Source organism: Malania oleifera, chromosome 4 (assembly GCF_029873635.1).
Source record: "Malania oleifera isolate guangnan ecotype guangnan chromosome 4, ASM2987363v1, whole genome shotgun sequence".
In the NCBI taxonomy this organism is placed as follows: domain Eukaryota; kingdom Viridiplantae; phylum Streptophyta; class Magnoliopsida; order Santalales; family Ximeniaceae; genus Malania; species Malania oleifera.
In genome coordinates this window covers 17,087,100-17,159,188 of record NC_080420.1, presented here as the reverse complement: position 1 = coordinate 17,159,188, position 72,089 = coordinate 17,087,100, and the positions used below count along the sequence as shown (strand labels likewise).

Below are 72,089 nucleotides of genomic sequence, written 5' to 3'. Positions count from 1 at the left end.
CAAACACTACCACAATACATTGCCTATAATTTTTAATAATGTTTAATAAGCTGATACTTTGGCTATGGATTAAGAAGACCTAAGCTGAAAAAGAGACGACACTAGTGGACCACATGAGCTACCATTCGATATTGTCCAAGGAAAATCCAATTCCTGGATTTCGATTTCCCCCAAACAGCCAGCCTCCCGTTTTCAAGTTTCAGTGTTCAAAACCCTTTCCCGATTTTCGAAACACCTAGGGTCGGCCCAACTGGACAGGATTTGGGAATTGCAAGGCCCCACACTAAACGACAAATACCACTGGTCCCACCAAAAAACCTCCACGAGATACTTGTGGAACGCGAGCATTAAATAACCTTAATTATTGTTAACTACGTATCTGTGACACTACGACGACAGCATATTCTTCCATTTTCACACGGACGAAAACGCCCCTCCGTAGCGAATTTTATATTCAAATCCATAAGGGTAAATTCGTCAAAAAAGTTCCTATATAAACCCATCGCACGCTCACTCCATCACCGCACTTCCAAAGACACGAATACTTCCTTAAGCTAATTGATTGATCGATTTGATTTAATTCTCCACTCTCTTGCTCTGTTTCCGCATCGACCTATTGGAGGAGGAGATGGCCGGAGGTGCGAGGACATCGGCGCTGATTGGCGGCGGGAACATGTCGCGGCGGCTGTCTGCTGGCCGTCCGATCCCGAAGCGAGGGCAGGTGAAGGTTGCGATTGTGGTCGGGCTGGCTCACTCCGTCGCTGCAATCTTCTCCGGCAGCCGGCGTTCGGCGGCTAATCTCATCCGGCGGACCCAATTCTGACGAGTATTTGTGGGCGAGAGATGGATTTAGGGGGAATCGATGGATGAATTTGTTAATTTTGTGCTGAGAGATTGTAATTACAGTGTAAATTGTGCAGATACTGAGATGCTTTCTTTTATTTTGCGCATCTTAATCATCTGTGTCTTATGTTTAATGAATTCGTTCTTTCTTTTTCTGGTAACTCTATGCTTCAATTGCATTTTTTTTTTTTTGAACTGGCCTCTACAATCTTTTGCTTTACATGATTATTTTTCTATACATAATATTACAGTATTTGTGTAAATTACATGACCCATAATTTTGTTGAGTAAAATATATATCGACTTAATAGCAAAAGTTCGAACAAAAGATATATTAGTCTTTCTTGAAGTTTGATTAAAATAATTACATAAACTTATAATCTCCCATTAAAAAAAAAAAAAAAAAAAGAATCCGAACCTCACTTGCAATTTTTAAAATTATACAAATTCTTTTCTAAATTTGTCTTTTTATTAAACATAAAAATTCTTTTTGATGAACTTAATGTGGATTTTTCAAAAAAAAAAAAAAATTGAAAGGTTTTTTTGAAAATTTTGAAACTATTTTGGAGATTTGCATTTTTCTTTTTTACTAAATTTTAATAAAAGTATAATTCGCAACTCAAAAAAAACAATTATTTTTGACTCTGGGTAATAATTTGTGGATGGATTGAGATTGCGGGCAATGCAAGAGAGAAATGGAGGGTGATAGCTAGAGAGGTGGGTCAATCATAAGGGAGAGGGCAGGCATTTGGTCATCAGGATCAACGGTCAAAGATTCTCGTTAAAAAGTCAAATGTCTGACTGGTAGTCGTGGCTATGGAAAGGGAAGCCACCTGGGCCACCTGCCTTGGCTTGCCTGTGACTCACTCTTTGCGTGGAAGATAGATTCCGTGGAGCTCTTAGAGAGAGAGAGGGAGAGAATGTATGCTTGATTTTTTTTCTTTTTTTAAAGATAATTCTAAAATGTTGCTGAATTGAAATTGGTTTTCTTATTTTTTAAATTTCTATTTTGAATTTAAAATCATGCTAGAGGACCTAAATTAAATTTAGAATAAAAGATATTCACTTTCCCTAAAATTTGGTAAGATTTCAAAAATTTTAAAAACTTTCTCTAAGATTTGTAAAAAAGACACAAATCTTTAGTTATATTTTTAAAAAGATAAAAATTTTTTATGAGAAATTTGTATTTTTTTTTTTTTTGACAAATCTCAAAAAAGGTTTGTGACATTTTGAAAACTTTAGAAAATATTTCAATCTTTTTGTCAAACCTTAAAAGAAGTAAGTGCCCTTTGCCCTTAAAATTTATAAGTTTAATATGAAAATTTTAAGAATTAAATTTTAGTATAGAGGTGGGTTAATAATTTATTAGTGCAGCAGAGTAAGAATTAAATTTTAGTGCAGAGGAGGGTTAATAATTTGTTTGTGCAGCAGAGTATAGTGAAGATGTTATACGGAAGACATGAACGACATGAGTTTGAAGGAATTAAAAGCGAAGGTTGTGGCGACTATCAAACTTTGTTTAACTAATGACGTGATGTATCACGTCATGGATGAGGGATCACCGGCGAAAATTTGGCCGAAAATGAAAAATCGGTGTACGTTAAAATCGTTGGCGAACAAGTTGTATCCTAAATAGAAACTGTATGGGTTTAGGATGTCAAAGGGTCCGGATCTGAACCAGCACATCAATGTATTTAATTAGATCATCAGTGATCTGAAGCGAGTTGATGTGAAGTTCAAAGACAAAGACAATGCATTGATGTTACTAAATTCCCTAGCTGTGTCTCCTAGGTATGAAAATTTGGTTACAACTCTGATATAGGGAAAGGAAACTCTTGAATTGGAGGAGAACACAAGTGCTCTTTTGAGTTTTCATCAGAGGAAGAAACTTGGCGATGAGAATTCACAAGGTAAAGGAATTGTGGTGAAAGGTAACCAAGAACGTGGGAAAAACAAGTTTCGTAGCAGGAAAAATAACAATAAGTCGTGGTCCAATTCTAGGAAGATGAAGGATGTACGATGTTTTCAGTGTGGGAAAAAGGGACACATAAAATCAGATTGTCCAGAGAGGAAGAAGGAGAATGCAAAAAATAAAGAGGATTCATCAAAATCTGCAAATGTAGTGGAAGAAGGAGACTTAGAGAGCGGTGATGGTGATATGCTTTCAGTTTCATCTGGTTCAGATCATCTCATGGATTCTTGGATCTTAGATTCGGCATGCTCCTATCACATGACACAAAGCAAAGATTGGTTCACCACATATATGTTAGTAAATTTTGGTTCTATTCTGATAGTAAATGATGCTTCATACAAAATTGTTGGAATAGGGAATATTAATATTAAAATGTTTGATGGTGTTGTGAGAACGTTGTGTGATGTTAGACATATATCAAAGTTAAGGAAGAATCTTATTTCATTGGGCACTTTAAACTATAATGGGTTTATTTACAAGTCTTCGAGTGGGGTAATGAAGGTAAGTAAAGGCCTCCAAACCGTGATGAAGGGGCAAAAATTATCAGCAAATATATATACACTGTTAGGTACCACAGTTGTAGGTGGAGCTGCATCTGCAAAGTCAGATTCAGATAGTACTGTCTTGTAGCACATACTGTTAAGGCATATGGGTAAGCGTGGGATAATGAATTTTCATAAGAGAAATCTTTTGAAGGGTGTTAAAATATGTAAGCTAAATTTCTAGGGAAATAGAATAGAGTGCGGTTCAGGAAGCCATGCACAAGACGGAGGGAATTCTTGACTTCATTTATTTAGATTTTTGGGGGCTAGTAAGGGTAGTATCACGGGAAAGACATATGTACTTTGTAAGTTTTATTGATGATTACTCACGAAAGGTCTAGGTATACTTTATGCGGCACAAGCTAAAGACGTTTGCCAAGTTCAAATTGTGGAAAGCTAAAGTGGAAAACTAGGTTGGGAGGAAGATCAAATGTCTCAAGTTCGACAATGGTACTAGGTACACTAATTCGAAGTTCATGGAGTTGTGTGAGTAGCATGGCATTAAGAGACACTTCACAATACGTAGGACACCATAACATAATGGTGTGGTGGAAATAATGAACAGAACTATAGCTGAAAGAGCTCGGTGTCTCAGACTGAATGCAGGGCTTGCAAAGAACTTCTGGGTAGAGGTAGTGAATATGGTGTGTTTCTTGAATAACAAATCACCAAGGGTAGCACTAGAAGGAAAAGTGGCAGATGAGGTGTGGACAGACAGCGCAGTAGACTACTCTGATTGAGAGTGTTTGGATGTCCAGCCTATGTGTATGTTTCTAGTTAGAAGAGATCGAAACTTGACGTAAAGTTTAGACAGTGTATCTATCCTGGTTCAAGCTATGGGATCCGGAGGTAAACAAGGTGGTGATCAGTAGAGATATGGTTTTTAATAAAAAAAAAAAAAAAGTCATGTTGCAGCTTACTCAGGAAAAAGAAGAAACATAGGTGCTAGAAAACTGCAGCGGTAATGAGTATGTGGTACAGGTGGAGCTAAAGAATCAAGGTAGAGATGACAATATTCAGAATGCAGAGAGTTCTAACTCAAGAGACGAGCACCATCAAAGTATAGCTATAGACAAGCCTAGATGCACTATCAGACCACTCTTCAGGTATGGATTTGATGATCTAGTTTCTTATGCACTCATTACTCGTAGCGAGGATCCTATTACTTTTCAAGATTCGGTGCACAACCAAGAAAAAAGTATATGGATGGGCGTTATGGTGGAGGAGATGGAGTCTCTGCCTAAGAACTAGACATAGAAGTTGGTGGAGATTCCAGAGGGGAAGAGAGTGATAGGATGCAAATGGATGTATAGGAAAAAGGAAGAAGTATTAGAAAAGGAAGGAGAAAAATTTAAGGCTCGTCTGGTAGCAAAGAGTTACTCACAGAGGAAAGGGGTTGATTGTGATGAGATCGTCTCTCCTGTGGTTAGACACACTTCCATTAGGGTATTGTTGGGATTGGTGGCGCATTTCGATATGTATTTGGAGCAGATGGATGTAAAGATAGCATTTCTTCATAGTGATTTGGAGGAGCTGATTTACATGGTACAACCATAAGGGTTCGATCAGCCTAGAAAGGAAGACTTGGTCTATAAATTAAAGAAATCACTTTATGAGTTGAAGTAGTCTCCGAGGCAGTGGTACAAATGATTTGACTCCTACATGATCCAGATTGGCTACAGAAGATGCGATTTATTACTGTGTTTATGTGAAGAGTCTAGATGATGGTTCATTTATTTTTCTGTTGCTTTATATGGATGATATGTTGATTGCTGCAAAGAGTATGACTGAGGTTAATAATTTGAAAACCTTATTGAGCAAAGAATTTGACAGGAAGGATTTGGGTGCGACCAAGAAGATTCTTGGTATGGAGATTCGTAGGGACAGAACTTTCAGAAGATTGTGGTTATCGCAACGTAGCTATGTTGAAAGGGTGTTAGAGAGGTTAATTATGGATAATGCAAAACCAGTGAGTACACCGTTGGCAAATTATTTTAGATTTTTGACCACCGAGTTCCTGAAAACAGATGATAACGTTATGACATGCCAAACGTTCCATATGCCAGTGCAATGGGGTACTTGATCTATGTTATGGTTTACACAACATCGGATGTGGCACAAGCTATTAGTGTGGTGAGCAAGTTTTTTTCTAATCCGGGTCGACAACATTGAGATGCAATCAAGTGGATTTTCATATACTTGAAGGGGGTCGCGACATCCCAGACTCGCCAGAGAGCACTCTGGCAAATGGGTGCTGTTGCGAACTGGGAAAAATGGACTGTGTATTTTGAAAAGTATTTTTCGTAGAAAAACAATATGTGATGGAGTCGCCACTAAGCTTTTGGAGTGCCATTAGAACACTTGATTGCTACCCCGTTAGGGGTAGAATCGGTCTACATCACTAGAGTCGGGCTCAGGAGTACGGTTATACGAGGGGAAGGTATTAGCACCCCCTACGCACCCGTTCTTACGAACGGTACCAGATTAATAAAAAATTATCCCAAAATAAATTTAATAAGCCTTTCAAAATTACTCTCTTCCAAAAAATCAAGGAAAATGCATAAAAAAGATACTATATAGATATTCCCTCAGAACCGGGACAATCCAATACTCCAAAGAGTCCATGTCCTTTGTTGCAATCATTGGGATTGGAAAATCGAGAAAATAGGATACAAAAATACACTCTCGGAGTTTCGAAATCTGTAGGATTTTTCTAAGTATGAAAATAATATTCCGAAAGGTTTTCAGATTCCTTCGAGACGACATAGATCTCAAAAATATTTTTTTGTAGTTTTTCTAAGACTTTTTTGGATTTTTGTGATTTTTTCAAGTGCAAAGACGTATTTGGAAATTTCTGATTTTTTGTGATTTTTTAATATTTTTTTCGAAGTAATTAAATAATAAAAAGGGAATTAAGGCGAAATCCGCAAAAATTGAAAAGAAGATGGAAAATAAAATGGAAGACTAAATCGGTTTCATACCGGGTCAGAAGACCCAACCGGTTCGGGAAAGGGTCAACCCATTTTAGGCTTGGTCAATGCCAAGTCAACATGCGGTGCCCATGGGGGATACGAGTTAGCATGTGTTTAAGTGTGTGCATGGGATGTATGCAAACGTTTGTTTAGGTGCACGTTGCATGCATGCTAGAATTTGGCACGTGCATGGGTGTGTGGTTGGTGTGTGTTTTTTATTTTATTTGTAAAAGTGTGAGTGTAGAAGACTGTGACGGAGAAGCTCGGGCTATGGCTATCTTGTTCTGTGGCCGAATGAGGGAACTAAAGAACAGTTGGTCTAGCATGATGACACCGGGACCGGTGTAACGAGGACGTGAGGGTGGTGAGGCCGAGAGGTTTTGACGGTGTGGTGTGGTTGGAGGGTAGCGACGATGAATGGGAGAGAGGAGCCGAAGCTGTGCTTGGGTTGGGGAAGCTCGGGTTGTGGTGGTTGACGGTGGCAGTGGAAGATGGTTTGTAGGAAGTGAATATGGAGGGTGAGGGGAAGAAGCAGCTGGTCTTGTAGGCGAGGACGGAAATGAGGGAGAGGCTGAGAGAATGGAGAATGAGGTGGAGAGAAAATAAAAAAAGAGTTGTTGTGTGTGATGTGAATTGCAGATCCCCTTCCCTTTTTTTTTGTGCAAGTGGGTACATTTATAGGGAGTCTGTAGAGAGTTTTGGCGCGCAAAAGCACACGAGAAGCAGGAAGAAAAAAAAAATCTTAACAGAAAATATTCCTGCATCTACTTTTTGTTGAGAGGGATCATTCACACGCCTTTCCCTTTCTTATTTTTGAATTTATTTTTTTGTTGCTCCATTTGTTTTCCAAAAATGAGAGATTCAATTTAATAACACTCGATTCTCAGAAATTGGGAAGACTCGGACTTGACGTAACTAAAATATCGGGAGCCACTTAAAATTTAACGGGACTGAATCAAAATACCGAGGCTTGATTAAAAGTCACCGTGGTTCAATTAAAATGCCTAGGTTCGATTGAAACTCAACGGGACTCGATTAAAAAGTCAAGGCTCGATTGAAACTCACCGGGACTCAATTAAAAAGCCGAGACTCGATTGAAACTCACCGGGACTCAATTAAAATTCTCTAGGACTTCAAAATTCACCGGGACTCAATTTAGAATATCATGACTCAAACAGATCCTCCTAATCCTGGGATTCAGTTCAACTTTTATTACATCGAGTTTCCTCAGGGTAGCCTGATTAAAATTGGGGTGTCGATAGCTGCCCCTTTTTGTAGGCTTCATTGTTATAAAGTAACAGTAGGAGCTCTCCTATGTTATTTGTAACAATAAGACTGCAAAGATAAAAGACACCTATTTTAACTAGGCCGCACTACTATTCAGTGCCCTTAGGTTGATCAAGGAGGCTTGTTTATCAGGGAGGGGGAGTGGAAATGTCGCACAGCTCTCTGGAAAATTGGTGGTTAGTAGTTTTTGGTTAGAAGCTAGTGGAGGTGAGTAGTCAATGGTTAATGTGGAATCAAAAGGAATTGGAGATGACTTGCACTAGGGATGACTCGTACCAGGTATGGGGATGATTAATTGGGTGCAAGTCCCGAGATCCTTTGGAAAAATGTCCTCAGGTACAGGGTTCTAAGTCCCTGAAAAATTGCTCTACTGGGGATGATCGATCGAGTGTAAGATCTCGAGATCTTTTGAAAATGAGTACTCAGGTGTAGGACTCTGAGTCTCTGAAAGATAGTTGCTTCACTGGGGATGATCAGTCGGGTGCAAGATGCTGAGATCTTTGGGAAGAAGAGTATTAGGTATATGATCCTGGACCTTTGAAAAAGGGTGACTTCACTAGGATGATCAATTAGGTGTATAGTCCTGAGATCCTTTAGGAGAATGAGCATTCAGATGTAGAATCCTGAATCCCTGAAAAATGATTGCTCCATATGGGGGTGATCAATCGGGTGTAAGATCCCGAGATCTTTTCGAAGATGAGTGCTCAAGTGTAGGACCCTGAGAGTTTTTTGGAAGATGATTGTTCAGCCTGGGGATGATCAATCGGGTGTAAGATCTCGAGATCTTTTTGAAGATGAGTGCTCAGGTGTAGGACCTTGAGAGTTTTTCGGAAGATGACTGTTCGGCCTGGGGATGATCAATCGGGTGTAAGATCCCGAGATCTATTGGAAGTCGAGTGCTCAGGTGTAAGACCCTGAGAGTTTTTTGGAAGATGATTGTTCGTCCTAGGGATGCGTGTAGGATCCCAAAAGTTAGGTAGGCATTGTTTTAAAGATGAATGGTTAGGTATGTGATCCTGAAGTGTAGAATCATGAGAGTCGGAAGATAAGTCGAGTGTATGATCCCGAGGACTACTCACGTGTAAAATCGTGAAAGTCAGATGAAGAATTCGGGAGTATGATCCCGAAGACTACTCATGTGTAATCATAAGAGTCGAATGAAGAATTCAGGTGTATGATCCTGAAGATTACTCAAGTGTGGAATCATGAGAGTCAGATGAAGATTCGGGTGTATGATCCCGAAGATTGCTCAAGTGTAGAGTTAGGAGAGTCGGGTGGTAACTTGGGTGTATAATCCCAAGGACTACTCACATGTAGAATCATGAGAGTCGGATGAATAATTCGGGTGTATAATCCCGAAGACTACTCACGTGTAGAATCATGACAGTCAGATGAAGGTTCGGGTGTATGATCCCGAAGACTACTCAGATGTAGGATTCTGAGAGACTTCTGATTACTCGAGTGTAAGATCTCGATGATTTCTCAGATGTAGGATTCTGAGTGTATGTTGATTGCTCGAGTGTAGGATCTCGAGGGCTTCTCAGATGTATGATTCTGAGAGTATGCTGATTGCTCAAGTGTAGGATCTCGAGGATTTCTTAGATGTAAGATTTTGAGAGTCTAAATGATCATTCGAGTGTAGGATCTCGAGGACTTCTTAGATGTAGGATTCTGAGAGTCTGTTGGTTGCTCGAGTGTAGGATCTCGAAGATTTCTTAGATGTAGGATTCTAAGAGTCAAAATGATCATTCGAGTGTAGGATCTCGAAAATATCAAGGATTCTCAGGTGTTAAAACAAATGGGTTAATATTCTCTTGGGTCAACTGCCCCAGTTTCAAAGTAGATGTCTCAATTTGTTCCTGAGGTCAGCTGCCCCAGTTTCAAAGCATATCAATTTGTGCGTGGGGTCAGCTGCCCCAGTTTCAAAGTGTGCCAATCTGTGCCTGGGTCAATTGCCTCAGTTTCAAGAATTACTTAGTCAAGGATGCAATAAGGATGTTCAAAAGCTTATTCAACAAAATAAGTATGACTGAATGATGCTTTTTTACTATATGTATGGATGTAGCCACTTGTGATTTTAGAATGCAGGGATATGTTGCTATATGTATGCACATTGCTACCTATGATGCAAAACCATGTATGCATTTTTCTTTTTTATGTAATGAAATGCATGATGATGTATGAAATTTTTTTTTACAATGTGTCTGTAATCAGCGATCCAATTTTTGAGTTTGGCCATGTTTTCGAACTCCATTCTGATGTGAATGCCTCTGAATCTGGCGCAAATGAGACTCAACCCAAGATCTGCCCCAGTTACATGTCACTGATCTTGGTCCTGCTTTTAAATTCTATTATGATATGAAAAGCATAGGAATTGACTCTACAACAGCTCAACATGAAATTTGCCCCAATTACATTTGTTTGCAACTAATCTTGGCCAATGCTTTCAATAGGAACTCAACATGGAGTTTGACTCACTTACATTCATCTGTGGCTGATTTTGTTCACTTGGCATACTTTCAATAGGGACCTTCTTGGCGATTCCTTGCAAGATACCTTCTTTGACTATCCATTCCACTTTTGGAGCTTTTGAAGAGTGAGAAAGGGAGTCTCTTTTTCAAAGGATGAATGTTCATGCATTTAGGATATCAATTTGTTAAATCAAGAGATCAAATGCACAAAATAGATGTTTTACCATGATCACGTTATTTTGAAAGGAAAATTTTTATGCCAATATTCAAAAGTCATGTGACATTGATGCCAATCTATCAGGCTGAATAACTCTCTCCCTTTGTCGATTGCCCCTGTTTTATTGAGGGAAACTTCTCCTCTTCTGTCTTATTTTGCTGTGAACCCACTAGAAATATCTTATTTAACTGTTGCTCCTAGTTTAGCAAGTCCAACCCATGTTTTGATCTTAAGATGATCTTTAAGACTCGGGATGAAACATAGGCTTAGGGATTTAGGTTTTCAGAAAAAAAGGAAAACTAAGGCTCAAAAATCTCATTCCCCAAATGATATCTTCTGTCCCAGTTTGTTGCGAGACATTTTTGTAAGAATTTGACCGAACTTGTTTATTTGAACAAGTTGCCTACGTACCTTTTCAAGATCAGGTTATTACGTAGTTCAGACTCAACATTGAGTCTGACAAATCAATTTGATACAATAACGTGTGTACTAATCTGATCAGGTCTTTCCTATGGACCGTAATGTAGGCTTAGGGTATTGGTTAGAGAAGAAAAAGGATACAATACGGCTCAAACTTTGCTGAATTTAAAAGGGGTAATCATTGGTCAAAGATCACATTTTAAGCATGTCCCTTTTCATTTCCTTTCATTTTTTATTTTCTTCTTTTTTGTTTTCCCTTTTATGGAGTATTTTTTAGCATCATGTTCATTGGAAGCTCAATTGAGACTAATCTTTTTAAAACTGCCCTAGTGTGGGGTGTGATCTTTTGATGGGGTAATCAAGAATTGAATTCGTTTAGGCTCAAGAGGGTTTGCAAAGGGTTTTTCTTTTTCTCAACTTTTCTTTCTTGGTAGCCGAAAAATGGCCCGCCATCACTTTGAGTAACCAATTGCTGTCTCATATGATTTTTCAGACCTTTGAAACCCCAAACCTAGTTAAGTTTTTGGAAAGTGACTTTTAAAGAAAATGGCTTAACATTAAAGTTCAAATGGGTTAACAAATGGTAAATCCACATTTGGGTTGATTTTAGGAGGACTGGTCGACTAAAGATGGCCATCTGTCATTTGATAAAAACGAGAGTAATGAACTGATATGAAATTGTTGGAACAACACAGTCATTTTGTTGAGTTCCTTCCAGAGTAAAATACTCCTTCAAAACATTTGAATTCAATGGGGTAAAGACAAATATTCCATCCTCCTCTTCTTCTGCCTTTGGGAAAGATTTTCAAATTCGAAATCTCTTTTTGGCTCATGAATACTGGCAATGTTACTTTCTCTATTCTCGCATAAAAACATGAGCAAGAAAAATTTTGCAATTGAACTCATGATGCAAATGATATATGAAAGTGCATAACTTCATTTCATTGATGGGGATGAAATTCTCTGAGACGGAAATGTCATAAAATTACAAAGAGAAAATGGAAATAAAAATAAAGAAGACAAAAGCACCATATGAAATGGATTGGATAGTCAACAGTCTGTCAATTTTGTGTTTCCACTCCTGCTTTAAAATGGTAAACCCCTCCATTCAGGCTGTTCCTGGATCCATGGCTGATACTCTGGCTTTGACTCCTTCTAACATGCTAATCATTTCCTTCCTTGAATTCCTAACTATTTATCATCAAAAGTCAAACAATTTGCGTCCCTCAGCAATTGTCCCTTGTGCTTAAATGTCCAATATCGGTCAACAATGTGCTCGGTGAATTGGAGTGATATGCGCAGCGAGCGTTTGAATCGTACCACTGTGGTAGGGGATGTTGTACATCTATTCCAAGGATGACCAAGATGAGCTTCCTTTCAAGAAATTGGAGGAACAGTTCCAAATAGGACATAGGAATTGACTCAATCCTATTAGGACTTCTTCCCTACGTCTGAACATTTTGCTGAGCGAGTGTAGGCCCGGATGGAACGAGCTGGGTCTGTTGCTTGCATGCATACCTGATTAATGGTGGGTTCGGCAACAAAATTTCTCCTTGACTCCCTATTCCGGTTGCCTTGGTAGTAACACCCTTGAATCATGTGGGCTTCTTCGTCTTTCTTCTTGTTAGTCCACTTCTTGCCCGGACCAGTTTCATTTCCACCGTCTTTGACCAGACCTGCCTTGATGTCGGCCTTAATCCTACCTCCCGCGGCTATGATGTCCATGAAGTCATGGGGAGTTACTCCCCGAAGATGCCCGCGGTAGAGGTATTTCAATGTACTTACGAATAACGTGATAGCTTCTTAACCATTCGGCCAGAGTTCCAAGAAAAACCTCAATGATCCAATGAATGATCCATTTTCTCCTGAGTAGGGTTCTTTAAGAGATAAAATTTTAATTTTTCATAAATGAATTAAGCTTTTCTCGAAACATTGGCGAAGTGATATGGATGCCTGACATGGATGCAGGATGTACAATACAAAACATTTCAAAACATATATACAACAGAAATGGATTATAACATGTGGAGAAGGATGTGGCTTTTGTCCCAACCCAAGGGAAGGTATGTACATAGGGTTCTCTGAGGCTTTACCCTTGGCAAGGGATTATGGACAATCATGTGTGGTTAAGCTCTAATCCCTATAAAGAAAAGGTCCCCAGATTGAAACTCCATCCTCCCTCACATGGGTCCGGATAAAAATCGCACTGAGCGAAGTGGTTCGCGGGTCCTTATAAGCTTTGCCACATGGGGACTAGCATTATTACACTCATATCTAATCCTAAAAGGGAAAGCCCAGGTATAGAGCTGTGAATGTGTGTGAGTTTAACAATTTCAGCCTACACCCTCTACACCACATCCGTCCATTATTCAGAATTAAACACATGCTTTATTCACACAAGTCATGAAAATAAGTAGTCACATGCTTATCATCTCATTCTAAATTAAGGCATTCACAATTAATTGCATGCTTATTTAGTAGATAATGAAAACATAAGCAAAGTCGAGCATTTATTTAATTACTTACTGTGATTTATTCACGAAGTACTAGCAAACAAAATAATCATATGGACAATGTGTACAAAATAGGGAAGGAGCAATCAAGAAGGCTTATTAGATTTGGATTTTGGGATAAGCCTTAATTAATGATCGACTTGACTCTCAAGTGTCCCCAGTGGAGTCACCAAGCTGTTGTGACGTCCCAGACCCGCCAGAGACCACTCTGGAAAATGGGTGCAGTTGGGAACTGGGAAAAATGGATTATGTATTTTGAAAAGTATTTTTCGTGAAAAAAAAAAATGTGTGATGGAGTCGCCACTAACCTTTTGGAGTGCGGTTAGAACACTTGATTGCTACCCCGTTAGTGGTAGAATCGATCTGCGTCATCAAAGTCGGCCTCAAGAGTACAGGCTATGCAAGGGAAAAGTATTAGGACCCCCTACGTGCCCGTTCTTACGAACGGTATTAGATTAATCGAAAATTATCCCAAAATAAATTTAATAAGCCTTTCAAAATTACTTCCTTCCAAAAAATCAAGGAAAATGCACAAAACAGATACTATTTAAGTATTCCCTCATAATCGGGGCAATCCAATACTCTAAAGAGTCCATGCCCTTTGTTACAATCATTGGAATTGGAAAATTAAGAAAATAGGATACAAAAATACACTCCCGGAGTTTCAAAATATGTAGGATTTTTCTAAGTATTAAAATAATGTTCCAAGAGGTTTTCAGATTCCTTCAGGATGACATAGACCTCCAAAATATTTTTTGTAGTTTTTCTAAGACTTTTTTGGATTTTTGTGATTTTTTTCAAGTGCAAAGACATATTTGGAAATTTCTGATTTTTTTTATGATTTTTCAATATTTTTCCCGAAGTAATTAAATAACAAAAAGGGAATTAAGGCGAAATCCACAAAAATTGAAAAGAAGATGGGAAATAAAATGGAAGACTAAACCGGTTTCATACCGGTTCAGAAGACCTAACCGGTTCGGGAAAGAACCAGTTCAAGAAGGGTCAACCCGTTTTAAGCCTGGTTAAGGCCAAGTCAACACGCGGCACCCATGGGGCATACGAGTTAGCGTGTGTTTTAGTGTATGCATGGGATGTATGTAAACGTCTGTTTAGGTGCGTGTTGCATGCATGCTAGAATTTGGCACGTGCATGGGTATGTGGTTGTTGTGTGTTTTTTATTTTGTGTGTAAAAGTGTGAGTGTAGATGAGTGTGTCATTGTGTGTGTTAGTGGTGTGAGTAGGTGTTTTAATGTGTTAGTGGTATGCAAGTACGTGAAGCCAATGTGTGAGTCTGTGTGCATTTTAGTGTGTGAAACAATGTGTGTTTGGTGTTGCAGAAAGTATGTGAGTTAGTGTAATAGTGTGTGTAACAGTGTGTGTGAGTGGGTGATGCTGCGTGTGTATTGTGTATTTGGAGGTGTGTGTTGTGGTGCATGTTTGTGTGTATTTTAATATGTGTACCAGTGTGTGTTTTGCTACAATGTGTGTGCAGGTGCGTGTTGCTGCGTGTGTATTGTGTATTTGGAGGTGTTGTTGTGGTGCGTGTTTGTGTATCTTAGTACGTGTACCAGTATGTGTTTTAGTGTTTATAACAACGTGTTTAGTGTGTGTACAGATGCATGTAGGGGTGTGTTGTGGTGTGGGTTAGCTGTATGGGTGTGTATTAGTGTGTGTGCAGTTGGGTATTTTAGTGTGTGTAAAAATGTGTGTTAGTGTGCGTGAAATAGTGTGTGCAGTGTGTGTCTTTTAGTGTTGTAGGCAGTGTGCGTTAGTGGGTGAGTGCTCTCAACAATTGAACCTTGTCAACTCAAATTCGTTCTCAATGAACAAGCAAACCCACCAAGAACACAATGACGCTCTTCAGCACCACAGTTTTATCATCATAAAGTCGCTAAATATTAAACAAGCGTCCATTCTTTTGGCAACTCCACAAAGTTCCACATACTTCATATGATCAACCATCCTCCCAACTTTGATTCATCCATACTAACCCTTCCAAACTACTTCCTCTTCAACTAACACTACTCAAGAACAAATTATAACAAAATAGGGATCAAACCCACCGTTATTCTCATTCTTTCTTCAACTAAAATCAATGATTCAATAACAAGAATACCCAAGTTTCCATCAAATGTATAGTTCATGGAAACTTGAGTTTAAATTTGCTTCTCACGAGTAGCTGTCAGATTGCGAGTTTACGGAAGAAAAAAAAATCGAGTAAAAGGTTCTTGGAAACTTGAGACGGAAGCTAAACGTACCTTCATTGATCCTAAGTGAATGGCAGATATGGAATTTTAACGAAGCTGTCAAGAGCGGGGGTAAAAGTTCTTGGTGCGGCACTGTTGTGCCGGTGGTGGTGACGGCGTCGGGCTGGGTGATGGCTGAGGGTGACCTCGGCTGCTGGTTTGTTGCGGTGAGCTGGTGATGGTGATCGGAGTAGTGTGAGGCCGGAGGCGTCGTCAGGATCTCGGAGTTGATGGGGCGGCTAGAGTGAGGCTGTGCTGGCCTACGAAGAGTAACGACGAAGCTCAGGATATGGCTATCTTGTTCTGCGGCCGAACGAGGGAACTGAAGAACGGCTGGTCTGGCACGACAACACCAGGACTGGTGTTACGACGACGTGAGGGTGGTGAAGCCGAGAGGTTTTGACGGTGTGGTGTGGTTGGAGGGTAACAGCGATGAATGGGAGAGAGGAGTAGGAGGAGCTGTGCTTGGGTTGGGGAAGCTCGAGTTCTGGTGGTTGACGGTGGCAGTGGAAGATGGTTTGTAGGGAGTGAATATGGAGGGTGAGGGGAAGAAGCAACTGGTCTTGCAGGTGAGGACGGAAAGGAGGGAGAGGCTGAGAGAATAGAGAATGAGGTGGAGAGAAAAGAAGAGAGAGTTGTTGTGCGTGATGTGAACTGCAGATCCTCCTCCCTTTTTCTGTGTGAGTGGGTGCATTTATAGGGAGTCTACAAAGAGTTTTGGTGCACAAAAGCACGCGGGAAGCAGGAAGAAAAAAAAAAAATCTTAACACAAAATATTCATGCATCTGCTTTCTGTTGAGAGGGATCATTCACACGCTTTTCCCTTTCGTATTTTTGAATTTTTTTTTTTTGCTCCATTTGTTTTCCAAAAATGAGAGATTCAATTTAATAGCACTTGATTCTCAGAAATTGGGAGGACTCGGACTTGATGTAACTAAAATACCGGGAGTCACTTAAAACTTAACCAGACTCAATCAAAATACCGAGACTCAATTAAAATTCACTGTGGTTCAATTAAAATGCCGAGGCTCGATTGAAACTCAACGGGACTCAATTAAAAACCCGAGGCTCGATTGAAATTCACCGGGACTCAATTAAAAAGCCAAGGCTTGATTGAAACTCACCGGGACTCAATTAAAATTCCCTGGGACTTCAAAATTTACCGGGACTCAATTTAGAATATCGGGACTCAAACAGATCCTCCTAATCCCGGGATTCAAGTCAACTTTTATTACACCGAATTTCCTCAGGGTAGCCTGGTTAAAATTGGGGTGTTGACAAGGGGTACTACAGACTATGGCATCATGTTTGGCAAATAATAGGGTGATCCTTCAATTGTGGGATTTGTGGATGCAGAATATGCAAGGGACTTGGATTATAGGAGGTATACTACATGGCATGTATTCACCCTTGTAGGATGGCCTATTTGTTGGAGGTTCATGGTTCAGTCACTAGTTGCACTATCTACAACTGAATCGGGGTACATGGCAGTGGTTGAGACTGCCAAGGAAGCGTTGTGGCTTATAGGATTGGTCAAAGAGTTGGGTATTCAGTAAGGTGGAGTTTGGCTGCATTTTTATAATCAAAGTGTCATTTATTTAGCAAAAAACTAGGTGTATCATGTGAGAACCAAGCACATAGATGTGAGATTTCACAGGATTAAGGAATTGGTCTCTTCTAGTGAACTATTGCTTGAGAAAGTTCACACTTCTGAAAATGTAATATACATGTTGACAAAGCCTTTACCACGGACAAATTCAAGAATTGCATAGATGTGATTAATGTTTCCAGATGGTAGAAGGGAGGTGTCTCAACATATTGTCTCAGGTGGAGCTGCGAGTTATGTCTTCATTTGCTCCTAAGGGGTGAATATTTGTTAAGGTAGAGATCGTTGTAGTGTGTGACTCATATTGAGTAGAGCACATGTATATAGAAAGCATGCTGAGAAAAAACAAGGAAGCTAGACTACAGGAGAAAATCGTCGACTGTTTGCATAAATGAGTCGACGGTTTCAGGCTCTAGAAGAAACTGTCGATGGTTTGGCATAGACCATCAACAGTTACATCGACAGTTTCAGTCTCGGTACGAAACTGTCGACAATTTTCTAAAACCGTGAACGAATTTATAATCCCTATGTACATGTAGCGCTAGCATAAATACAATGGTGTACCCCTAATTTTGATAGATAGTGAATTTCGGCCGTCACTTGCTCTCATGGATGTAGGCATTCTACCAAATCACGTTAATTCTTGTGTCATTGTTTATTGCTTTCCTTATTATCTGTGTGGTTGTATTTTCCGTATTGTTCATCGTTAGTTGCTGCATTACACAATTTGATTGGTTCCGCACGCATTAATTTTCACAATAATTACATAATATAGACATTTGCTTCTCAAGCTTTAGGATTTAAAAAAATAATAATAAGAAAAGAAAAGAAGCACAAACAGTATCGTTTAGAATCACTTAGCAACAAGTATTAAAATAAAAAAGTATAAAATTTAATAAACGTTTAAATCTTGAATCTATTTAAAAATAAGTTATAATTACCGCTACTTATAAAAAATAAAAATAAAAAATGGTTCTTGGCTTTAAATATAGACTTTTACCATTTACGCTTTAAAGATTTTGACCAAAAAAACAAAAAACCAAAAAACAAAAGAGAGTATGAGATCATTTAAAAACCACTTATTAATAATTATTAAATTGAAAAAAGTGTTATATTTGACAAATGCTTATAGGAAGTGATGGTAAAATGTGTTGAAAGTCATAACTAATATTTGGTTAAGAATGTAAAATAAGATAACTAGAGTGAAAAATATTGTAAGGAGCAGTTCCTTTACATAAGATTTGGAACCCATAAATCACAAGATGTTATATTAATATTTGGATCCACTAAAATGATGTAAAACCCACATTATTTAATTTTGACCCATGACAAACCATAAATCTCACTTATATGAGTGATCCAGATGCTAACGTGACATCTTATCGTTGGTATATATCAAATCCTATTTGTAGGAACCAATCCTTAAAAGTCTTTCTCAATTAAGACCAATGATATATATATATATATATATATAGAGAGAGAGAGAGAGAGAGAGAGAGAGAGAGAGAGAGAGAGAGAGAGAGAGAGAGAGAGAGAGAGAGAGAGGTATTGTTTTCTAATGTTAAATTGCTAAGAGCTACAACTAAGTAAATGCTAACGCAATGTTGCCCATGTGAATTTCACAAAAAGTCTTTTACAATATTGCTTTAAAGCCATCTATATATAACTTACAAAGAGATCGGTCACAACTTAACTATTTGAATTCAAGAACTTTTTGAAAGATAAAGATAAATTATGTTGGTTATTCCTAATTTACAAACATTGATAACCTTCTTTTGCTAAACAATGTTAGAGCCCTAGACAAATGTATATCTATGTATTTATCGTTGTTTGATCAGTCCTACAATGGACACTATAAAGGTCATGGCCAAACATGGCTTTGCCTCTTACCCTCTTCATGGTTAAGTGTCACATGTAGAACACTTACACTTTATATATTAAGTGTCAAGTGATGTTAGTTAAAGCACTCTTACTTAACGAGTGAGCTACAACTTACTGTGGTTAACCATAAAAACACATTCCCAACATGCGAAATAAGTGAAAGTAGTAAGCAATAATATAAGTAAATGAAAATTACGTGGTAAACATTGAATTGAAGTAACATAATTCATTAACAACACCTCCATATGCAACATGTGTTTAGCAAGGGAAGCAAGTAGACTAAACATGTTTAATAAATACTAAGTTTTATGAGATTAATGATGTTAGCACCGAAATAATCCATGAGTGGACTTGATACACATGGGTGAGCACAAACTTGATCCAAAAGCTTAAGTTTATTGGGTCTTGGGGCCAACTATGTGTTTAAGCACTCATCATCCACTCAATTTTTTCGATGTAGAACAAATTCACGAGTAAAATTTTCAACAACTTTTTCTCTCACTTGTAAGTCTCAATTGTTCCCCCCTGACCATCTTCCTCATGGGAGCAAGCCCAATTCTCCAATAGTTGTTTAAGCACATGTGTGTGTGTGTGTGTGTGTGTGTGTGTGTGTGTGTGTGTGTAGAGTTGAAAGCAATGGTTTGAAATTTGAGAAATAATTTAATGAAATTTAAGTGGGTTGGAATGGGAGAGATTTTCATTTTAAGGAATAGTAGTTTGAAAGCAATGGTTTAAAATTTGAGAAATAATTTAATAGTTTCAACCCAAAATATACTTCGCATTGAAGATTTTAAACATGTTTCAGGGTTGGGTAAAAGACGACGTATATTAATTGTGATGGGCTATCCCCTATCAGTTGATATAGTCTAAGTTCAATTAATTTTCTTATGAATTGAAGAAAAAATATTTTTGTGCAGTTTCAACAAATTCTATTTTTTATATTCACAAGATACAAAGTATCAAAGATTGATATTCATGTTGAATTTTCATATGACGTTTATAGTAATTAAAAATGAGAATGATATAATAACATATCACTAAAATTTACAGGCGGATCTTAACCAAGACTAAAGGGGGCTATGCCCCACCGCCCTCCTATCTAAAGTCATATTAACAATTCTTTTAGAACATTTTGCGTTAAGATACATTAGGTATTTCTATTTTTTCTTTTTTCTTTTTTCAAAATTTTAGAATACAAGAATATATTCGGGTATATTCTTTTTATTTTCTTTCCTAAATTCAATGCTCAAACTCTATCAATTTGACCCAACATTACATAATATAGACATTTGAATCTCAAGCTTTAGGATTTAAAGAAAAAAAAAAAAAAAAACACAAGCAGTATAGTTTAGAATCACTTAACAATAAGTATTAAACTAAAAAAGTCTAAAATTTAATAAACGTTGATTAAAAATATTGATAATAAATCTTGAATCTATTTAAAAATAAGTTATAATTACATGTATTTATAAAATAAATGATTCTTGGCTTTAAATATAGACTTTTAGCATTTATACTTTAAAGATTTTGAAAAACAAAAAACAAAAAGAGTATGAGATTATTTAAAAACCACTTATTAATAAGGATTAAATTGAAAATGTGTTATATTTGACAAATGCTTATAAGAAGTGATGGTAAAATGTGCTGAAAGCCACATCTAATATTCGGTTAATGATGCAAAATAAGATCATTAGGGTGAAAAATATTGTAAGGAACAATTTTTCATATAAGATTTAGAACCTACCAATCATAAGATGTTATATTAATATTTAGATCCACTAAAATGATGTAAAACCCACATTATTTAATTTTGACCCATAACAAACCATAACTCACACTTGCATGAGTGACCCAGATGCTAACGTGACATCTTATCGTTGGTGTATTTGAGAATCCTATTTTGCAAGAACCAATCTTTAAAAGTCTTTCTCAATTAAGACCATGCCACAACATTAGAAATAAAAAATTATATATATATATATATATATAGAGAGAGAGAGAGAGAGAGAGAGAGAGAGAGAGAGAGAGAGAGAGAGAGAGAGAGAGAGAGGTATTGTTTGCAAATGTTAAATTTCTAAGAGCTACAACTAAATAAATGCTAACACAATGTTGCCCATGTGAATTTTACAAAAAGTCTTTTGCAATATTGCTTTTAAGCCATCTATATAACTTACAAAGAGATTGGTCGCAACTTAACTATTTGAATTCAATAACTTTAGAAAGACAAAGATAAACTATGTTAGTTATTCCTAATTTACAGACATTGATAACCTCCTTTTGCTAAACAAAGTTAGGGCCCTGGACAAATGTATATCTTTGTCTTTATCGTTGTTTGATCGGTCCTACAATGGACTCTATAAAGGTCATGGCCAAACATGGCTTTGCCCCTTACCCTCTTCATGGTTAAGTGTCACATGTAGAACACTTTACACCTTACATATTAAGTGTTAAGTTATATAAGTTAAAGCACTTTTACTTAACAAATCAGCCACAGCTTACTACAGTTAATTATAAAAACACATTCCCAACATGCAAAGTAAGTGAAAGTAGTAAGCAATAATATAAGCAAATGAAAATTATGTGGCAAACATTGAAGCAATGTAACTCATTAACAACATCTCCATATGCAACATATGTGTAGAAAGGGAAGTAGGTAGGCTAAACATGTTTAATAAATGCTACTTAGTTTTATAAGATTAATGATGTTTGCACTGGAGGAGTCCATGAGTGGACTTGATATACATGAGTGAGCATTAACTTGACCCAAAATCTTAAGTCTATTATATTTTGGGCCCAACCATATATGTTTGCACCCATCATCCACTCAATTTTTCTAATGTGGGATAAACTCACAAGTGGAATTCTCAAAAATCTACGGCTCACTTGTGAGTCTCAACTGTTTCACCTTGAACAAAACTGGTCTCCCTCATGAGAGTAATCCCAATTCTCCAACAGTTACTCAAGTGGGTCTTACCACTATGTCTTACGTGCCTCATATTGCATTCCACGTGCCCCCCAAACCAATTCTACTTCTCACATCTTGACCCTATTGGGTCTTGGGCCCAACCATGTATGTTAGCACATATCATCTACTCAATTTTTTCAATGTAGGACAAACTCATAAGTGGACTTCTCAACAATTTGTCACTCACTTGTGAGTATCAAATGTTTTCCCCTGAACAAAAATCGTCTCTCTCATGGGAGCAAGCCCAATTATTCAACAGTTGCTCAAGTGGGCCTTACCACTTCGTCTTACGTGCCTTAGATTGCATTCCTCCTACCCCCAAACCAATTCTACCTCTCACATCTTGACCCTATTAGGATCCATCTTGTAGGCATAGATGATCCTTATTAGCTTTGGTCACACACTTGGTCCTCCAACTATTAGCACGTTAATAGAATTAGCTTCATGCCCCAACTTTTTCAATGATGCTCGCTCAGAGTTACAAACCATTGACTCTGATACCACTTGTTAGCACTGGAGGAGTCCATGGATAGGCTTGATACACGTAGATGAGCATTAACTTGACACAAAAGCTTAAACCTAATGGGTTTTGGGTCCAACCATATATATAAGCACCAATCATCCACTCAATTTTTCCAATGCCGGACAAAATCACAAGTTGAATTCTCAACAATTGAAAACTCACCCTCCAGTCCTTAAAGAATTTTAAATACTATTCTAAATTTGACACTAGAGAACATCAAAATGACCAAGGAGTCATATTCCCATTTTATACAAAAGTATAAACATATTCAATGAGGATGATAACCCATCACAGGCACCAAGACAAATAATCACGTGCAAGCATAATACCCCGAGCAAGCTTAACTCATGACACCATACAATCAATTAGTCCTCTAGTGCTTAATAGACAATGATTCTTTTGCAATGATTTTGCTTTCGTTTAGCCAATCACTCCATTTTGGCTACATTCAACTAAAATAAATTCTTCTTGGGCTTCACTTGACCATAAGATCGTCGGCTACCAATGCATATTTATGATACAAACAAATATTATATGTTGTCTAGGAGACAACTAATTAGGGTTTTTGTATGGGACTTCTACATTGAGATCTTCGGTTTAAATCATTAAAATGGATTGGACAGGGATAAGGTAATATTCCACCGTGTACCTTAGGTCTAACATACATAGATATAATTTCAATTTTTCCTTTTAACAGTATATTTTAAGCTCCTTGGTTGGTCACATAATTGGGAGGCAAAATAAATTATTGCTTCCATAAAATGATACATAAAATTTTGTTTTATTCTTAAAATGAAATAGTATAGGAATAAAGTAACTGTAATGAAATATATGAATGTCACCTCATCTTCCACCCTTTCATTTTTCATCCCAATAAATGCTTAGCTATCCTTATTTCCCTATAAAAGGGCATTCTCTCTTTCTCATTTCGGGCACACACACATTTGATGCTTCCATGTAAGTAGATATATAATGTGGATAAGAGAAGATGAGAGATAAAGAGAAGAGAGACATTTTGTATAAGGGATAAAAGGAGAAGAGATATTTTGTACAAGGTTGGTTCCAAATCACCTTGTAATTTCTCTCAAGATGGTAAAGTTTTGTCTCATCCGCCCGTAAAGTAGGCATAGCCGAACCACATAAAATTTCTGTCTCATCTTTAATTATTATCCTGCATATTTTATAACACGTTATCAACATGAGACTCTAAATATCTGAGATATTTCTTTAAATTCTATTTAATTTATTTCTTGTAACTTTTACTCCACAAGAGTACAATATTCTCCAAAATAGAATATGTTTCTTAAAGTTTAAAGAATACTAATCTCCAGAAAAGATGGTAAGATAGTCATCCTGAAAAAGTTATATATTTAAATCTCTCGTCTATATATTTAATCTCCTGAATAGATAGACCATCTAAAGAGGTTATGTATCTAATCTCCAAAAGAGATGGTAAATATTTATCTCTTGAAGAGGGTATATTTTTAACCTTCCGAAGAGATGTTAAATTTGACCTCCTGAAGATGTGAAATGTTTATCCTCCAGATGAGGTAGTATGTTTAACCTCCAGAAGAGATGGTAAATTATTACCCAATTTAATATTGAAAATTGGAATCATACTCCTAAAGAGTACAAATTGAGAAAAATAATATAATGTTCCTAAGGAAACAAATTTAAGTACCCCGGAAGGGTGAAAATAATATTATATTATTGTCTCAGTTTTATTTTAGTTTTTACATTTTATTTTCTAAATTGCCTTATTATTGTTAATTTATTCAGATTTCGAACTTAAGCAAAGTTGAATTTGTTCCCCTTGATATCAAAGGTAACAATTATTTATCATAAATTCTTGATATTAATAGCCACCTAAATGCAATGAACTTAGGAAACACTATTTTAGATGGAAATACCGCTTTCCTGCAGGATCACACGAAAGTTATAATATTCCTTTTTCATCATTTAGATGAAAAATTAAAGACCGAATGCGACACAGTTAAAGACACACTTATCCTATGGGAAAATTTAAATGATAGATTTGACCATAAAAAAAAAAAAAAATGTGATTTTACCAAAAGCTCAATATGAATGGCTGCACCTAAGGTTGTAAGATTTTAAAATAGTTAACGAATAAAACTCAACTCTACATAAAATTAGCTCGAAGCTAAAATTATATGGTGAAAATATTACTGATGAAGACATGCTAGAAAATTTTTTTACTACTTTTCATCCCACTAATGTCCTCCTACAGCAGCAATATAGGGAGAGAAAATTTACTAAATTTTTTGAACTTATTTAATGTTTTCTTGTTGCTGAGCGAAATAACAAGTTTTTGATGAAAAATCACCAAACTAATCTAACTGGTTCGACCCCATTTCATGAAGTGAATATGAATACATCTCGTAGTCGAGGACAAGGCTACAAGCACGGTCGTGGCCGTGGTTGAAATAATCACTGGCATCAATGTGAGGCTACAATCCCTCAGAAAAGGGATAACCCCCAGAAGAGGGATGGCCCCAGAAGCAAGTTAATTATCAAAATTAGCAACTCAGGCAGCATGAAACTAAATGTTATAGATGCGAAGGAAAAGGGCATTAGTTGCATACCTGTCCTACGCCCAGGCACTTGGTAGATCTATGACCAAGTCTCTATAAAAGAAAATGAAAGATTAAAGAAGTTGAAACACATTTTGCTAATAATGTTATTCTAATAGATCTTAATGTTAGACCATCCAACTCTATTTATCTTGATGTTGCTGATTTCCTTATAAATCAAGATGAAAACAATGATGTAATATTTTAAGATATAGTAAGCAATATTGTATTTTAATTTTAATAAATAAATTATCATATTTATTGTTGCTATGATAAATTATAATAATGCGTTTTTAAAATATGTGTTGTAGTGTGAATTGTCTTAAAACTTTGATTGATTCTAAGATGTCTTTGGAAAAAGTTGGTTTAGTTGACAATGCTACAAGACACACAATTCTTCGAGATAGGAAATATTTTCATTACTTGTATATATCTTCAGCAAATGTTAATACAATATCTGGTTCTACAAATTTGATTGAAGGCTCTAGAAAAGATAATATAAAGTTATCCAATGATACTTTATTAGAAATTGATGAAACTTTATATTCCAGCAAATTCAGAAGAAATCTATTAAACTTTAAAGATTTAAAACTCAATGGGTATCGCATTGAAACTACAAATGAAGGCAGTAAAAAATTTCTTTATATTACTTCTATTATTTCTAGAAAGAAACAAATTTTAAAAAAACTGTCAACTTTTTCTTCTAAATTTTATTGTACAAAAATGAAAGTAGTTGAATCATATGATGTCTTGCATTAGAAGTACAATGATCCAAAGTTATCTACACTTTGACATGATCATATTGGACATCATAAAGATGTAATGATGCGAAGAATCGTTGAGAATTCACATGGTCATCCACTAAAGAATCAGAAAATTCTCTTATTAAATGATTTCATGTGTATTGCTTGCTCTCAAAGGAAATTAATTATCAAACCATCTGTTTCAAAAGTAAGTCTTGAATCTCCCAGTTTCTTACAAAAATTTCATGGTGAAATATGTGAACCAATAAATCCACCATCTAGACCATTTAGATATTTTATGGTCTTAATTGATGCATCTATTAGATGGTCATATGTTTCTCTACTTTCTACTCATAATATTGCATTTTCTAGACTCCTTTTTCAATTGATTAGATTATGAGTTCATTTTCCTGATTATCCGATTAAATCAATTCGTTTAGATAATGCTGGTAAATTTACATCCTAAACTTTTAATAACTACTGCATGTCACTTGGAATAGATATTGAACATTCCGTTGCTCATACTCATATACAAAATGGTTAAACTGAATCTTTTATTAAGAGATTTTAACTCATTGCTAGACCAATGATTATGAGAACTAAATTGTCTTTATCTATTTGGGGACATGCTATTCTTCATGCTGCATGTTTAGTTCGTATAAGGCCAACTATTTATAATAATCTTTCACCTATGTAATTAATTTCTGGACAACAACTTGATATTTCTTATTTAAGAATTTTTGGTTGAGCAGTATATGTTCCTATTGCCCCTCCTCAAAGGAATAAAATGGGTCATTAATGTAAGATTGGTATCTATATTGGTTTTGATTTCCCTTCTATTATTAGATATCTTGAACCATTAATAGGTGATTTGTTTAAAGTACAAATTCAAGATTATCATTTTAATGAAACAGTATTCCCTATATTAGGGCAAGCAAAATCAGTGCCTAAAGCACAATATGAAATCACATGGAATGCCATGAGTTTATCTCATTTAAATTCTCGCACAAATCAAAGTGAACTTGAAGTTTAGAAGATTATATAGTTGCAAGGGATTGCAAATCAATTACCAGATTCTTTTTGCAAATACCAAGGTCATATGAATATCTCATATACCTGCTACAAATATTCCAACACATATTGATGTCCTTGAAGGACAACAACCAACTAATGAACCTAAACCACAAGTTAAGCGTGAAAGGCCTATTGGTGCAAAAGATAAAACTCCCAAAAGGAGAAAATTGAAATTTATAAACACTCCAGAAGAGATTAATCAGGTGGATAATCCATTCGACATTCATAACTCGTTTCTCCTGAAAATAAAATCCCTATTATGGAACCTCCTGAAGAGAAATCTCCTAAAGAGAAAACTCTTGAAGAGACATCCTTTGAAAATAGATAGGTACTTAGATATAATAATGAGATCTCAATACATTACACAGAAAAAATGTGGGATAGAAATAAAGTTGTTGCCAACAACATATTTGCATATGCAGTACTTACTGACATTACCAGAAGTAATAAGGATCCTAAACCTAAATCTATTAATGAATGTCGATATTGAAATGATCAAAATAGAAAGAGACTATCACATTAGAATTAAACTCTCTATCAAAAAGAAAAATTTTTGGACCAATAGTCCAGACACCAAAAGATGTCCAACGCGTTGGATACGAATGGGTATTTGTGCGCAAATAAAATGAAAATAATGAAATTACTTGATATAAAGGCTTGTGGCACAAGATTTCTCGCAAAAACCTAAAATTGATTATGAGACATATTCTCTCGTAATGGATGAAATCACTTTCAGGTTCTTAATTGGGTTAGCAATCGCTGAACGGATGAACATGCGTTTTATGGACATAGTAATAACATACCTATATGGATCATTGGATAATGAAATTTATACGAAATCCCTTAGAAGAAAAATTAAATTATCTGAAGTAAAATCCAAAAATTTATATTCAATTAAACTCCAATGTTCTTTAGATAGATTAAAGCAATCTGAACGCATGTGGTACAATCGATTAAGTGAGTACCTTGTGGAATAATGATTCATAAATGATCCAATTTGTCAATGCGTTTTTATTAAAAGATCAAAATTCGAATTTACTATAATTGTTGTTTATGTTGATGATTTGAATTTAGTGGGGGCTCTTGAAGAACTCACTAAAGCTGCTAATTATTTAATGACGAAATTTGAGATGAAAGATTTAGGAAAGACAAAATATTGTCTTAACCTATAGATTGAACATGTAAATGAAGAAAATCTTGTTCATCAATCTAAATATACTGAAAAGGTATTAAGACAATTCTATATGAACAAAGTTCATCCTTTGGGATCTCCAATGATGGTGCGATCACTTGATGTTAAAAAGAATCCATTTTGACCTCATGATAAAGGGGAGGAATTACTTGGTCCTACAATACCATATTTAAGTGTTATCGACTCTCTAATGTATCAGACAAATTGTACAAGACTTGACATTGCATTTACTGTAAATCTACTAGCAAGATATAACATTGCTCCTACTCAGCGAAACAGGAATGAAACTAAGCATATTCTACACTATTTGAGAGGTACATCTGATTTGAGTTTATTCTACTCATTTAATTCCAAATCTCAACTAGTAGGATATGCAAATATTGGATATCTATATGATCCTCATAATACTAAATCTCAAACTTGATATGTATGTCTTTATGAAAAAACTGCTATATATCTTAGAAATCAGAAAAGCAGATGATTACAACAATATCCTCCAATCATTCTGAAATACTACCTATCCATGAAACTAATAAAAAATGTGTGTGGTTCAAATCAATGATTTCTCATATCCAAGCAAATTGTAGTCTTCAATCATTCAAGGATATTCCAACAGTTTTATATGAATACAACGTTGTATGTATAGCTCAACTAGGAGGAGGATACATAAATGGTGATAGAACAAAACATATCTCTCCAAAATTCTTTTGTACACATGAACTCTAAAAGAATGGTAATATAAATGTTCAGCAAATCCGATCAAATAATAATCTAGCAGATTTGTTCACTAAAACTTTGTCTACTATAACATTCAAGAAATTGGTTCATCTCAATAGAATGAGACGTCTTAAAAATCTTAACAGAAATACTTAATATATGGGTGACATCTAAGGGAGAGTGTTATGAAAAATATGAATGTCACCCAATCTTCCACCATTTCGGTTTTCACCCCAGTAAATGCTTAACTATCCTTATTACCCTATAAAAGGACATATTCTCCTTCTCATTTGAGATACACATACATTTGATGGTTCCATTTAAGTAGATATATAGTGAGGATAAGAGAAGAGAAGATATAAAGAGAAGAGAGACACTTTGTACAAGGGATAAAAAGAAAAGAGATACTTTGTATAAGTTGGTTCCAAATCATCTTGTAATTCCTCTCGAAATAGTGAAATTTTGATTCCATCAGCCCGTCGAGTAAGCATAGCCGAACCACGTAAAATTTCTATTTGATCTTTATTTATCTTTCTGCATATTTTATAAAAGTAACAATGGTATTAGGAGTACAAATTTTGACTTTTAGATTTTTTAAATATGTATAGATTTGACCAACAATTATTACAATTATGTATAACATTATGTCCAAATTCACACAAATTCAAATTTAAGGTGCGAACTTTAAGATTTGAAACACTAAGCTAATGTTGTTCCAATCAATATATATTAGAAAATGAATGAAAATTTCTACATTTTATCATAAAAATATATTTTCCTAAAATATAATTCGTAATTTTGGTTCGAATATTCATTCTTTTACAATTGCAATTCAACTCTTACCCTATTCTAGATGGAAAAACCAAATTTATCCAACATTTGAAAACTTAAATGAAAAATATTTATAATTATATAAATTTAGACAAAGTAATGTTGAGTTACGATCAAATTCATATAAAATAAAATCCGATCCTGAATTCCATGATCTCAAACACTACCACAATACATTGCTAATAATTTTTAATAATGTTTAATAAGCTGATACTTTGGCTATGAATTAAGACCTAAACTGAGCTACCATTTTATATTGTCCAAGGAAAATCCAATTCCTGGATTTCAAATTCCCCAAAACAGCCAGCCTCCCGTTTTCAAGTTTCCCTGTTTCAAAGCCCTTTCCCGATTTTCCAAACACCTAGGTTCGCCCCAACTGGACATGATTTGGTAATCGCAGGGCCCCACACTAAACGACAAAAACCACTGGTCCCACCAAAAAACCCCCACGTGATACTTATGGAACATTAGCATTAAATAACCTTAATTATTGTTAACATTAACCATGTATCTGTGACCTTTACTTCTACTACCACTACGACGACAGCGTATTCTTCCTTTCCACACGGACGAAAACGTCCCCACCGTAACGAATTTTATATTCAAATCTGCAAGGGTAAAATCGTCAACAAATTTCCTATATAAACCCATCGCACGCTCACTCCGTCACCGCACTTCCAAAGACACGAATACTTCCTTAAGCTAATTGAATCAATTTGAGTTAATTCTCTGTTCTCTTGCTCTGTTTCTGCATCGACCGATAGGAGGAGATGGCCAGAGGTGCGAGGACATCGGCGCTGATCGGCAGCGGGAACATGTCACGGCGGTTGTCTGCTGGCCGTCCGATCCCGAAACGAGGGCAGGTGAAGGTTGCGATTGTGGTCGGGCTGGCTCACTCCGTCGCTGCAATCTTCTCCGGCAGCCCGCGTTCGGCGGCTAATCTCATCCGGCGGACCCAATTTTGACGAGTATTTGTGGGCGAGAGATGGATTTAGGAGGAACATATCGCGGCGGCTGTCTGCTGGCCGTCCGATCCCGAAGCGAGGGCAGGTGAAGGTTGCGATTGTGGTCGGGCAGGCTCACTCCGTCGCTGCAATCTTCTCCGTCAGCCGGCGTTCGGCGGCTAATCTCATCCGGCGGACCCAATTCTGACGAGTATTTGTGGGCGAGAGATGGATTTAGGAGGAATCGATGGATGAATTTGTTAATTTTGTGCTGAGGGACTGTAGTTACAGTGTAAATTCTGCAGATACTGAGATGCTTTCTTTTACTTTGCGCATCTTAATCTTCTGTGTCTTATGTTTAATGAATTCTTTCTTTCTTTTTCTGCTAACTCTATGCTTCAATTGCTTTTTTTTTTTTTTTTTTGAACTGGCCTCTACAATCTTTTGCTTTACATGACTATTTTTCAATAGATAATATTATAGTATTTGTGTAAATTTTTGAAGTAAAATATTTATCAACCTCGTAGCAAAAGTTCGAACAAAAGATAATGAGGATTTTTTTGAAACAAAAAAAATCGAAAGGATTTTTTGCAAATTTTGAAACTATTTTGGAGATTTGCATTATTTGTTTACTAAATTTTAATAAAAGTATAATTCGCAAAAAAAATATTTTGGATTGTGGGTAATAATTTGTGGATGGATTGAGATTGCGTAAATGCAAGATAGAAATGGAGGATGATAGCTAGAGGCTAGAGAGGTGGATCAATCATAAGGGAGCGGGCTGGCATTTGATCATCAGGATCAACGGTCAAAGCTTCTCGTCAAAAGGTCAAACCTTTGACTGGTAGAGGTGGCTATGGTGAACCATGGGTTCCCTTAAAAGAAGCCACCTGGGCCACCTGCCTTGGCTTGTCTGTGACTCACTCTCTTTTCACTTGCGTGCAACATAGATTCCGCAGAGAGAGAGAGAATTTGTGTTTGATTTTTTCTTTTAAAAGATAATTCTAAAATGTTGCTGAATTGAAATTGATTTTCTTATTTTTTTTTAAATTTCAATTTTGAATCTAACACCAATCTAAATAAACTTTAGAGTAAAAAATACTGACTTTTCCTAAAATTTGATAAAAAGACAATGTTCTCTATAAAAAATTACCTCAAGTTTCAAAATTTTAAAAATCTCTCTTAAAATTTGTCAAATAAACATAAATTTTCTGTTATATTTTTAAAAAGACAAAATTTTTGAGTTTTTTTTTTTTCCATTTTTATTATTTTTTTATAATAAAATATTAAATAATACTTTACTTAGGAAAAAATTTCTCAATTTAATGCTTACATAATCTCACAGCTTAGTTCTACGAGATTTGCTTGAAATGGTTATTTTTCCTTCATTTCACTCGCAAACAGATAGAGTAGACAGGGAGGCGTTTGCAGAGAGCAGAGAGGAGGACAACAGTAGCTGGTGTACAAGCACAGGTGACCGTTCGGGAGTGGACTTGAGCAGATGACCGTTTGAATGGCCAAGCGAGGAAAGGCATAAAAAGGGAAAAATGGGGTACGCATTTTTCTTACCGTAAAACAAAATTGATTTCATTGAGTTGTGATTCAGGATTTAACCAAACGTTTGAAGATTTGTTATTTTAGATTCATAAATTAGTATAGTGTGATTTCGATTTTTTGGTTGGAAGCTGCAACCAAAAACGCTCAAGGTTAGGTTTTATTTCATTCGTGTTTTTGCATTTTTTTTCCTTTTCCTTTTCTGTGACTTTTGGGTTATAATGAGGTTTGAAAGATAGAGGTTTTGGATTGTTTGCTTGATTGCTTTATTTATTTATTTATTTTTTGTGGGTATGCTCAGAAAAAATTTTAGTTTTGAATTGCACAATTTGGTACTAAGCTTGCTGAGTTTTTTTCTCGTTTAGTTTTTTCACACTGCACAGTACTCTATATATACACAAGGCAAGAAGCCAAAATATTCTCTGTAACAAACTAACAAAAAAATAAGAACAACAATAATAGAAAATATTCTTATGAAACAAAAAATTAATCTTGGGCAGCTGATGGTTGTTTCTTGCTGATAATACCATACTTGAAATGTCAAGGATTACTTACCCTTGTTGTTTGTGAAGGATTCCATTAATTATTTGCTGTTAAAATACTGAATTGAAATTGTTATATTAAAATTGTGTATTGATTTGTAGATTAGTTAGGTTAATTTGTTTCTTGAATTAAAATGATATTTTAGTTAGGTTAGTAAAAAATTTTGCATCACGTTCGTTAATGGGTTCCCTAATACCATTTTAATAAGCAAGTTAAATATTATTTTAGCATTCCATAATTTGAAAGTAAGCCTCACTAATGCAAATGTCCAACTTTTTTTTCATACAAAAAAAGTTAATATATGCTTCAAAGTATAACTGAACATCCTTTTAAACCTTACTATATTTGTCTTTTAAAAAAAAATACACTGCACATGTCATGCATATTATAATAGTCTATTACATATATATATATATATATATATATACACACACACACGTTCACAATAATAGATATGTATTATCTTTATTAGACTTTTTTAAGGTTGATTGTCACATAGAATATCTTCTTATGTATCATAAAATATTTTTTAAATTTTTTAAGTAATTATTTTACTTAGTTATTATATTTCAAAATTCACTTTAGAAGAACAATCCTATTGTACATGATACTTGAAAAATAGTAAAACTTTGGTTCTCTAAAATCTCGAAAAGAGGTATTATGTCATGCGCTTATATATATAATTTTGTTTCTTGTGGGTCTTTACTATTTCCTGAGGGCCGATCTAAATGGCAGGAATCTCAAGTAGTGTTCTGGTGACGGTGTTGTTGTATATTGAGGGGAGGGGGAATTTTCACCGGAGTAGAAGGTGTCAATTATAGTACTAAGCCAGTTCGACCAATTTGAATTGGTCATAGGACTAAATTAAATAAATTGTATACAAAGATATACAAATATTTACATATTGATCTAAATCAATATACATTGCGGGTGACCACAAGATACCCTATGCGAGGGTTCAATGATACAATCCTCCATGAGTCTGTTACCGTAACTGATTATTACAGTTTGCACATTGTATTGGATGTCCACTGCGTAGGTCCGACAAATTTACCTGTGCAATTATATGTCAAAATCATCCCTCAAATGGGTGTCGCCGCAGATAGGCAGACGGGGACATCTACCGAACATGTTGTTGAAGTGGAGGAAGACACCCAACAAACACATCGTTATGAAATAACGAAATAACGGCAGATGAAGGTATTGAACCATACACAAGTGCGGAGATTGGTGGGACACCTGCGGCAGATTTTAACGAATGTCCGAGATCGTTGTTCGAGCCGCCAACGTACAAAAGACTTGTTCTTGACACGAATGATCGGGGAGGCTGCGAAGAAGTTCCTGCAGAGGTTCTAGGATTGTTGTTCGTCATTGCGAACAACGCGTTAGACGAGGGGATGAATATTACGAACGATATTAATTTAGAAAATGAGGACACGTACGAGCAGGAAACGACCATATGACTAAATGAGTTCACCGATGATATGAACTCACCCCCCAAGTGAAATAAATGATGTCACGTACGATGTCCAGTTTATGGAAGAACCTCTAATGTACGCTCAAATTGACGTAGATGCTGCTGATTTGTCACGTAAAGATGAGCTTCCTATACAGGCGACTCGTTGGGATGAATCGTCTGAGCTGACTATTCAAGTCGAAGGATCAGTTGATAGGGGCGATGTGAATTTATCACGCTCGAACCCACTATGACTTCTACGTTGCGCAATCAACCCCCGTGTTATGGGTTGCTAGGTGTAAGGAGTTCGATTGTGTATGGAAAATACGTGCAATGTATCAGATGAAACGCCGATTATTCGAAATCACCCAATATGGTGATCCGCACACATATTTGAATGAACTTCTCTCGCAGGACCATAACCAAATCACATCGTCCCTTATTACTAGGTAAATAGTAAATATGATAAGGGGAGATGCGTCAACATTAATCGTCACATTGAAAGAGTTAATAGATCGTCGTTTCGACTATTCGATCTCGTATAAGAAAGTTTGGTTGGGCAAACAGAAGGCAATTGCCCAAGTATTCGGTGATTGGGAGATGTCCTAACAAATTTTGCCGAAGTGGATGGAAGTGATGTGCGCGTACAATCCTAGTACTATAGTCAAGTGGAGGTGGACTCTTGTTCCAAGTTGCGAGAACACTGCAACCTTTGTATCTGCATTTTGGTCGTTTGCAACACCTATTCAGGGTTTTCGTTAATGCCCTCACATTATATGTGTAGACAGGACACACCCGTATGATAAGTACAAGGGTAAACTCCTAATTGCGACGTGTCTGAATGTAAATGGGTAAACATTTTCCCTTACATTTGCTATTGTTCAAGAGGAAAGCCTAGACACATGGAATTGATTTCTGTGTTATCTCTGTTCCATTACCGATAGGGACGACATTTGTCTGATATGATATCATATCGGCATCTAGGAATTCTTGTTGCAGTGCAACGCAATCTTGATTGACAACCACCATATACCCACCATCAAATTTGCCTTCGACACATAGTCAGCAACTTTAATATGAAAGTACAGAGTGTCAATCTGAAGCATATGGCTGAGCGAGCGGAAAGGGAGCATCAGGTAAAAAAATTTGACAAGTGGATGGAGATGATATTCGATGAGGGTGGAGAACCAACAAAATTGTTTTTCAAACAGATCCCTCATCATATGTGGACTCAATGCCACGATGGTGGACGACGGTATGGGAACATGACCACTAAGCTTATGAAATGTTTCAACGCCATCCTAAAATGAGCCAATAACGGCTATTGTGCAACTAACATTTTATCGCGTTACACATTATTTCAATAGTCAACGGGAGGCTGCTCGTAGCGCAATAGCTCGAGCAAATGCATTTGCACCACATATCCTGCTAGCGATGGAAAGAAGGAAGCTGAAGGCGACCAGACATCGAGTCACGACATTTAACCAATCCAGGGGAACCTTTAGCATCACAACCGCGCAATTGAGGCCACATAAAGGAAATAATGTCCAAACTTTGAGCATAAGTATACACAAATGCTCATGTGGGAAGTGGCAAGCTTTACATTTTTCCTGCTCCCACCTTCTCGCTGCATGTGCAGAGACACGGCTGAACACTGTCCAATACATTAAGTTATGTTGGAGCATTGTCGAGCACTATGCGACATATGTCGCGGATTTTCATCCAATTATGCACAAGACGTATTGGTCAACATCCTCGTTGCCGACTTTGAAAGAAAATCCTGCGTATGCTAGACATAAAGGTCGGTCTAAGAGTTCATGTCTACGCAATGAGATTGACGCAAGGAAAGGTAGGAAGAAAAGAACGTGCAACATATGTCATCAAGAAGGGCATAACCGCACAAGGTGTCTGAGAAGGACACAACCTGGAGATGCATCTAGGCCTTCGCATTGACTTATTATGCACTTATAAGACTTTTACTACACATCATGTTCATTTTGTATTTACTGTATTTCACCGGTGCCTTTTGCAGGATCAATCCAAGGCCTGCTGATCGCGGCATCTTGACGATGGGTGATGATCACCGGTCTAGCCGAGCGTGGGCTAATGGTCACGCCGACCCCTTGTTCTGCCGAGAGAGCATGCAGTTTGTTGAGCGTTGGTTGGATGCAGACAACCGCATCATTAGATGGATACGCGATGCGAGGTTCTATGGTATATATCAGATTGCCCATATCTAGTTGGATTGACATCTCATGACAGCTTTCGTGGAGCGATGGAGACTAGAGACGAACACGTTCCACCTATCGCATGGGGAGGCAACCATCACACTCCAGCACGTCGCAGTTTTATTCAGGCTGCCGATTGATGGGAGGCTCGTTAGTGGTCGTACTTCCGGACCAGTAAAGGGCTATACAAGCCATCAGGGACGACTCGCACTACATACTGTGTGCAAGCATTTGTTAGGAGTCGTGCCACCTGACTGCGAGTTAGTTGGTACACGCATTCGTATGCGCTTCCTCAAGGGGGAGATGTTTCGTCAGATCCCGAAAGATATAGAAGCGACGACTATAGCTTGTCATGCACGAGCCCACCTACTGCGCTTAATATGTAGGGTGCTATTTTGCGACGTTTCGGGGAGTTATGTGCATCTGATGTTCCTTCCACTTCCTGCAGACCTGGGAAAGATTTCCTCGTACAGTTGGGGGTCCACGACTTTGGCGTGTCTTTACAAGGAGATGTGCCGCGCTACTCACCTGTCAAAGACACAGATCGCTAGCCCACTACGCTTACTACAAGTTTGGGCCTGAGAGAAATTTATGTCCTTAGCTCCTATGCGCCAAGGTTTCCTGCAGATTGAGAGGGACGAGAACAATCATCCGGTTGACCCACTCCCACTTGTATATTGGTTAATAACAACATCATTTACAATGCATTCATGCTATAAGTACTACGAATACTAATTTGTGGTACTTACTAGTCGTTACATTCGAAAACTTACGTTTTATTTTGTACAAATGGAGGGATGATTTGAGGAGGCCGTCAGTTGCGCAATACATATTGCCCTGGTACAGGTTCGAGTTGGACATGTACCGGGAGCATGAGATATACTCCGATTAAAGTGTAACACATCATAGTCTTTTTCAACCATATACCTATAGTTCGCTTACATTTTACTTATGTTTATATATAGTTCTTATGGATGCCCTACACAAATGAAATTATAGTCGACCTACCCCCCGACTATGCAGTCAAGCGTGACTTGAGGGTAGCCCGAGTGTCACTTATATGTTTTCATATTATCGAGTGGTATCTCTCTGACTGAGTTATGTGGCAGTTTGGCTATCAACAGGGCATTCTTGACCGCTTCTTAACGTCGAGGGTAGATGTACATGGGGAGGACCTCCATGGCATTGATGGACGCGGTCGAGGACCTCCATGGCATTGATGGATGTGGTCGAGGGGTCACATACTGGGCGACTACGCATGAGATGTACGTGATTATGTGGTAGCATCGACGAGAGTACATTCTACCGGGAGTGGCGGAGGACGGTTCGATGCATCTAGATGACTCATACTTTACCTAGTATAGGTCCATCACAGGACGCTTCGTTGACAGGACTGCTAATGTATATATGAGCCTCGTAAGAAAACTTTAACCCACACAAACTTTTGTTATATGTACGTTACAATTTGTATGAGTTAAACACTTTTTTTCGTATACTGCAGGCTGACATACTACATAAGGTAGATCAGATCTCTCCAGATCCCGCAGTTTAGTGTTTAGTGAGTGTAGGATTAGACCTTGTCCACGAGGATGACCGATGGATCCCTATACCTCGACCTGACCCACCTGCACGAGAAGGTCGACCAACTCCAGTAAGAAGAGATAGAGCAACTTCAGTAGAAGGACGACATGCTTCCTCCAGTCATCCATTGAGTCTCACCTTCTCCCCTCCGGTTGTACAGGCGAAGTACATGTTTGGCCCCTCAGCACCACATGCGCCTTCACCAGGAGCTGATATTGTGGGACTGTCTAATAGACAGGTTGACGCCCTTTCTGACTCTGTTGCCACCCCATCGATGTCATACCTATTGGACGACATTTTCAATACGGAGGAGGTCAATGCACCTGTCATGCCACCTCGTTCTCGTCTTGAGCCATCATATCAATTATCTCCCCATCTGCTTCGCATGAATGCTGATTATGCAGTATCTCTTAGCAGAGATGACCCACATACAAGACAATGACGAGACAGGACACCAGATGCAAATAAGCAACCAGGTGAGGGCAGACACAAACGACAACCACCCCGAAACCAAAGACAACTTGCGTGCGACACCGAGTAGTATATCATTATGTTTATTTCATTTGTGTAACATTGATTATATTCATTTCATTTGTATAACATTGATTATTTTCATTTCATTTGTATAGCATCATTGTATTATTTATGTATAATTGAGAATGTTTATTCATTTTTCCCAACATGTATATGTGAATAAAAGTTGTGCATAATAGCTTTGAATGAAACACAATGTCATCACCTATTTTTTGTGCTGATAGTTATTCTTTTAATAGTGATATATAAACATAATGCATGCGTCTTTTAGCCTATAATAATGTTCTATTATAGGCTATTTTAATTCTCCTATCATACATGCAATTCTACTCTAATAAAAATATACATATAAATGGAGGAAAACCGTTAAATCAAACATTCACTTCTATTTTTATTTAAGAATAGTGTTAAAAACAAATTAAATGGTAAACATAGAATTTACAATAAATTATCACTTTGCATGTTTTAAAATTGAGAAACATAACTTCAAAAAATATATCAAATCACACGACTTGAGAAATGTCGAACTAGTAAATAACTTTAAAAATGGAGCATATTAAAATGCAATAATCAAGAGTTGCTTTGAAACTAAAACAAAAACTCATAATTTTTTAAAATTTTAAAATAGCTAATAAGATTGGACAAATAAATTCACTTTTTCTTTGCTAACGTGACAAATATAGTACGGAGTGTAGCTAATTTTTTATTTAAAATAAATGAACTATTTGCAAAAATGTCATTGTTTTCAAATTATTCAAAACATGGAAAAGTTGGAAAACGTCTTTTTTTTTTTTAAATATTTTAGATTTTTGACTCTTACTTTACATATGGAAGAAGGCAATTATGAAAAATATTTATAATTATACAAACATTAATTTATTTTTTCCATTTTTTATTTTAATTTTTTAAAAAATTATATAAATATTAATCTATTTTTTAATCTACTTGTATTGAAAAGTTAAAAAAAAATAATAAATTTAATACAAAAAACACTTTTTTTTTCTTATTTTAAAATTTTTAAATAATTACTGAATAGTGTAAATCTTGCATTTTGGTCCTGCAAGATTTAAATGGTCAAGGCAATCATATATTGATGCGGAACAAATCTTATAGCACCAAGCTGCAAGATTACGCAAGTATCAAAATGGAAAAAAATTTCTCAAACGAAGTATTATTTAATATTTTATTATAAAATAATATTAAAATTGGAAAAAAAAAAACTCCAAATTTTTTTATAAGAGATTTATATCTTTTTTATAAATTTTAAGAAAAGTCCATGACATTTTAAAAACTTTAGAAAAGAAATCTATCTTTTTGTCAAATATCAAAAGAACTAAATACCTTTTGCCCATAAAATTTATGAATTTAATATGAAAATTTGAAGAATTAAATTCTTACCACTTAATTATAGATTGAACTGTTATTTTAAGCTTCAATTCACCTAAGGTTAGATTCAAGATCTGCCCGTGAGTTTGTACAGCAACCCATAATATAAAAAAATTATGTTTAACCCACTTGAGATTTGATTTATCAAATGTCACCTTCAAACTAGTTCAATTTGACCCAAGAAAGAGAAATATATATAGATGTTGACAGTTGAAGGTGACCAAAATCAAGTGGGTACACCTCAAGTGTGTGAACAGACTAAAGTCTCAGTGGCAGGCTTATCCCATTGAGACCCACATACCAACCACCAAAATGATGAAGTTGCTTTCTAGGGTTAAAGAAGATTAAAGAATCATGACCTCAATAGACATGAATCACATGCAAATTAGGGGATCTACACATTAGGATGTTCATAGATAATGTTTGAAAAGGTAAATTTCAAAATATGAATTTAAAAAAAAAAGAAAAAAAAAAACCTTTAAGATATTTTTGTATTATGCTTTCTTCGCACAAATCAAAATCTTTTGAATTTTATGTTCAGATGAAATTTTTTATTTAACTTAAAATTTGATTTTTTTTTCAATTGAACAAAATGCAAAAATTTACATATTTAATAAGTCTATAAATTTAAATTTAAGCCTAAAATCCAAACATAAACTCAAAATTTATCAGCTCAAGAAATTTATTAGGACAACTATGCGTTTGGTGTGTGAAAAAAAATGAACGAAATTAATCTTTTCACTTAATTTATTTATTATTACTTTTTCACTTTATCTTGATATAATTTCATTTTCTGAAGTAAAAGCAGCCTAAGTTTTTCTAAGCCATAGTTCAGAGATGTGATTTGGAGATGATTTGTGTTTTCGCTTTCTAGGTGAGAGCAAATTTTGTATTTAAACTTGAGCATCAAATACAGTCTAAGTTTGATTAGAATATGTCAATTATATGACAACAGGCTGTCACATTTTACTCTGCTCATCAGGTGCTATGCTACAACAAGATTTCTTACTTTGAAATCTTGAGAAACTATGAGCATAGCATAATCTAGGTTGCGTAAGGTAGGTTTATTTAATATTATTAGTTTGTTTACAGTTTTTGTATATGGATGGTCCTTGGGAGAATTGTGTATGATATTGTAATCTTCCGAGACATTGTGTGTAACCACGATATTCTTCCGTCATAAGTAAGAGTATTTAATAAACTTGAGACGGGACTGCTATGTGAGTGGCTACCGACTCTTTTGTAGAAATGGATCGATATTTAAGAAAAACTCCAGAGGATGTGATCGGTAATAATTAGCAAATTTTGAGGATGAAATTTTTATGAGGGGAGATTGTAGAAATCCGAACCTGAAAAATAAACGAAAATAAATATAAAAGAGAGTATTATAGGAAAACAAAGGAAAAAGAAGGAAATTGGTTTGCCAGAACCCAAACCGTCGACGTTTTTTAGAGCTTGGGAAAAACCATCGCCAATTTTCTAAGGGCAGGGAAAACTGTTGACGATTTTAATGCGAGCCTACTTACTTAAGGGCTAAGCAAGGCATATTCTTTCATAACTTTAAAAAATCTCTCTCTCGCTCTCTCTCTCAGGTTTTTTTGGACTCTCACTCTCTACTCTCACTCTCTCGTGGCTCTCTCTCTCTCTCTCGTAAGCTCACCCGGAGCCCGTGGTCAGTCTCCAATCACTCTCGTCCTCTTTCTCGACATTGCCGATTCATTTTTGGCGGCGGATTGAAAAGCTAGGGTTTTCCGTTTTTCGAACAAAATCAGTTACTTTTTCAGGAAAATGTAAAGAGATTAAGTTAAGTCAAGTTTTTAATAAGTTTGAACCGATTAAACTGCTTTCTAAATAATTATACTATGATTTCAAAAGGTTGTTTCAAAAACCAACCATTCAAAAATGGATTTTTCAAATATAAGATATATAATACGGTATTTTGAATAAAATGAACGGTGGAAAGCTTGCTTATAAACTAAATATACTATGAAGTACAGGTTGGTTATTTATGGATTATGTTTAAATACTAAAATCGTGTGGCAGGTAAATAATTGGTATAGGTATTGTGTAACCAGATTTGAGGTATGGTTGTGAAAATACTGATCTGTTTGTGAAATATACTGGAACTGTCCTTCGCTGACATGCTAACACATGGAAGACCTCCGCATGCCTCTTTTGTTTGTTGCTTTGCAGGAATTCATGGAGTATCTAGAAGATGTTTTTTGTGTGAGAAAGACCCTAGCAAAGATGCCGAAGCAATTCCAAGATCAAGACCCCTTGTGGGCCCCACACGACTGGGCCTCTCCCTCTGACTATTGACTTTGTTACTTTTAATATGTAGCCTTGCAAGACAACTTGCTTGCATGTGCAGTGTCTTATAAGTTGTGTTTAGTTATTATTGTGTTTAGAAAATAAGTTTCTTTATTATGTTTGAAAGTTGTGAGTTTTGTTGAGAGTTGTAATATTTATTTATTTCGTCCACCATGCCAGCTTAAGTTAGCTAATGTTGTGTTTGTCCCCTTCCCCATGCCAAGTATATACATTTCTCCATTTTAATTGTTGTAATAGCAGTAAGAGAATTTGATATATTGAATATAGAAAGACTTTGTCTTGTTGAAGCTTTAAGCTTTGTCCGATCTGAGTGATTGAGTGGCGAGAGGCTACGTCTATTCTCCTCCAAGATTAGGTGGTGTGAGATCACTACTTATCCAATCATTTCCACCATTTCTTAACTCTTCAAGCCATCATACATAGCAGCAGCAACACCTTTTCTGTTCAACTGGTACTTAAGGATTGCTTAGTTGTGCTTCAGATTCATGGTGATCTTTGGTAAGTTATCTAGCATTTTCCCACGATAAAATCATCCCTAATCAATCCCTAATTTGCTTAAGAATCTTTGTTTTAAAGCCCCTAAGTTTTAGTTGCATTAAGCCTAGCCCCATATTTCAGTCCCGTCGCAGGTCAGGCGACTGACCCCAAAGAGATCAATCGACTGACCCATTTTGGCTCTTGGTATTTTTTGTTCCAATCTTAGTCAGTCAACTGACCCCATAAGATTAGTCGACTGACCCTGAGCCACAGTCAACTCAAGACCCCCCAAACCTTAAATTTTCAGCATTTTTACACATATTTGCTTGTCATTTGTGGGAATATTATTGTGTTAACATTGAATTATGTTCTTGAACAATTGAATAGCATCTTCATAGCATATTACTTGATTCTTTTGTGAAAGAACCTTTTGAGATTGAATGTCGAATTAACCATAGACCTTTTTAAAATCCTTGGAGGTGTGATAAAGCATGATTTATTTTGTGTAAGTTTGGGTTGATTCAATTCTTGTTATAAAGTGTTTTTTATGTATGTGTTGGTTGAGATTTGAAAACCCGTAGGACTAGGTTACCCCACCCTATCCTACATCATCCTGGTATCATCCATAGCATATGAATTTAAGGATGTCCTATCTGAACCACCTAGTGAGTTACTTCTAGTGGGAAAGATTCCACATGGAATGAATCTTGTTCTTAGTTTATCTTTATCTCATTTATCACATCATAGAGTGAACCTAAGAGAAAATGAGGAGCTGAAACAAGTGCATGAATTGAAGGAACATGACTTTGTTCATAAGAGTTTAGGTCCACTTGCCTACCCTACTTTCTCCAATCCCAAGGAATCTAACACTTTGAGCACATGCATCAATGATAGAGCAACCAACAAGATTGTCATTCAGACTAGGTTTCTCAAAACCATTATTTCCATTAGAGATGTGTAGTTCATTGGCTACTTCTTGAAAGCCTTGTGGACTATGCTAGGCTCGTATTTTAGCTTATGCAAAGGAAAATTTGGAATTAGTACAAACTAGCCTGCAATTTTATTTCCACCAAGTCATCATGCAGAATATACTAAGACACGGTCCAAAAACAAAAACAAAAACAAAAAACAAAAAAGAAAAAAAAAAAACAACAACAACAACAAGAATTACCAAGAATACATCATAAAGTAGCGCCTAACAAGATGAATTTCAATCTTTAAATTTGAACCAATAAAGATAGAAGGAACTCAATATAATTTTGTAATACATTTTATTTAAATCTGCACAAGATCAAATCTAAAGTCCGAATGCAAGTTCTCAAACATGGAATAAGGTTGAATTTAAAAGCATAAATCTCAATCCATAAATGTGACTTTGTATAGACTAGAACAAAACACAGTATAATGTTTGTATTACAGTTTATTCAAATCCACAATAATCCAAATTCGAATCCAAAGTTCGAATCCAAGCCCCCAAACATGGAGTAAGGTATCATTTCATTCACGATATTTAAGTTATCCTTGAAATAACATATTCTCAATATTTCTGAGAATGGGGTGTCTTATCTGAAGAAAATGCTTCTGTTTAATTTACATTATAAGATTCACATGAATGTCAAGTGCTTTACTAAATCACAAGCTTCAATCCCAAAACAAACATATGAATCAAATGATATGGCCATTACATTAACTCGCTCTAATGCCAAATGATATGAGAGCAATAACTTCTGCAGCATAGAACTCTCCTACAAAGAAAACTGTAGGCACTGGACAAGTATACAGATCCCATTATAACATATTCACAATTCATTTGGAATGCAGGAAAACACAATTTTCACTTGGCTAGACAAATGGTTGCAAGGAGATTTTCCAATGCTGAAATTGATTGGCTTGCCCCTAATAGAACTAGAAATTAGGTTTCAGGGTAAAGCAAATGTAGACGACAGTTCTCATCCATTCGATCTTGGATCCCTTTCCTACTGTTATCATTTAGCAATTTGTCTTTCAACTTCTGTATATAATAGATGTTTTTTTTTTTTTTTTTTTTTTTTGCACTTCTCCATTTGTAATTCCATCAGGTAGAATTCCATTTAAGGGTTCTAAACTAAGCTTATTAATACAAGTAAATTTTAAAGAGGACCTATCAGGATCTTACAACAGCTTCTTACACAGTTATGAAGGTTCATTGTTTTATTTGTTTCACAGCTCAAGCATAATTAGAACCTCAAAAGTAGATGAAGAAAATCAAAATCTTGTCATGTTTAAGAGAAAAAAAAAAAAAATTCCAATTCAGACTACAATGCCAGCTTCAAATTTAAAAATAAAATTTACAGAGATTACAAAGAATTGTTTCGGCTTCCAAACCTCATTTTTCTTATGTTTTCGGTAGCCAAACAGAAAAATCATCATGTCCACTCAATATATACAGCACCTGCAGACAAATTGGGGCAAAACTCAAGGTGTTTAAGGTATAAATATCTTACCTTAACTCATGAGAATGAAAATGATTCGAGCTGCTTTTTGACTCCAGAGAGAAGTGGAAATAAGGAAGAACTTTCAATCTAATTTTTATGCATTGCCTGGTCTCTTTAATGAGCTTTCAGGAAATAAGATATTTAGCTGTTCATCTACAGTCTTCAAAAGCTGATGATCTAATATCACAAGGTACAACAACAACAAGCCTTAAGTTTCACTAAGTGGGGTAGGCTACATGAATCCTTTCCCGCTAATTCACCCAATCCAGTGTTTTCCTCTATTAGATTAAGAGCTATTAAATCTTTTCTCACTAACTCATTCCATGTTATTTTAGGCTTACCCCTACCCCTTTTCATGCTAGAAATAATAACTCACTCCTCGTCACAGATGCTCTACTAGGCCTGCGTTTCAAATGCTCAAACCATTTAAGCCGCCTCTCCCTTATCTTGTTTTCAACCAGTGCTATACCTAAATTATTACGTATTTATATTCTTTTTTTACTTTATCTTTTAATATTAAACCACTCATCAACCTTAACATACGCATCTCAACAACCTTTTGGTTTTTTGTACATATTGTTTCTTAGTTGTCCAACATTCTGAATCATAAAGCATAACTAACCTTATAGCCGTCTTATAAAACTTTCCTTCTAATTTTAAGGGTCTTCTACAATCACACAACACGTTTGACACACTCCTCCATTTTAACCAACCTGTCTTAATTTTATATACTACATCTTCTTCAATTTCCTCTTCAACTTGCATAATAGATCCAACATATTTAAACCTATTAATGTTATTAATCTTTTGATTATCTAGTTTAATCTTCTCTCTATTACTACTCCTTACATTATTAAAATTAGATTTCACATATTCTGTATTATTCCTACTTATCCTAAACCTTTAAACTCTAATGTGACTCCAAAGTTCTAGCTTAGATTCCATTCCGATTCTACTATCATCAATCAACACGATATCATCTGCAAACAACATACACCAAGGGATATCTTTTTGGATATTTCTAGTTAGTTCATCAATTACTAAACTAAAAAAATAAGAACTCAAAATAGAACCTTGATGTACACCTATTGTGATTGGAAACTCTCTAGAATCTCCTCCTACAATTTTAACACTAGTCACTACTCTATCATATATATCCTTAATGACCTCCATATATCTACTACAAACTCCCTTCTTTTCTAATACCCACCAAAGAACTTTTTTAGGTACTCTATCATAAGGTTTCTCTAAGTCAATAAAAACACTATGCAAGTCCTCCTTCTTTTCCCTAAAATTTTCCATTAAAGTTCTTAAAAAATAAATAGCTTCTGTTGTTGATCTCTCATGCATAAAACTAAATTTATTTTCTAAAATCTTCGTTTGTAACCTTATTCTATGTTCAATTACCCTTTCTCATAATTTCATCATATGACTCATAAGATTAATTCCACAATAGTTATTACAATTTTGAATATCGTCTTTGTTTTTGTACAAAGGTACTAACATACTTTTCCTCCATTCTTCTAACATTTTCTTGATTTTTATAATAGTGTTGAATAGATTAGATAACCAAATAATTCATTTATCCCCTAAAAATTTCCAAACTTCAATTGCTATTTTATATGATCCAATAGATTTCCCACTCTTCATTTTTTTAATGTCATTTAACTTCAAAGACTCTAATTTTGTGAATAAATCTCATATTTTTAGTCTTCTCCTCATTTGTCACTTCCAAGTTTAATATTTCATTTTGATTTTCATTAAACAACTAATCAAAGTATCTCCGCCACCTCTCTTTTATGTCTTCTTCTTTAATTAAGATCATTCTCATCCTTCATACATTTTACATCGCCTAAATCTTTGCATTTTCTTTCTCTAACTCTAGCAAGTTTATAAATGTCTTTTTCTCCTTCTTTTGTATCTAGTTTAGTATATAAAGTACCATAAGCTCTATGTTTAGCATCATTGATAGTCTTTTTTGCATTTTTTCTCTCTTCTTTATATTTTTCAACATTTTCTATATTTCTACAATTTTACCATATTTTATACCAATTTATTTGTTTTAACAGCTTTTTGGACTCCTTGATCCCACACCAACTTTATTTGCTACCCGAGAGCATCTTCCTTTGGACTTACCTAAAACCTCTTTTGATATCCTTGTGATTAAATTTGTCATTTTATTCCAAACAATATTTGCATCAACCCTATCCCTTACTGTCCAATCACACTCATTGTTCATTTTATCTTTGCGTTTTACTATATTATCTCCCTTCAAGTTCCAGCATCTAGTCTTCTTGGGTTGATTTATACTACTTCTCTTCCATTTTTTAATACATATATCACGTACTAAGACCCTATATTGTGTAGCCAGATTTTCACCTAAGATAACTTCACAATCCTTACAAGATAGATGATCACCGTTTTTGGTTAAAAAGAAAACTACTTGGCTTTTATTATACCCACTCTTGAAAGTTATTAAATGTTCTTCTCTTTTTATATAGCAAGTATTCAATATAACCAAATCGTAAGACATGCCAAAATCTAATATTGTATCACCGGCCTCATTTTTATCTTCATATCCATGGCCTCAATGTCTCCTCTCATATATCTTATATTATCCTCTCATATATCCTATATTATCCTTGTCAATGTGATCAATCAAATCAGCTCCTATGAATATCTTTTTAGACATTGGTACCCTTGTAAAATACTATCCATAACTTTCCAAAATTGTCTTTTCATATTTTTTGCTAAGCCTATCTTGAGAGCATACACACTAATAACATTCACTATCTCCCAGCATAAAGCTATCCTAATTTTAATGATCTTATCCCCCATTCTTTTAATATCTACTACATTATCTTTTGTCTTTATCTATAATAATACCCACCCCATTTTTATGTTTCATTTTACCAGTGTACCAAAGTTTAAATCCTGATTTTTCTCTAACTTTCTCTCCTACCCATTTCGTCTCTTGAGGGCAGATTAAATTAATTTTTCTTCTAAACATTATTTCCACTAATTCCATATTTTTTTCCCGTAAGAGTCCCTATATTCCAATTTGCTAATCTTATCTTAGTTTCTTGAGCTAACTTATTTACCCTCTCACTTTTATACTGACTCGGTCAACTCACTTGATCTAGGTGAATTTGGTAAGAACTCATGATAATAAGATCTAACAAAGTTTTACGCTAGCTGTCTACTACCTAACACAACCCTACTCCTTTATCTGAGCTTGGGATCAACTGTGTGTACAAAGAATTTGTGTTACACAGGTGAAGTACACATTTGCTTTTTTTTTTTTTTTTGTCGCAAACTTATTTCACATAAACAATTTTCTAAGTCACACCCTACAACTAATAGATACCACATACACAATACAATACATTAAAAAATTTTAAAGCATACAATTTTGGGTGTTAATCCAAGCTAGAATAAATTAAAAACCATGCAATAATACTTTGAAAATTTGTTCTAAAACTTGCAAATGAAAAACACAAAAATGCATATACTAAGCCTACAAATCAAAAACACAAAATCTCCACTAATAACCAACTATTGGAAAAATTACTAATAATCACAATAAGAAAAGAAATAACAAGAGAGGAGAAGATCTCACTATTGGCTGAAACTAAAAAAGGTAACGACATCCGCTGGAAAAATACTATCATGTGGTTAGGTGGAGGAAACCTCGGGTTGGGTCTGTGAAATTGAATGTAGATGGTAGTTGTGGGAATCCAGGGACATGTGGAGGGGGTGGTGTGATTCGAGGTTGCAGCGGGGATTTCCTGGGTGCTTTTTCTTCCTTGGCTATGGCACTAATAATAAAGCTGAACTTAGGGCCCTGACGGAGGGAGTGCGGATGTGTAAAGATATGGGTTATACGAATGCGGAGATTGAATATGACTCTAATGTCGTGGTCGATTGGGTTTTCTCTTGAAATTGCATGGTATGGTATTTATGGGATTTTTGGGAAGAGTTGCTTGAGGCTTTTTCCATGATTAATTTCACCATTGCTCACCAATTCAGAGAAAGAAATAAGGCTACGGACTTCTTGGCACATCAGGGAGAGAAAGGCACCACTATGAGATATCTGGAGTTTGATTCTTTACCTTGTCCAGTTAGAGACATGATACGACTTGACAAAATTGGTATTCCTAATTTAAGAGTCTAATGTGTTGTTTTATCTTCGTTTCATTATCGTTTCATTTTGTTTCTATCAGTTTGTAGCTTGTTTTACTGGAACCACGATTTTCCTCCGCCATAAGTGAAGGGTTTTGTAAAAAAGAAAGGAGGTGCTGCCCTCTTTTAGTTAAAAAAAAGGTACCTTTCATGCAAGAAATTTGATGCAGCTGACAAAAATCAATTCGAAAAATATTTAAGCAACGAGGGATTGCAAGAATTCTTCAAATCTAAAATTAAGACTCAAATCCAAGAATATTGAAGAGACAATATTCCTCAACCCATAAATATTTATTACTTCTTCATGATTTTAGGGCTGAAGAAACAAGAATCCTTGGATTTGTTTGGGTCTTAAGGAGAAAAGAAAGGATCTAATATCACGAGGTAGTATTGAGAAAATAACTCTGGAATGAAAGCAACATGTCTAGTATCTTACACAAATATTGAACAAGTTCCATAAAGAATATACATTTCTAAGTTCCATAAAGAATATACATTTCCATAGCTCTTTAAATATACACTCCCATTCTTACTCACAGAATCTGCATTTGCCTTATAATTTGTCTTATAATTTGCAGTAAATGTGGTCCACTAAAAATGGGTGGGAAGTTTGTGTCTCTGGTTTATGAATATATCCTTCCCAAAGTCCTGCATACAATTGGTAATGGGGAGCAAATTCGTTTCCGAGAGGAGCATTGGGTGGGGGAGATGCCTCTGGCTATTGCATTTCCTCGTCTTTTTTGGTTATCTAATCCTTATAATACCCCTATTTCTGCTTTTCTTCTTTTGCAAGAGGATGGGCATTTTCAGAACTTCCATTTTGGGAGAAATCTTAATGAGAGAGAGATTAATGAGTTGGCTCTTTTGACACATCTGCTCTGACTTTTTCATGCTCATTTAGGGAGTGATAAAAAGATTTTGAGTTTAGACCTTTTCAGGGAATGGTAAATCATTTTTATCCTATTCGAATCTTAAGTATATTGCAGATCATAGTTGTCAAATCAAGATTCGAATCATGGATCAAAATTCCAATTTTGGGAATCAAGAATCAAATCGAATCGTAAAATTGGTAAATTTTCCAAAAAAAAATTGTAAATGATATGCATATTTTGATATACGAAGAAGAAGCAAAATAACAAAATACATTTAAAATTTAATACTAAAAAAACCACATTCATGCTTATGCTTTCCCTAAACAAACAAAAGGTAAGAGAATGAGTTAGGAAATAGTAATAAAATAATGAACTTTATGCTGTTTGAGGTCAGGAATCAAGGGAAAATAATAAAAAATTGAACTTCTATTGTTTATCAACAATTAAAAAATAGTATGTCATGCATATTCTTTCTCGGATTAAAAAGAAAAAAAATAGTTAACCTAAAAAATGATAATAATTGAACAAACTACTAAAAGAACTAATTTTTGAATCTTGTCAACACACTGAAACATAAGTACCACCGCAGTCGGTGAGTGGCCTACCGTCCGCCCCTCCTTCTCAATGGCTGGGTTGTATACTCCTAGAGCGAAAAATGACTTTGTAGACGTGGCATAAGACCTAAAGTTCTATTTTCTCCTCTTTTTAAGCATAAAACTGATGTAGACAGGGAATGGAAGGTAATCGTGTAAAAATAAATAAATAAAAAAGAAAAGAATGTCGTTTTGGAGATTTTAAGGTAGTCAGCTTTGTCAGGACATGATAGATCCAAAATTGTGTGATTCAATAGATTCGGATCAATTTGATAGATTCAGCTTGTGAATCGAAAGATTTGGCAACGATTCAATTGAATTTAAATTCACTAGTAAGATTCAAATTGATTTGGTGAGGAATAGATATGAATCATGTTAAACAAATCATGAATCATAAGACTTCTAACAACTATGCTGTGGATCCTTTTGCATTGTATTCTTTGATTTGGAAAGCCAAAGTTCCCTCAAAAATAAAAACTTTTATTTGGACTGCAATACTTGAAAGAATCAAAACCAATGATTTGCTTCAAAAGAGAAGCCTAACAAATCCCTATCACCTGAAGTTTGTGTCCTTTGTTTGAGGAGTGGAGAGACTTGCTCATATTTGTTTCTTCACTGCCCTTTCACTTTGGCTATTTGGTATATTTGGTGAAACTAGGTCTGGCCCTCCACATTGAAGACTTTTGTACTATACATGTGGGTGTTTCGATAAGGAAAAGGATAGGAAAGCTTTGTGACGATGCGCTATTACGGTAATTATTCGGTGTGTTTGGTTGGAGAGCAATGCTAGAATTCTCAAAGGTATGGCTACTACTAACAACTTGCTTTTGGCGTAGAGTGGTTTATCTTGTGCCACTATGGGTGTTGGCAAATGGATTTTTTCATCAAGTTTCTTTGGAAGACTTGCAGCAGGATTAGTTGGCTGTGCTTCATTGAGGTTTTTTTTTTCCTTTTTTTTTGTTTTTTTGTTTTTTTTTTTTGTTTTTTTGTTTTCTGCTGTGATCTTTGTAACTAGTTTCTATTGATGTTAGAGGAGGATTTCTTATCCTCTTTGTTTTTTCCATTTTTTTTCTTCTTTTCTCTTTCTGCTGTACATTCTTCTCTCTTCTAGTACAATCCTTTGTTTATCCCAAAAAAAAAAAATCTGCATTTTTTTGAATAAAGAAGTTCTGTTTTGCATTTTGGTTGAGCGGGTGGGTCGTCAGGTTATAGTTATTTTCTGCCTCGTAGAGATGATGAGCAGAGATTCACCATCGTTTCTGGCAAGTGATTTTTGTATCCATTTGTTTTACAGTAGTATTTATGGGTGCTCATTATACTTTTAAAGCTGATCAAAAGCTGTTCAATTTAGATCGATTGGATAATGTCTCTATTCACATCTTGGAATTTGCAGGGAGGCGCACATGGATTTTATTATTGAGAAACAATTAGTTTCGGGTTTTGAGGAGGATAGGCATATCTTGGTCTGGATGAGATGGGTCCAAGAAGGTTTCAGGAGGCCAATCCTACGGAGCAGTCAGAGACTCGGAGGAGCCATCAACACGGAACTCTTGCCGGTGTCGAATACAAGGGGTCACTTCTTGTGTTGGGAGAAATTTAAAGATAAAAGGAAGGCCTCTGTCTGTTTATCTCCCTGAGCGTGTGGAAGCTTCAGGATGGCTGTATTTCCTTCTTGCTATGAAGGAGATAGAGATTCTCAGAAGGGAGATGGAAGCACAGGTGATCAGCTAGTTTGGTTTTCATTGCGTCGATTGTGGTTTGGTTAACATTAGGAGTGATGTGGGTAATGGAGAAAGGGTGGGTGCCTTACAGAGGCTTTCGCCAGGTGTATTGTATGCTGATGTGCTCAGGAATTTTCCAGCAGGGTTGAATACATCTGGGAAGACTTTCTTCTGGAACTGTAGTGATTCAAGGGATTTTCCTCCAATTTTCAGTTCCTTCTTCTAAGAGATTTGAAAGAAGAAGAGATCCCATTCTAATTTCTAAAAATAATGATGTGACTGATGATCCTCTTAATAATTGGCCTGTTAATAAAGGGTCTGCCTTTATAAGGGTTGAAAAGAAAGGGCAAAGTAAGCCGATTACTGGGGCAGAATCAGCTGAAGGCCTGGTTTTGGATATGCTTATTGAGATGGGTCAGTACAGGCCCGATGGCGATAAAATTAAAATGGACGAAACCCATGTGGAAGAATAGGGAGCTGGCTTTAATACACTGCTGTTAACACAGAATGACAGATGGTAGATTGCGCTTGTCTGTTACAAAGATACAGCAGACGGGAGTTCAGTCAACGCTTACTAACGGTAATAATCAAGTGAAGCAACTCAACAACAACATGCCCGAAATGAAACAAGTACTCCTGTTCAACGAGCTTTATCCTCTCTATTGTCTTCTCTAAGGGGTGTGTTGCAATCCTGCGATGAACAAGTCAGATGGAAGCTCGTACTCCCTCAATTCAAACGATGAAAGGGGTAGCATGTGTGAATCTGAAAGCATTTGCTATTAGATCAGCTGGTGGCAGAAAATGATTTCTAAGGGGAGGATATTTTGTCTAAAACACTAGATGTGGTTATGAAACTGATCTTAAAGATCAAATTGATGTGGAAGATATTTCCTGGCCGGTTGAAGGAGAGGAAGTCCTAAGAAGCGCTCTGAAGAAGCTGAGGTTGGTGTTCAACATTTGAAGAATGCTGACTTCCTTTTAAGAGACTTGATTGAGAAAGGATCTTTGGCCATCATTTGTTTTCTTGAGCACAATCCAACTGGGTGATCCATTTCTGATGGGAGGGTTGGCGATTATGAGAAAGAACTTCCACTGGATAATTCAAAATTTTCTAATTCTGATAAAGTTATCCTTCCCATTCCTAACTGGTCTAAATTAACAGCTCATGTCCTATGCCAAAGAGAGGATTCTAATGAGGGAGATGCCTTTGCTATTAGTCGTTTTGGGGTTGGGGTTGGGGTTGGAGGAGGGGGGGGGGGGGGGGGGGGGGGGGGGGGGGGGGTTAGGGACTATAGAGGCCCATAGAAACTCCTAGAGGATATGGGCTCAAAAGCTAGTGAGCTCTTTAGGCAAAAGGTGAAGGTTGGCGTTAGTCCTATCAGCTCCAGCCACAATGAAATTCTTTTCACATGCAACTTAAAATTAAAATTGGTAAGGCTCATGTGGAGGTCCTGCACCAGCACCACTGCTCCTGCATTGCTAACTGTTTTGCAGTACACCGATTTAGCAAATAAACAGTATAGCAAGTTCTTCATTACCATAACTTTAATGAGAAAGTTTCTTGTTCTGTTCCAATTTTTTTATCTTCAAATTATCATAATGTTCAACCAAATGGAAACCATTGACCTTCTCAATTCTCTCCATCCTAAATTAAATTATGACATGCTAAGACTAATGGATTGCACTTCTAACAGAATAAATTCCACCTTGGAATAATTGAATTCTGGCAGTTGAGCAAACATACTTTGAAATGCATATTCATGTACAAAAACATGTTATAGATACTTGTAATGCATGCATAGGAACAAATTATGCACCAATGCACTGTGGCATTGCATGTGTGCCCAGATGCTTGCAAAAAATAAACAACAGAAAGAAACTTGAGTTGATGGAGAGGTGCACTCGCTTTATGTTTGTACCAATACCAAGGCAGGAAGAAAAATAAAAAATGACTTGGTAAACTTTCCAATGCGGATTGTATATGACTGACAGGCTCAGAACCTGAACCGAATTAAAGGGTACCAGCACAAGTTGAAGCAAGCCATGGAGTGAAGACCATGTGATTTCTCCACATACAAACAATATGGCAAATTGCATGAAAGTCCTTTGAGTAATCAGCAAGCAGCTCGCCTATACTGAGTAAAAACAACCTCGAGCAGCAAAATTTAGAAGAAGCTTGTTCCTCATTTCTTGGGTCAACTTCATGTATCCAAAAGCGCATTGTCCCTCACTCCTTTATACCAAAAACTTCGTCTAACTAATGTACAGTGCAGATATCTAACTGAAGATGATACTTTTGTGATGGAAATGGGGGGGGGGGGGGGGAGTGGGTTAGCAGCGTAAACAGTCATTTGCAACTTGAACCGGACTAACTCCAAAATTGGGATAAAGGCATCATTTCATTTGCTGGCTCCATCATAAGTTACCCCCTCTATCTTGAACAATGAAAAACCATACTACCTCTTGAATAACAAATATTGTGCTGTCTGCCCGATTTCGATTTGCATATGTAAAAAGAAGTGCCTTGAATAACTGCTATTTGACTCAGAACTGTTATTGAAAAGGTCCAATAATGTACGTATGTTGGAAATCTGCCAAATCTTTTTTGGTGATTTTAACCTTTTAGCACTATCAAAAAATTCATATTATAAAGGTTTCCATACCAAGGCTCAATCCAATTAAGTCCGTAGCCCAAATTATTTCAATATTGGACCTATCCATATCCGGTTCATCCTTCAAAACCATAGAGGGACTGTTTATCGAGATAGAGGGACTATTTATTATGAACCAATTCTTGGTATAGGCTTTGCCATATTTTATATTGATTTGACACCTTAAATGAGACCACCCTCCAATATTGAAGAGATCGGAAGATAAGAATATTTGCCCATCTATACGTAGGAGCAAGTCAGAAAGATTGAGAAATAGAATATCTATTTAATAAAATTATAGAATATACGAATTCTACCTTTTAATTACCGGAGTGGAAGAAAGGCGGAGATTCTTGAACGAGGAAAGGGGTATACAAAACTTCTACTTCGAGCACTCTTTTGAAGGTGGGAGAAAAGATAAAACTATAAAGTAGTACAAATTCTGGGAAGAACCAAAGGCTTTCGCCTCAATTCATATTTAGCTGCGAGCGCCCTTGGAAGATCTCCGTCCACGAGGGGGAGCTCAATGCTCCAGAACTCCCCAAGGAAGCCATCAATTGCACCTCTAACCTTACCACGCTACCCAACCAGTTGATAGGAGGGACTTTTGCTTGGTTATTAATAAAATACCAGTATAGACCCCAAAACAAATGAGTTTCAACACAGAAGTAAAACAAAGCAATTCTAACGCTTCATAGCAGAATAAAAAAGAGCAACAAATTTATCTACATGCCTGGCAATAAACATGAGCCAACAAAAAAGCAACAAACAGAATCCAAACAACCAAAGCTAGAAAAGTATTAGGTGATAATAAAGAAAAACTTAGGACAGACTTCTACCTGCACCAGGCCGCACATTGCAGCATCTTGAACTACTCTCCTTCCAGTCTTCCATATTCATCTTGACAGCCAGAAAGTCTAAGTCTCAAAGCATTAAAAACCTTGGCAATTTCCTCATGTCCCTTCCTCTTAGCTTTAAAAATTCAGTTACTCTCCCAAAAAAAAAAGTGATAAAATTTAACTCAAATGCAGTTCTTCCTTTGGCAGTAGGTTATGATGGAGACCCTTTCAAACTAGTCATTTCCTTCTCAACCTGTCTAGTCCACTCAGCAATGCTACTCATCCCAATGCTAGCCCCAATATCAGTTTCTGCATCAAGCACGCAACATTATAAGCTTGACGCATCAATGCATTTTGCCTCAAGATCTTGCGCCTTCTTTCATCCAAAAAATCTCCACATATTGCACCTGCTTTCTCAAATATGCATTTTTTTTTTTTTTTTTTTTTGCCTCTTTTGTCCACCTTTGCAATATGTATTTTTCTAGAAGATTTAAAATATTTTTTCTGAAAAAACACCCTCAATGCATGGCGACATAGGATACCCATCAACTCAAATAAGTGACAACTACACGTGACATTAAGTGGAGAAGGCTCAAATGTAAAATTGGTCCACCATGTAAAACACTTGGAGGCACACCATGGGAACACTTGAAATCCTCCTCCATCTTAACACCTCTCATACTAGCAATCATGTCATAATATTTAAAAAACTCAATTAATCTCGTTGTTTTCTTCGAAATACAATGGGAGACTCCTTAGAATTGCAGTCATGCCTGCTGAAAATGTTCCCATACTAAATCGACACCACTTCTTTTGAAACTCATACAATTTTTTCAACCATATGTGATCTTGAAGTTGAAACCTAGAAATCATCTCTACCAAGTTGATTCAAACTCTTCAACTGAAGCTCTCATAAGAAGACATTTATTAAGTAGTGATTTGAACTCTTGATTTGTATAATGGGAGGCAAGTTGTTGGGCGGCATTTTTTGAGATGTGCCATTGGCACAAACGATGCTCGGATTTTCAAAAGATCTTTTCTATGGCATTTCCCATTGCCCAACATTGGTCTGTGAATATAATCCTAGGTTGCTTTCCTCCCATGGACATTAAAAATGTCTCAAATAGCCATACAAGTGAATTTACTGTCTCATCAAGCAAGAAAGCACAACCAAATAACACATTCTCCAATGATGGTTAACACCAACAAAGGGAGCACAAATCAAGTTATACTTGTTCATTCTACATGTGGTGTCGAACATTACCACGTCTCCAAAACATTCATAATCAAGCATTGACCTCCCATCTCTCCAGAAAAAAATTGTCACCCTTGAGTTTTGGTCCACTTGCCAACTATAGAAACTTTCAATTGCTTTTCCTTAAAGCAACACCCCAAAGCCATTGCATCTCCCTGTTCTAGCACTTGCACTCTCAGGTTGTTCAAGAAGTTATAAGAACCGCATTTAGAGAATCCAACATGCTCCATCCCTCGTGACTCTACAACCATAAAAGAGGTGTTGATACCAATCCTTGCCTCAACCGTGCTCTTCTAAAACTCCTTTTGTTCATTAATAATATTCCTTTGGGATCACAGAAATCTCTTTTGTTCAGGACAGGAAAACTTATGACCGTGTCCAGCATTAAAGGCACAGATTTCAAAATGGTCAGTGCCTTTTACCCTCTGAAATTTAATGTTAGCCTTGCATCCAATCCTCGTATCAAGCTTATTTTTACATTTTTCTTCAATAGGATTTGAAAACTCTTTGAAACCCTCCTTTGAGCAAAACATATAAGCAACAATCACATTCCCATTCTTATCATACGTTTTTTATCCCTTTTTTAATGCTAAACCCCATCTTATAAGCATAATCATTATATAAGTTATATGCCTCTCCCAAATTATTGACAATCATTCCAATCGAGGGTTCTTGCTGCTTTGATGCAACTGAATCCTTGCTCCCATCAACCCCACACTGTTCTTCACCATAATCACCGCTTGCATCAATTGGATCTTTATCCTTAGCCCCACAGTCTTCTTCACTATCCATCAACACAGCTTCCTCATTTTCTAAATCCATGTAAGCAAAACAGCTGCTGAAAACCTAAATACATAAATATAGACACAAATTATTGCATTATACTACAACAGAAAAACAAAATAAGAAGAATTCAAACACAACAATCATATATTATAGCAGTCTCCTTAAGTGTTGGATTTTTCTCATGAACCTAACAAAGCAACAACCCAAAGAATTTTCTTAGCATTTACTCGTAGCATAGAAATACGGCAATATTTGAAGTTGATAGCCCCGAGTACAGTTCTCTGTGGAACTCAGAAACGCATAATAGTTCAACCAAATTAGTGAGCAGAAAAAACCTCTAAGACCTGAGCAGAATCACAACACATGGTTCCACCATTTCTGTTCAAAGACGCACCTGGTTCACTGGCGTCGGTTTGAGGAGAGATATAAAGTGAGAGAGAGCGAACTTAGGTCGCCAACGGTGCGACCGACATCAACGGAGGTCGCCGGAGCTCTGAATCCCCATGACTCGTGAAAAAACACTAGCAAGTACTAATTAGCTATGTTAAAAAGGTAATGTTTGAATACTAATTTTTCATTATAAGTTATAATAAAAACATAAGTATAATTATTAGATTATGTTGATAATAATGTTATTAGATAAATTAACATTTTAAATAATATTTTCTAATTAACAAATTAATTAGCATTACGTTGATTAATATTTTCAAGAATTTACATTAAATAAAATAGTATGTGATTATCATTCAATAATTAACAATTTTATTTTGTTAGCTTCTTTTAATAACAATATAATATTATTAATCTTCTAATCAACAATTTAATCAATAATATTATTGTTAACTTCTTTTGATAATATTATCAATTTTATAATATTTATATAAATAATCAAAAAATTCATAAATTAATAAATTAATCAAATTCCAAAAGTTCAAAAGCACTTTTCAACATGCAAAGGCAACAATGACATTGATAGTGTAAGGCAAGAGCGAGAGGCAGCTGCGAGGGGGGATGGCGGTGCTAGACATTGATAGGCAAGAGGTGATTAACAAGAGGTGGCGCAAATGCTCAAGGATTGTGTGTGTGTGTGTGTGTGTGTGTGTGTGTGTGTGTGTGTGAGAGAGAGAGAGAGAGAGAGAGAGAGAGAGAGAGAGAGAGATAAATATAAGATGGGAGGGAATTTTTCTTAAAATTATAATTTTCCATCGAAAATTTTTGTTACATATTGACCATTGCCCCTTACCAATACCCCACTTTTTATCTAAGGGCTTATTTTTAATTTAGAAGTTTTGTTGGGAATAGAGCTTATTACAAGCAATAAGAAGTAGATCTCACCAGGGCATGTTAGCCACATGCAAGGCACATGGGCGAGTAGATCTGCTCCTAGCAAGCTTGCCACATGCAAGCATTGGACGAGCATACCTATTCCAAGCAAGTCTTCACATGCATGTCTCAAAGGGAAAGCAACCTTGCCCTCGGCAGAATAGTTACTTATAGGGCTAAGCAAGTAGAAACTACCATAATTACTTACGAGTTATGCATGTTCGCATTCACATGGCCTTAGTGGAGCAAAAGGTCCACATTCAAAGGAAGTTGGGCCTCGAAAAGACCAAGCCATAAAAAGGGAAGAACCACCCTCTAAAAGGTAAGATAGCATGCTTAAACTTAGAATCTTCTCTTCATCTTTAATGCCTTCTCTCTTGTATTCATTAAGTGACTTAAGCATTAAAGACATCTCTTGGAGGCCACCAGTACCTCCCAAGTGCTAATTTCCATCCTACAAATCTCCAAACAAACAACCTATTGCATCAACCTCCTATTCAACAACCTTTGAGGCTACAATACATTTTTTTGCATCAACAGAATTGGCGACTTTAGTGGGGATGCAGTATCAAACATGCCACCGCACAATTCGAAGAAGGTTGCTTTTGAAGAGGCAAACCAACCTTCCAACTAAGTCACTTAAAGCCAAGAGGCTAGTAGTCTTTTACCACATTTATCATCAGAATTAGTCACCCATTACCAATTCACCACCTTCAATCGAAGAATTGAGGAAATCCTTTAAAACTAGTTGGAAGCACAACCAGTAAAATGGAAGAGGAAGAGTTGTCTGCCAACCCAATTCCTCTTATAGCCACTATGCCAATAGAAGTACAAATCGATGGAACAAGTGTTGCAGCAAATCATTCTTCCGAAATTAAAGAAAATTTTAAAGAAATGAGTGAGATATTTGAGAAAATGATTAAGGAGATGCGTGAAGAGAAAAAGAAATTGGAACTACTAGGTGCAAAGTAGATAGACCCACCCTCCACTATAACAGTTCTAGAAGCACTTTAGCCTTCCAAGTTCAAAATGCCTTAAGTTAAGTCCTATGATGGAATCAAAGATTCAATTTACTACCTTGATACTTTCATATCACTCATGCTCCTCGAAGGAGCCTTGAACCCCCCATCATGTCAAGAGCATATGTGACAACATTGAAGGGGTTCCCCTAATCTCGGTTCTAGAGCCTTAAGCCTCACATAATTAACAACTTTTCAAATTTTATAAAAAATGTGCATCCTATTTTGACAATAGTAGAAAGATGAAATTAAAAACTCCTACTAGTTTGATAATTTAGTTTAAGGAGAAGTTGTGTCCTTAAAAGATTTTATAAGACACTATCCCATAGTAGCAATGGAGGTGAGATGAAATTGGTAAATGTTAAACATTTAATAACTAATCATAAAATTATATTTTTATTTTATTTTTCAGAACATTAATTTAGAGGCTTTTGTTTTAATCATGAGAAAATTGAGTATTTGGGCTTAAGTTTGAATTTGGGCTTAAGGTATACCTAGAGGTGCATATAGTAGTGCAAAAGTTGGGAGTGTGGGACTAAGTTTTGGGCAATAGAGCTTTTTTTAATTGAATTGATGCCTAATATGCATGGACATATGGGATTGTTAATGAGTTTAAACATTAGTTATTAGCGATAGGTGAATATCCATCAAATAAAATTCAAATCCGCTAACTTACTCATTTAGAGGTGGATAGAAAAATTTTAAACCATAGTGTCAATTTAAATGGGTCAAATTCAGTTCAGATTAATGAATTTTTATTCATTTTTCCAGATCTAGTGAGACACTTGGATTTCCAAGTAGCTTTATAAGTTCTAATTAATGCTCTAAAACAAGGTTGATTCCTCCAATATTTGGGAAAGCAAGCCCCAGTAGACATAGGAGAACTCTTAATAAAAGCACAAAAGTACAAAACAAGATGATGTCAATGCAAAAAGAAAGAAGTAGAACAAAGAAAAGAAGTCAAATGGCTAAGGTGCAGAGTAGAGTAACCAGAAAAAGGCAAGGAGATGTTTATGAGGGGAAAAGTCGTAAGGAGAAACCAACCACGAAAACAAGCTTAAATTTCACTCCCCTAAGTATGCCCCTAAGCTTAATTTTTGATGCAAATCCAAAATAAGGATTTCATTCAATAGCTAGACCCAACAAAAGCTCCTCCAAAACAAAAAAGATAGCCCAAATTTTTGAAGCTACCATAGGGACCATGAGCATGACATCGAGGCACATCCACTTCTAACAATTCTTAGAGAATGTAAAGGGGTTATTTAGCAAACTACGTAAAGAAGGATGGTAAAGTATCTTAGGGTTAAGAAGAAAGAAGGATGGTGCAAACAATGATGGAAACCTTGGAAGACAGAGATCTCTGTCATATTTGCTGGATCGGCTTGCAAAAGAGAAAGCAACTCAGTCAAAATGATTTATGCACGCCAATTTCTCCAAGTATATGATGAGTCACCTCTGTAGAAGCAAAAGGGAATGCAAGAAATTATCTTCACATAAGCAGACTTACAAGGTATCAAAACTCACATGATGATACACTAGCAATCAACCTAATATTATAGAATTATCATGTATAGAGGGTCCTTGTGGATAGTGGAAGATTTTTCAGATATTATATTCACTTCAAATTTAGAGGGGATGAAAATCCTAAGAGATAAGTAAAAAACCTACAAAAGCATACCTAGTTGGTTTTAGAGGAGAAGCAGTCATAGTAGTTAGAACTATCCAACTTCCAATGATTGTGACGATCTAGCCCTCAACAAGTGACTAAAATGGTGGATTTCTTAGTAGTGGATAAATGATAAATATATAATAGATCTTAAATGCGATCCAAGCAAACACCTTTACCTACCATCTCCTTATCAAATTTCCAATAGACTAGAGGGTAGGTCGACTGCGAGTAAATCATGTTGTAGCATGACGATGTTACATGACAATTATAAAAGGAAAATCTTGACCAAAGGATGACTTAGTAGTGGAAGATCTAGATGTCACGTTTGAGATAATGGAAACCTTAAGAATGGATCCCCTTGGAAGAACTAGGTCAATCTTCCCTTGGGAGGAAGAGTCGAAAAAGGAAGTAAAGGTGAGGAAAAAGTTATCTCCTAAATTAAAAGAGTCAATTATTCAACTACTAAGAGATCATTAAGACTTGTTTTCTATGATGACAGATGATATGCTAGGAATCAATCCCAAAATAATTTAACATCGGTTCATGAAAACAACTTGCTATGCAGTTCATCAAAGGAAAAGAAGCATTGCACTAGATCAAACTGAAGCAATAAATGAAGATGTGAAGAAGATTTTAAATGGAAGATTCATTTGAAAGGTCAAATACCTAGATTGAATAGCTAATGTGGTTCTGGTGAAAATTCAAATGGAAAATAGAGAACTAGCATAGACTATACTAATATAAATAAGGATTTTCTGAAGGATAACTTTCCATTACCCCGTATAAATCAGCTAGTGGATTCAACAAGAAGGTATCAAATCCTTAGCTTCACGGATGCTTTCTTAGGTTATAATTAGATCATAATGCAGATAGAGGAAAATGAGAAGATTGCCTTCTTAATAGATCAAGGTTTATATTGTTACTAAGTTATGCCTTTTGATCTCAAGAATACAGGTGTAACATACCAAAGGTTAGCAAATTGCATATTCAAATAGTAGTTTGAAAAAACTATGGAAGCCTATGTCGATGACGTTAGTGAAAAGCAAAGTACCAAATGAGCACCTTAGTCATGTCAAAGCAATCTTCATAGTGTTGAAGAAACACCGAATGAAACTGAACCCAACCAAAAGTGTTTTTAGTGTAGCCTATGGAAAATTCCTTGACGTCATGGTCACTCAAAGAGGAATTAAAGTGAATAAAAAAAAAAATCCAAGCTTTTTTGGGTATGAAATCTCCAAAAACTAAAAGAGATGTATATAAACTTACTGCAGAAGGCAACTCTTAGTTGATTAATAGCTAGGTTGGCTAAGAAATGTCTATCATTCTTTAAAGTATTAAGAAGTGTAGAGAAATTTGGATGGAGAGATGCACATAAAAAGGCATTCTAAGATACCGAATGAAACTGAACCCAATCAAGTGTGTTTTCAGTGTAGCCTATGGAAAATTCCTTGGCTTCATGGTCACTCAAAGAGGAATCAAAGTGGATAAAAAAAAAAAGATCCAAGCATTTTTGGATATGAAATATCCAAAAACTAAAAGAGATGTACATAAACTTACTGCATAAGAAGCAACTCTTAGTTGATACAATGTTAGGTTGGCTGAGAAATGTCTACCATTCTTTAAAACATTAAGAAGTGTAAAGAAATTTGAATAGGGAGATAAGCTTGAAAAGGCATTCCAAGATTTAAAAGAGTGCCTAGGCTCCACACCTTTTATGTCCAAACCTAAACCTAGGGATTTTCTCTTGCTATACCTAGCAACAGTAGAGGAAATTGTGAGCTCATTTCTCTTAAAAGAAGAAGCATGAACACAAAGGTTGACCTACTACATAATTAAGGTGCTCCAAGTTGAAAAGCTCAATTATCCATCTATCAAAAAGATAGTGTATGCATTAATCACTACAATCTAGAAGCTACGACCTACTTCTAAGCGTTTAAAGTAACAACACTCACTGACTAACGACTTAGGCAGATATCGTATTGACTAGGAGTTTCCAGTTGGTTGATAAAATAGTCTATGGAGTTAAGCAAGTTTTACATCCACTACTATCCACGCCTAACCATAATGGTCCAAGACTTGGCTAATTTCTTTGCGGGGTTCACTTCAGAAATTGTAGAGGTGTACAAAGTACATAGGTGCTCCATATAGATGGATTATCAAACTCCCAAGATAATGAAATAGGATTGGTACTAATCTCTTCTAAAAGAGAAAAAGGTCGAATGTGCCTTAAAAATGGATTTTAAGGTAAGCAACAATGAAATCAAGTACGAAGCTTTAATAGTAGGGTTAAAACTAGCTGTAAATTTAGGAGTGAGAACCTTATAGTGTTCAACAATTCATAATACTATGAAATCAAAGAAGAAAGATTGTATGAAAAGAAAGTGAGAATGTTAATTGGATATGCTGAAAAATTTAAGCCATGTCAGATAGTTTGAGGAGACAACTAAGAAGCTAATTCATTACCAATGATAGCCTTAACTCAACTAAAGGAAAATAAACTAAGAACTTTCACGAAACATTTTAGCTAAACAACCTTTAGTCTCAAAGTCGAGAACCTTGTAGAAGGGAGTTTAGTTGGCTAGATTCTATTTTCAGGTTCCTGAAGGAAGGAAAATTAAGTCTCAAACAATCCTAAAGAAGCATTGAAGTTGAGGAAGAAAACAACTCGGTTTGTACCAATAGATGATGTATTATTTTGTTGGTAATTTATTGTGCCTATTTGAGGTGTCTCAAATCTTCTGAGGCAAGTTATTTGCTCAAATAAATTTATGAAAGCACATATGGTCATCAAGGAGGTAGAGTTCTTGTAAACAAATTCCTAAGATAGGGTTATTATTGGCCTACCATGAAAGACGATTCTTGAAAATTTGTACAAAAAGTGACAAATGTCAAAGGTGCTCATATATGCCAAGGAGATTTGCTATTAAGCTCACATCGCTCATGATCTTGTGGCTATTTGCTTAGTGGGGACTAGATTTTTTCAGGCCATTACTAGCAACAACAAGGGGAAGGCAATATCTAAGAGTGGCTATTGATTACTTCACCAAATGGATTAAGACAAAAGTGATGGCACAAATCATAGAGAATGGCTCCACTACTTTCTTCTATAATTCAATTACATATATGTATGGGGTACTAAGGATCATCATCACAGATCTTGACAGAAAATTTGATTGTGAAAAATATGGAGCATTCTGCTATGAAATTGGGATTAAGTTGATGTTATCATCAGTTGTGCATCCATAAAGCAATGGACAAGTGGAAATATGAACAATATCATTTTCAAGAGTTTGAGAACACATTTGGAGAAGGCGCATGGCATGTGGGGTAGAGAATATACCTTTTGTCTAATAGGCATAGCACACTTCTCAGGATAACCATAGGGCAGATGCCCTTCATCCTAGCTTTTGGTATGGATGCAGTTGTGCTAGTAGAGACCAATATGTCGAGTCATTGAGTCAAAGCTTTTAATGAAGAAGAGAATAAAGAGATTAGGTAAGAATACATAGATATAGTTGCATATTAAAACAATAACTTATAAACAGTGTGTACCCTAGTATTATAACTACTAGTCAAGAAAAAATAGTTTAATGCGGGAGACTTCGTGCTGTAGAAAATTGGTTTCACAATAGCTAAATTAGGAAACAAAAATTTGAGGATAAAATAGGATATAGATTTGTTAAGGTGATAAAGCTAGGAACCTACAAGTTGGAGGATAAATACTTCCAAGTGTAACGCCCCGACCCGCCACGTGGGCCTGGGGTGTTATTTGTGAAATAAAATAAATAAACTTCTCTAATACCATAATACCACACCTGCTCTAACAAAGGAAAACCGGGTGGTTCTATCATTACTGAAAGTAAAACCATACATCAGAAGAAAACATCTCAAACACATTACTTGAGTTCTAACTGTCCCCAGATACATATATAAAACTACCTGTCAATATTTTACAACCCAAAAATAACAAGCATAATAGCTGGTGGCTCACCAACTTTGTCTACCACTCCCAAAAGTCTAATCCTAGCCCCGCAAAAAATTAGGTATGGTTCCCTGTAGGACCTGAAAAGTGAGATGGATAAGGGGGTGAGACACTTCTCAGTAAGGCGGATTAAATTATTTTTAGTGTGTGGCAGATGAGTTTTACTGCAACAGTTATCTGTAAACATTCCCTATTTAACCTTACTAAATATGACTTCCTTATAATTGAATCGTAACTATAAAATTTATAACACACATCTCATTGCAATTCATAATAAACCTACTAACACGTATATATTCAACAACATATCATAGATAGTATGGTACAGTTTAATAAATCTACACTCTACATGATCTATTCATGGTTTGCATTTGCCAATATTGAGGTGTTACGTTTCACCGTCCCTCACATCAGCAATCCCTCAGGCTAAATCCCAAGAATCGGGACGTTACGTATCGCCACCCCATTTTGCCTTTCTCAATAATCATCATCGGGGCATTACATATCGCCATCCCCCGAGACCTTTTTTAATAATCATCATCAAGACGTTACGTATCGCCATCCTCCGAGACCTTTTTTCCACACTTACTTTAACAATACCAGTATTTTCACAATTTCCAATCATTCAAGCAAATTCTATCATATTAGGAAATGGAATTAAACTGTCATATCATATCTGTCATAACATAACTATCTCGGTGTCTAACCAGTATAACACATATCAGTTATAGCCGTCACATCACATCTCGACTTATAGCCGTTATATCCTACTATATCATAATTGTTTAACCATTCTGTTTATTTATACCATTTTAAATCGTTCTCATGTCACACAAATTTTCATTTGGTAAATCATAAATATACATAACTATCTAGGAAACATATAAGTTACTAAACACAAGGGTATGAGCATTTCCAGGATTTAATTTAACTCAAACTATACATTTTATTGAAAATAGGAGATGTTCAACCCATTTACGTTATTTTTCCCAAAAAAAAATGTATAAAATTCAAAACAACCATTTTCATCTGTCCAATTCATCCAGAAAATCATCAAATACTATTTTTGTAAACATATACTGCAATTTAAACGGTTCATATTCAAAAAATAACTGACATAATCTAATCCCCTTACCGCTCGAATATGTTGAAGATCAATGACCTCCGTGTTGGGAGGAGAGAGAAAGGATCGAGGAGCACTTGTGAGTGATCCGGGAAGCTTAGGAGAGAGAGAGAGAGAGAGAGAGAGAGAGAGAGAGAGAGTAAATGAGAGTTATGAAAAAAAAATATGTTACTTAGCCCTTAAGTAACTCAGTCCGCAGGAAAACCGTCGACGATTTTTCTTGAAACTTTCGACGATTTGGCCACTTACCAAACCTGAATGCTCGTGTAATGCTCTCGGTTGTTTTCCCTATAGGAAAATCGTTGAAAATTTTTCTAGGCTCCCTGAAACCGTCGATGATTTGGTCTTGTTCCAAACCAACTTCCTTATTTTCTTTCCCTTTATCTTTCCTTTTATTTATTTATTATATTTTCTTGGTTCAGGTTACTACATTCTCCCCTCCTTATAAAAATTTCGTCATCAAAATTTTCTAACTGACTTTCATCACATCCATTGAATTATCACTAATTTGCTGATCCAACTCTAGGAAAAGCCGACGGCTACCCAAATAGCAGCCCCATCCCAAGTTTATTAATTGCCCACACTTATGGCGGGGGAATATCGTGGTTACATAGAATGTCTTGAGAGATTACAATAGCCATACAAAACTCCCCCATATACCATCCATATACTGAAACCAGAAATGACAAATAACCAAGTAAACCTACTCTAAACACCCTATATATATACAAAACCAAACATTTACCTACTATCTTACCTATCTATTCAGCGCTAAGCCTCTCTGAATAGTTGTGGATACTTCTGACGTATTTTCGTCTCTAATTCTCATGAAACTTCCTCCACTATATGATTACGCCAAAGTACCTTCACAAGGTGAATTCTCTTAGTGCATAGCTCTTATTCTTTATGGTCTAGAATCTGAACTCGTATTTCATCATATGCCAAAGTGTCCCTAATCTCCAAATATTCATAGCAAATCACATATGAAGGATTTGGGACATACTTCCTCAGCATGGACACGAGGAACACGTTGTGGATCCTAGACTGTGCTAGGGGTAATGCTATCCTATACGCCACCGGACCAACTCTCTCCAGAATCTCGAATGGCCCGATGTATCTAGGGCTTAGCTTACCCCTCCTTCCAAATCTCATCACTAGTTTCATAAGAGCAATCCTTAGAAATATCACATCACCTATCTTGAACTCCAATTCTCGTTAGCGTGTATCCACATAGCTCTTCTCCCGACTCTGTGCTGCTTTAATCCTTTCCCTAATGAGCTTGACCTTCTTAGAGGTCTGTTGAACAAGTTTCAGCCCCAAAATCTGCCGCTTACCAACCTCATCCTAGTACAATAAAGATCGGGCACCTTTAACCATACAATGCCTCATATGGTGCCATTCTGATACTAACCTAGTGACTATTATTGTATGCGAACTCAACTAACGGCAGAAATTGAATCCAACTACCCCCGAAATCCAGTACACACGCTTGTAGCATATCCTCTAGAATATGAATGGTCCTCTCAGATTGTCCATCGGTCTATGGGTGAAAAGCAGTACTGAAAGTGAGTTAAGATCTTAATGCTTCCTATAAACTCTTCCCAAACCTAGAAGTGAAATGCGGATCCCTATCTGAAACGATAGACATCGGCACCTCGTGTATTCTGACTATCTCTTGAACATAGAGTTCTACCAACCTATTCATAGAGTAACTGACTTTAATCGGATCGAAATGGGCAATCTTTGTCAGTCGGTCAACCACTATCCAGATAGTATTCTGTTCATGAAGTGTCGATGGAAATCCCGTGACAAAGTCAATGGAAATGTGCTCCCACTTCCACTCAGGAATGAGAAGTGGTTGCAATGGTCCTACTGGCCTCTGATGATCGGCCTTTACTTGCTAACATGTTAGGAACTGCTCTAAAAACATGTGATCTCCCTTTTCATGTTATTCCACCAAAATAATTCTCACAGATCCCTGTACATCTTAGTGCTTCCTAGATGCACAGTACAAAGAGAGCAATGTGCCTCTTCCAGAATGACTCATTTAATTTCCGAGTCATTTGGCACATATATTCTGGTAAAGAACCTCAACACCCCATCGTGTGAGACATGGAAATCTTATTTCAATCCACTTTGTATGCCATTCACAATCTCTACCAGCTCTGCATCTTTCATCTAAGCCGCCCTGATCCTTTCCCGTAAGGTTGGTTGAACTACCGGGCTAGCAATGTATGCCTGGTGATTTCCTTCCACTAACTCCACACCCAACCTTTTCAAGTCCATCCTGATCTGATGTTGAGCTGCCACTGCTGAGACTGATGCACTCACTAATTTTTGACTAAATGCATCAACTACCACATTAGCCTTTCCTGGGTGGTAACTAATAGTACAGTCGTAGTCCTTTATCAACTTCAGTCATCTCCGTTGCCTCATGTTCAACTTCTTCTAGGTGAAAAAGTACTTAAGACTCTTATGATCAGTAAAGATCTCGCACCTTTCACCGTATAAGTAGTGCCTCCAGATCTTTAACGCATAAACTACTGCTGCCAATTCCATGTCATGCATGGGATAGTTCTTCTTGTACTCCTTGATTTGGCGAGAAGCATACGCGATGACCTTTCCCTACTGCATTAAGACAAATCTGAGTCCTCTCTAAGATGTGTCACTGTAGATCACGAATCCACCATCTCCTGATGGAATGGTCAATACTGGGGTCGTGACTAGTCGTTGCTTCAATTCTTGAAAACTCTGCTCGCACTCACCAGTCCACTCAAACTTTGTGCTCTTCCTCATAAGTCATGTCAAAGGACCAGATAGTCTAGAAAATCCCTTTACAAATCGGCGGTAATATCTTGCCATACCCAAGAAACTTCTAACCTCCTATATGTTTTTCGGCCTCACCCAATCAACTACCGCTTCTACTTTACTCGGGTCCACTAAAACACCTTCCCTGGACACTACATGTCCCAGAAATGCAACTTGTTCCAACCAGAATTTGCATTTCTTGAATTTAGCAACCAACTTATTTTCTCTAAGTACCTAAAGTACCAACCTCAAATGAGTCGCATACTCCTCAAGGCTCCTCGAATAAATCAGGATGTCATCAATGAACAGAACCACGAACTGATCTAAGTACTCGTGGAACACCCTATTCATTAGGTACATGAATGTCACAGGAGCATTGGTCAATCTGAAAGACATAATTATAAATTCATAATGGCCATAGCTAGTGCAGAAAGTCGTTTTTGGCACATCCTCTGATTTAACCTTCACCTAATGATACCCGGATCATAGATCGATCTTGGAGAAGACCTGTGTGCCCTGTAACTAGTCGAACAAATTGTCGATGTGGGGTAGCAAGTACTTTACAAACAACACCGGTTCTCCCCAGGGTGATACGTTTGGTCGGATAAACCCCTTGTCAAGTAGTTCCTGAAGCTGCTCCTTTAACTTTTTTAGTTCCACTAGAGCCATTATGTATGGAGCTTTATAAATAGATGCTGTCTCTAGAAGCAAATCAAGGGCAAACTCTACCTCGAGATCAGGAGGCAATCCCAGTAAGTCCACAGGAAAGATGTCTAAGAACTCCCTTACCACGAGAATATCCTCCAGATTAAGTTCCTTCCTTGGTGCTTCTTTCACAAACGCTAAGTACCCCTGACATCCCTCCAGAGGTAGCCTCCTTGCTTGAATGGCTGAAAGGATTCATGGTGTAGAGTGCACACACGAACCAACAAATTTAAACTCTTACTCCCCAGGAGGTCTGAACACTACCTCCTTCCTATGACAATCAATACTTATGTAACTGGATTCTAACCATTCCAACCCCAGAATGACATCAAAACCATGCATGTAAAAAACAATCAAGGTAGCAGACAACATCCTCCCCTAAATCTCCACCGGGTAGTCTCTAATAACTTTGCTACACACTACAACTAACCCTGTCAGTGTGACCACCGCTAACTCGGCATCTAACAATTGTGTCTCTACCCCGCATAATTTGATGAACCCCTAAGATACAAAATAATGTGTTACTCTTGAGTCAAATAACACAATAGCTCTATTTGAAAGCACATAAATATTACCTGTTACCACATTTCCAATATTCTTGGTGTCGCCGGGAGTCAAGAAATACACCCATGCCTAGGTCGTGCCCCTCTGGTAATTCTTGCACGGTGCCTGATTACCTCCCCAATACTGATGCTATGGGGGTGCATTGTGCAATGTTGTGCGGCAATCTCGTGCCATATGTCCGAGCCTATCGCACCAGTAGCAGCCAACTGATCCACTCCTGCACTCCCCCAGATGTCTCCTGCCAAACATAAGGTAGATAAGGTATAATGGGGTACCCTGAAATGCTCTACCACCCATCTCCTGTCGCTGGCCTCCGTCGTCACCATACTTTTTCCAAGGACCCTGCCTTGCATCTGTGTGAGAGCTAGAAGACATAAGCCTCTTCTTCGTGTTCTAAACCCTCGCCTCTCGCTATAGGCTCATCTATGCCGCGGTGGCCGTATCTACCAGTGTGGAGAAATCTTGCACCTATAGCATAGCCACCTATTTTAAGATCTCCTACCTCAAACCCCTCTCAAACCTCCAAGTCTTTCTGGACTCATCTGGTACCATATAGGGATCAAAACGTGACAGTTCCACAAACTGGGCGGCGTACTGCTGAACAATTAGCTATCCTTGAGTCAGATTCAAGAATTCTTCTACCTTAGTGTTCCTAATGGAGGTTGGAAAATATCGGTCAAATAAAATCTCTCTGAAGAGCCTCTAAGTCATCACTACAGGTACCAATCTCTGCTCCTCTAGCAGCATTACCGCCTGCCACCATCTCTCGGCCTCTCCAGTCAACTTGAACGTGGCATAGAGGACATTCTGCTCATCTATGCATTGTAGTATGGCCAAGATCTTTTCAATTTCCCAAACCCAATTCTCTGCAATGATCGGGTTA

The 72,089-nt window shown here is 36.4% G+C and overlaps 1 long non-coding RNA gene across 1 annotated transcript; it reads right to left on the bottom strand.

Annotated features, from left to right (window-relative positions):
- Positions 1 to 44,025: 44,025 nt before the first annotated feature.
- Positions 44,026 to 58,570, bottom strand: LOC131154458 (uncharacterized). Its single transcript, XR_009136438.1, has 2 exons — positions 58,408 to 58,570; positions 44,026 to 44,406 (listed from the first exon to the last, which is right to left on the bottom strand). It is a non-coding gene; the product is annotated as an uncharacterized LOC131154458 (long non-coding RNA).
- Positions 58,571 to 72,089: the final 13,519 nt, after the last annotated feature.